General features: G+C 39.1%; 4 protein-coding genes and 1 pseudogene across 4 annotated transcripts; all 5 read left to right on the top strand.

The window, feature by feature from the left end:
• The first annotated feature begins 3246 nt into the window (after positions 1-3246).
• Positions 3247-4359, top strand: LOC127802190 (auxin-responsive protein IAA1-like; annotated as a pseudogene).
• Positions 4360-5533: 1174 nt separating this feature from the next.
• Positions 5534-6136, top strand: LOC127802191 (uncharacterized). The gene has a single exon (XM_052337897.1). It carries the CDS (start codon positions 5534-5536, stop codon positions 6134-6136), a length of 603 nt encoding a protein of 200 aa, XP_052193857.1.
• Positions 6137-16370: 10234 nt separating this feature from the next.
• On the top strand, positions 16371-23049 carry LOC127802192 (uncharacterized). Its single transcript, XM_052337898.1, has 2 exons — positions 16371-17194; positions 22827-23049. Exons 1-2 carry the CDS (start codon positions 16371-16373, stop codon positions 23047-23049), a joined length of 1047 nt encoding a protein of 348 aa, XP_052193858.1.
• Positions 23050-41408: 18359 nt separating this feature from the next.
• LOC127802193 (uncharacterized) lies at positions 41409-42269 on the top strand. The gene has a single exon (XM_052337899.1). It carries the CDS (start codon positions 41409-41411, stop codon positions 42267-42269), a length of 861 nt encoding a protein of 286 aa, XP_052193859.1.
• Positions 42270-70308: 28039 nt separating this feature from the next.
• LOC127802194 (uncharacterized) lies at positions 70309-71308 on the top strand. Its single transcript, XM_052337901.1, has one exon. It carries the CDS (start codon positions 70325-70327, stop codon positions 71192-71194), a length of 870 nt encoding a protein of 289 aa, XP_052193861.1. The 5' UTR covers positions 70309-70324; the 3' UTR covers positions 71195-71308.
• Positions 71309-72089: the final 781 nt, after the last annotated feature.

Consider the following 72089-nt stretch of genomic DNA (forward strand, 5'->3'; position numbering starts at 1 on the left):
TCCCTCATCACTTGCCCCCCACTCCTTGAGCTGATCGAGCGAGGAGTTTGAGCAGCTGTAGGAGTAGTCATCATTGTTTTTCTGAGCCTTTGTAAAAAAGTTCTACTAAAAGTTGGGTTAGCAGTCTCAAATGCTGAATTTGCTTTTCAAGTCTCCCAGTGCCCTTTCACTCTTCCCATGCAGAAGGTGATTAGGTCGCTCGAGGTGATAGAGACATTCGGGGATTTTCCTATAGTAGAAAGGGGCCAGCTCTTAAATTAGTACATATATATATTTTTATTGTTATTTTTGGCCTAGGGCCGAGGCTATGCTGGTCGAGGCCGCATTCCTTATCTTCGGGGGCCACTGGTCGAGGTTGTGGTGGCCGAGGTCGCGTGCCTTATCTTCGGGGCTGCTGGCCGAGGCTGCTTGCCTCGTCTTCGGGGGCCGCTGGCTGAGGTTATGGTGGTTAAGGCTGTGTGCCTTGCCTTCGGGGCCGTTGGCTGAGTCTATGGTGGCCGAGGCTGTGTTGGCCGAGGTTTCCTTCTTTCGGTTGCTTTCCAGAGCTCATAAAATCTTGGCCCTTAACCATTTAGGTGTACTAGGATAAGCTCTACTATCCATTTGAGATAGCTTTTTCAGGTAGTGTTGCTTGCTTACCGAGAATTTTAATCCTTCGGCTTTCGTTGGAGGTTTTTTCTGAATCGAGGGGGGGTTACATCGAACCTTCTTTTTGTTTTGGGAGTGATTCCTGGAATTGATTCCTTAATCATTAGGGGTGGTCCCCTTTTAACCTTCATTTGGCGGAGGTTCATAGCCTCTGAACTAGTGCCTTAATTAGTAGGGGTGGTCCCCTTTGGTCTTCATTTGGCAGAGGTTCATAGCCTTCGAACTGATACCTTTTGGTCTTCATTTGGCGGAGGTTCGTAGCCTCCGAACTAGTGCCTTAATTAGTAGGGGTGGTCCCCTTTGAGTCGTTCATGTTTTCTGGTTAGGGGTTCGAGGCCCTGCGAGGATCACATTTGATCCTTTCATCTTGAGTGTTCGGGGGTTTGAGGCCCCTCGAGGATCATATCTGATCCTTTGTTTTTCAGTGTTCGGGGGTTCGGGGCCACTCGAGGATCACATCTGATCCTTTACTCTCGCGTTGTTGAGGCCTTTCGGACCTTCGGTTTTCATGCGCACATGCTGGCTTGGATTGTAGTTGATGACGGGATTTCAAATAATATCCTTATTTTATTTTCGCGGTTCGGTGAAATGCCTACGTCCGTAATTAAAGAATAATAATATTTTGTCTTCGCTGTTCGGCGTATCGCCTACATCTGCAATTAAAGAATAACAAATATTTTATTTTCGCGGTTCGGCGTAACGCCTACATCCGCAATTAAAGAATAACAAATATTTTGTTTTCGCAGTTCGGCGTAATGCCTACGTCCGCAACTAGAGAGAGTATTTTATTTTTGCGGTTCGACATAACGCCTACATCCGTAGGTGTTCGGGGTTTTAACAGAATTAATTAAAATTCAAGTCATTGGAGCATATATATCAAGCAATTCAAATTAAAACCTTTTGCCTTTGGCTATATATCTAGCAATTCTCCAATAGATAGTAGTTAAAACACTAGAATGATAAAACAAGGGAAATAAGTTTTAACCAAAGCGACATTAACGGAGCTTCCGTCGCAGCCATTATCGCTGCTTGCTGCGGCCATCGCCTGGCTCATCCATGGTGGTTTCTGGGTATATACCCCTTTTCCAGGAAGCCTTCCCCTTTAATATTATAATATAACATCTCTTTTCTTACTTACTTTGCTAGGCTTCAATGATGAGCTTTTCTCCAACATATATATATATATATAATATGAATGTAATGGCAGAATTACGCTTCTTTTATGTGATTGAACATATATATACATATATATATGAATCTTTTGGTCTTCTCTTTCAATTATTTTTACATAAAACAATAATTGAAAAATAAAACCGTAGGAGGCACAAAAAATATTAAAAGAGAAACAAGCGTACCAATGATGCAATCAGCAAATACGTGTAATTGAGTTGAATAGATTTCCTACAGCTTGAAATTGTACTTGGAAAACAGAAGGAAAAGATGAAGGCCCCACGGTGGGCGCCAATTGATGATGCGGAGCTGATCACCTTCTTCTGTCTCGGACCAAGTACCTGCAAAAAGGGTGGGGACTTGCTCCCCGTGATCCCTCCGACGCTCAAGTTAGTTCATAGGGTTTTTAAGGAGTATAATAGTAATGAAAAATAATATATGAGTCCCTTAGGAGTCAGATCCCCCATACCTGTAAAGGTTACCCTCTATTTATAGATGTCCCGTGGCCTTTCCAATAGGAGATAAGATACCTTTCAAAAATAGATGTTGATCCACTTTCCATGGGGAGAAAAGATAACCTTCACTAATGGAGATAATTCTTGGGATGTTGGAGATATTCTTGGTTGACTGAATCTTCCTCTTTATCTCTTCCAGTTCAAAATCATAATAAAGATTATAAAGATAAGTGTAGCTCCTAAGACTTGACATGTGGCGATCGCCCATTGGCCTTTACTAGCACACATGACTCCAAGTTAATAGTAACCTCTAGGGGTAGTATAGTAAAATTGCCCCCTATAAATATTCCCTCATCAGATACCATTCACCATTCAAAACCAAGTTGCAACTGATGATATAATTGGAGGGATAAGGATTCCATTTGTCTCCTTACCATGGTTTTGCATAAATAAGACAGAGTAAAGAACACAACTCACGGCTAAGCCTTCTTCCAATTAGAAAGAAAATGGTTTCCTCTCCTACTTTGAGAAGCAAAACCCAGCACCATGCTAGCTCTGTCAGCTTGCCTCTTACATCTCATCCCCTAATTCCTGAGTTTGATGAGCAGTTATGCAGAGTAAGAACTCCTGAAGCTGCTACATCTTCATTTTTGCTATCACTAAGCAACCAACTGGATGGTTTTAAAGGTTTGTATGCTTGTGTAACGGATTTGTCTCTACTGCCAAGCATCCAACAAGCCTTGGTCCAAGACCACAATGAGAAATGGTTGATGAGAATGTGGAAGGATCCTCAAGATGTTGGATGTGTGTGCCACTGCTAAAGTTGTTTTCTCATAGATAAAGCAAGATGTGGGGTATCTTCTATCATCGATACACTGAGAAAGCGATATGGATGACTTTCATTGATATCTAACCTCCAGAAAGAATACTAAGAAGATGATCCAGGAAAAGAGGCTGGTCTTTAGTTTCCAGGATGGTGCAAAATAAAAATGTTTCATTCCAAGATGAGGAAGGACAAGGAAATGAGTTTGCCAAGGTCGATGTTGCATTGGGTTCAGTCATCTATAAGAAGGCAGACAATTTCGACAAGGTTATGCATCAATTAGCAGAGATGAGGTCAAGCATCCAAGATGTTGAAGCCAAGCTAGTGATAGGATGGCCGTCGGTGAGATCGTTCAGAAAAACCGTGATGAAAACAAGCAAGTACGTGAAGGACGTGTTTGGCGTCTTGGAGACATACAACAGCTACCAGCAGCTGATGAATGTTGTAAACAACGTGTTTGGTGTCTTCAGCATCTGTATGTAGACAATAGTTCACATCTTTCTGTGTTCATTATGATTTTTGATTTGTTTGTCTATTGTTTGTGGTTCTGCAGGGGTAATTAATTTGGTCTTTTTACTTTCTGCCTTTGTTCAGGTAACAAGAGGAAGCTTCTGGACTCCGTAAACGGATCAGAGTATGTAGCTACATACGAGAACAAGGACAGTGACTGGATGCTTGTAGGAGATGTACCATGGAAGAGAGTTTACCCATTTGCTCTTCCCCGTCTAAATAAAACGTGCTATTATTTAAGTACTTAATGTTAACATTAATTATGCAGAGTAAAATCATAGGTATTAAAATAATATTTTTTAGGTCGATTAAATTGCTTGAATCCTCAATTAGTTATTATATATATTAATTTTTAATTAAAAAAACTTGAATATGTATAAATTAAAAATACAAAATCATCTGAAAAGGAATTTTTATTTATGTAATTAAGTTTTGAATTGAATGAGCTTATGTATTTATTTATTCCTTTTTTTTTGTGATTGACAGAATGTTTGTTGAATCGTGAAAACATCTTAGGTTGATGAAGACCATGGAGGCAACTGGGTCAGGTAAACCCTATTATTAATGAACATTTATATATTATATATAAATTAAGAACCATAAAAAATCAAGATTAATATGCAAGAATAACATTTATGTGAATAATATTAATATAATATTATTTTATGTATAATTAGTTATAAATTTAAAATATTGGTTATTGGATATGCAGGTGCAAGGATGTCTCCAAATCCAAAATGCTCAAATGGCTAGAGAGGCTTAAATGCTTGGGAGAGTTGCATCATCAGTGTATGAATGAATGAACAGACAGAGACAAGCTAGAGAGGCTGTTGCTTTGTTCCCTTGATAGATGTCTTTTTTTTATGACAATGTGAATGGAAATTGTTAGAAGTTTTTTTTTTATGATAATGTATTATAAAGTGCTAGTCAATTATTAATTGACTAGAGTTGTTTGCTTAATTGTTATTAAATTTTAAATTAGTGTTCTGAAGTTTCTTGATGATTAAAATAATGTTTATTTTGGATGCAATGTATTAAGTTAATAGGATTTAAAATATAGCAAAATAAGCTAAAAATCATTTTTTGTAGCGGTCAACAAAAAGTGGTCACTAAAAATGTTCATTTTGTGGCGGCCAAAACTATCATTAAAATCTTATCATTTGTGACAACCAGTGAAGCCGTCACAAAAAATTCATTATTTGTGACAACGGTGGCGCTCACAAAAGAAAATTAACAGTGACAGTCACTAGTGGCCGTCACTAAAGAGTGATTACTTGTGACAGCCATGACCGTCACAAAAAATGACATTAGTGGCGGAGGACTGTGGTTCTCACTAAATTTTTTTTTGTGACAGTCACACTCAATCGCCACTAAAGGAGTATTTTTAGTGACGACTAGTCAATAATCGTCACTAATACTATTTGTGACAGACTTTTTAGTGACAGCTTGTGGCGGCCAATTCGGCAGCCACTAAAACTTTTAGTGACGAGTTTTTATACTTTTAGTGACGGTCTTGGCCTCCATTAAAAGTCAAAATTCTTGTAGTGAAACTAGGATGCTTGTACAGGCATTTAATCAGAACCAGAGTCTTTGTTAGCTGACATGTTTAGGAGTGCATGCTGATGTGGATTTCAAGTGTTTTGTTTCTATTTTACTTTGCATTTGAATAAGTCAAGTTAGTTCCACTTTTCTAGGAAGTGGTTAGTTGTTTGCTGTGATCATGGGTAACTTCTAGCCATGATCTTAGTGATTTGAATTTTTTGTCCTCTATTTATTCTGTAAGGATTTCAGAAGTTATTTGATTTTTATGCATCTTATTTCTCACGTTTGTGCTGCATATCTTTCTCTCTCTCTCTCTATCTGTGTTCTTTCCTTTCAAATTGCAACAGTAGTATCAGAACTTTATCTTTAAGGGACCTGTGCATCCATGGAGTTTGAATCCAACCTGACTACAATTGCTTCACAAGTGTTTGATGGCACCAACTACCAGATGTGGACAGTGCGCATGGAGACCTATTTGGAGGCCCTAGATCTCTGTGAGGCAGTGGAAGAGGACTATGAGATACCTGCACTTTCTGCTAATCCTACTATGGCAAAAATAAAAGCACACAAGGAGAAAAAGACCAGGAAATCAAAGGCAGAAGCTTGCCTATTTGTAGCAGTGTCACCAATAGTTTTCACTCGAATTATGTCATTCAAATCAGCAAAAGAGATATGGGACTATCTCAAGAGTGAATATGCAAGTGATGAAAGAATTAAGAGCATGCAAATTCTTAATTTAATAAGAGAATTTGAACTTCAAAGGATGAGAGAGTCTGAGTCCATCAAGGACTATTCTGACAAGTTGTTGGGCATAGCAAACAGAGTTAGATTGCTGGGAGCAGAATTTAAAGACTCAAGGATTGTAGAAAAGATTCTTGTCTCAGTCCCTGAGAAGTATGAAGCATCAATTACTGCTCTTGAGAATACTAAAGATTTGTCAAAAATTGCTCTTGCAGAATTGCTAAATGCTCTTCAAGCACAAGAGTAGAGAAGGCAAATGAGGGAGGATATTGAAGTTGAAGAAGCCTTAACCGTCAAGCAGTAAAGCACAACAAAAGGCAAGAAAAATGATGCTGAAAACAGTGCCACCAATGCTACACAAGCTGATGCTAATGGCAAAAATGAGACTCAAAAGAAGTCCCATCCTCCATGTCAGCACTGCAATAGGAAAGGCTATCCACCTTTCAAATGCTGGAGAATTCCATATGCAAAGTGCTCTAAGTGCAACCAGAAAGGGCATGTAGCAATCATTTGCAGATCCAAGTCTCAGCAACATAAAGAAGAAGCCAAAGTTGTTGATCAAGAGGAGGAAGATCACTTCTTTATGGTAACCGGCTTCTCCAGGATGAATTCAAGTGAGAATTGGTTGATAGATAGTGGCTGCACCAACCACATGACCCACAACAAAGATGTAATACCCAAGAAATTCTAAAGGACTCAAGGGTAATTTATCTTGGTGCAAAAATGAAATTTAAGGATAAATTGAGGATATAACGATAATTTATTACCGCATAGATGACCGAATTGACTATCGGGAGTGTCCTGGAGTCGACATGCCGAAGAAAAATGATGTGGCATTAACAAACACCCCAAGATAGGATTTATGATGCAGAAAGAAATCGGATCAGTAACAGTTTTCGGTACAGCAAAATAACAGCTGCCAATTAGGCTCAATACTGAATTGTTATAGACGACTTCTCGGAAGTTAACGAAAGCTTGGGGAGGCTTCGGTTTTTCAAAAGGAACAACCCTTCAGTGGTTTCAGGAAGAAACAAAAAGGTTTAGGGCCAAAACGAAGATTCGGGCCTAAGTGTAGTTTTTCAAAATTGCTAGAGGGAGGCTAAAACGATATTTTTTCGGAATCCTCAGGGGTTAAATGAAAGTTTTAGGACTCGAGGAACCTAAATGCAATTGTTCGAAGTTGAGGGGTTAAGTGAAAGGGGCCAAAGTGAGATAGCCCAAAAGTTGAGGGGCTAAAGTGAAATTTTTTAAAGATTTGCCAATGAGAATCCAACCATGGCACGGATGGTCACGGACTGGCTATCTAAGGCACAAGATGGCACGAGGGTGGTCTTGGGACCAACTTTTGTAAAGGTCTGGCTGACAACGACCAATGGGTTGGCCAAAAAAGCAAAATGAAAAGCGGCCGAAAGTGGCCGGATATTCGCACGCCTGCAACTTGGTTTGGTGGTCGGCTAGGGTCATTTAAGGGTTGATCTAGGGGAGGTTGAAGCTCCAAAGAGGTCGCGTAAGGCGGCCAAGGGCGTTTGAGGGTTTAATTTTGCCTATAAATAGGCGTTGAAGGAGGCCAAAAATTGGAAGAGTTTGAGCTTCAAATCGACCATGTTATTGAACGAATTGGCCGCCCAAAATAAGGGGCTTTTGAAGCCCATGAGGTGTAGAGAATTTATGGTAAGTTTGAGGCATTTTGGAGCAAGTTTGAAGGCTGTTCAAGGGTCGCCGGAAAAAGGGGGCGGTCCGCTTGGCCGAGCATTCAAACGGCCAGTTGGCCGTGCTCCAGTGCTCCTTTCGGCCTGAAAACCATACCATTGTGATCGACTGGACCGGGGGAAAATGCGGGTGGAGTCAGCCCCGATCGTTAGCTCGGCCGTCGCCGGAGAAGACGACCGGCGCGTGCCTGTCACACAAGGTCCTTCACGCGCGGCCACTCGCCCTAGCATGTTGGGGCGCGTGGGGCTCAGGAAAATTCTGAAAAAAATATAAAAAAAATCCAGAAAAATATTTTATGGAGGTCCATGCAAAAAGTTTTGAAGTTGGGATTCTCGATATCTCGATTTTAGCATCAAAGAACCTCGTTTTGCGTAAAAATGCAACATCCGGGTAAGTTCAGTATTTTTTCCTTGAAGTTCATAGCCTATAATGAATTGTTGTGAAATTAGATTTGAGAAAATAGTCCCGAGGTATTTATTGGGATTTTTGGAAAGGAAAAATGAAATAAATGGAATATTGAGGATATTTAGTGATGAAATATTATTTTGATGATTGAGGTAATCGAGATGATATGATTGGTGCAACTTTTGAGAGTTGGCACGAGAATCGAGATCGGGCACGCATATTGAGGCCATGCGCATTTTTTGAGGTATCTTGGTCTTTTAGGCGAAGATGAGTTTTCCTATCCTAGCTATGGTTTTGTGAGTGGTTTTCTCCCAAGAACTCATATTCAAGATATGTTTGTTATGTTGAGCCAAGTTGCTCCAATCAACCTATTGTGTATTTTGATGTTTAACAAAACATAATTTTAGTAAAACTATTTTTAGTATGTTTAAAACCCCTAATGGATTTTTGATACTTGTTAAGTATTATAGTATTTTGTGTATCAAAACGAACCAAGAAATGCTATTTGATTCTAAGTAGAATATTAGCACACTATAAGGGAACATATAAGAAAATGTTTTCCTTTTAGAAAACTAACTCCGGGTATTTTCATAGCTAGTATTCATTATTGTGAAAATGAGTTTTAGTGAATTTTTCAAGTAATGGAAAGTATGTATTTGGAAGTGCTAAAATCGTCAAAACCGGAATTTGTTCTAAAACCCAAAATCTACTTTCTTATCTATTTGGATTTTGATTTTTTAGATATTTTTATTGAATCCAAATGGGGGGTACTTTGTTATTTACATTTATGTATTAAAGTAAATGGAAGGTAAAATATAAATAAAAGAAAATGTGGGCATTTACTTAAACTAAATGAATGTAAATATCTTGTAATGAATTTATGCTATGTATTGTATTATCAAAACAAATCTTATTTTTCTAAAATCTGGACTGAGAGTTGACTCCCGGTGAGGGACAGTCGACTGTAAGTCAAAATGGCAATCGACTGTGGATGTGCATCAGTAGATATAGCCAAGCATTGTTTATGCAGAGTCGAGGTAGCCAAGAGTGGGTTTTGGCTAGTCGACTATAGGCCAATGAGAGTCGACTGTCTGTGAGAAAGTCGACTGTGGGTTGAGCGAGAGTCGACTGTCGGCAGCGGGAGTCGACTATGGTTGTCGCGGAGTCGACTGTCAGTTAGAACAGTCGACTGCCAGACTCCAACGGTTGGATTTTTGGAGCCGTTGCAGGTCGTTTTTGGAGCCTCAATATAAATATCAAAAGGAGAAATCTTGAGAAGGCTAATGCTCTACCATTTCCTATCTTCCTAAAGCACACCCAAGCTCTTAAGCACTCAATCAAAGCAATCCAAGGCCCAAGGAGCTACAAAGATCTATCCATTGGAGCCTCAAGGCAAAGAAGAAGTTTTCTTCTTATTGGTAAATTGTATCATTTCATTTTGGCTTGTATATTGTTCTTGTATTGATATCCATTCTAGTCCAAGTGTGTTGGACATAGGATTGATTTATTTGTATTAGATTGTGAATTGTGAGTGGCATCCTAGAGCCGAAGTAATCTAGGTGTATTATTGTGTTGTAATAGTTTTCGGGGTGAGCTAAGGGGAAACCTCGGGGTGTACAAGTTTGTTAGCTGTTCTTGTGTGGAAACCTAGTGGTGGTTTTTAGTGGAACCTCAAGTGTCGGTTTGACCTTGAGAGAGTGGAGTAGGTGTTGGATACACCGGACCACTATATATCTTGTGTCTATATTGTGGTTGTTTGTGTATTTATATTGCTATCATTTCCAAACAACATATATATTTATAACAAGTGTATTTTGTGTATAAGAAAATCTCAAGAGTTTTAAAAAGGAAAGAATCGATTCAATAAGTTTTTAATCACTCAATTCACCCCCCCTTGAGTGGCCATTGTGTGTGTCAAGGGACCAACATGTTATATATGCATGTTGTTATGAATGCAATATTCATTTTTTATATGTTGCATGGAAAGTCGTGATAATTGCATGACATGATGTTATTGTCATATTGATGTTTGTGCATGGGAATGGGATATCGCCTCTAGAGTGTAGCCGTAATTCCCCAAGGGCGTTGAGGGAATAATGTTAGGCTTATCCTACAGAAGTTCGGGATTTATCTAGGATTCCTAACCGGGCTTGCGGGCCAGGGAAGTTACACTAAGAGCAAATGTTGTTGATGTTATTGCATTATGCATTCGTATATATGTTTTGGACCCTCACTAGAAGTTTCATCTTCGAATGGGTTATGCCCCTGAAACATTCAACGTTCAAGTTTAGACTTGCAGCTTAGGCAAGAAGCAGGTTGAGATATGACGGCACGTGATGGCGTGGCCGATGGATTTAGCGAGCTGACTCAGATATGTTTTAGCTGATGCTTTATTGATGATTAGTCTTGCTAGAATATTATAGAATCTCCATGTATTTATGTATTTCAATATTAAGGATATGATATTAACTATGGTACGGATTCTTATGTTATAAATAAAGTGAATTGATTATGTACCATATCATGTTTCGATTATTGCTTCCGCATTTTTAATGAATTGCTGGGGGTTTTGTTTGGAATTTGGTACTTAAGGTTAAGTTATGTACCGAGAAAAAAAGAAAAAAAATAAATTATGGAACCCAGCATAGTGACACGCTCGGTAAGAGAAAAGTGGGGTGTTACAAAAGAGCTCTTCACTGAATTGGGTAAGGCAAGCTCTGTTGGAAATGTATGCCCTAAAGACACGTTTTGTTTAATTTATGGTAATGATGTTTCTTTTATTCAGTGTATGGCACATATATTATTTGCATTTAATTGTTGGAAAGGTGTCCATGCTATTAAGTAAGTGATTCATGTGATGGGTCGTTCTTCACAGTTAGGCATGAATCATGGGTACTTAATAAGCAAGAAAATATTTCTCTTGATCTTTTGATAGAACTGGGCATTCTATCATGATAAGATCATTGTGCAATAGATCCTAATGGAGGATGGCTTGCCTTAGCCAGTAAACAGTCCGTTTACTCTAATTGTACAAGCGCATTTGGAATGCGTAGAGTGGACCTGTGATAGAAGCTAATGACAAAGTACTAATTATCATGGAGCTAGTCTATCACTGCTACTACGTGGACGAGTACTCTAATACTTGAGTATTAGTTGGTGGTCTAGTGAACCTAGAGCTATATTCTTAGATTCATTGTAGGTGAGGTCTATCAAAGATCAATATCCTTTTGAGTTGGGAGTATGGTTTCTAATTAGCTAAGACAGACTAATACAAGATAGTTTCTGTGATTCACCCCCTTGTGATTGTCCAAGAATAATCGAATAATTCAGGGCCCTGGGAACGTGACTTAAGAATGTGTGCTTCTGGGTAGCTCCCAGTGATAAGCAAGTACATTCGAGTAGTCACGGATTATTGGACTAGTGATCTAAGGATGGTAGAAGTCATTTAGAAAGGTGTTAGTACATTATTCCTTTCTAAATGATGGGTGTTACGCAGAGGGGTATTTTCGTCATTACACTAGTAGGTCAAAGACATGGCATATGCAAAATTATTCGTGGGGTCAGTGTTACCATATGGTGATAGTTGGAACACTTAGAATGACAAAATATAGCTACTAGGTAGCAGGGATATTTTGGTCATTTTAGTAGCCGTGAATAATTTGTCTTTTGGTCCCCGGGGTAGCTCGATGTAACTCATGTATTTTTTAATACATTTGGCTTGTTGGATGAATTACATTGAGAGAGAATTATTTTATTCAGAATGGTCCATTGGGCTAGAATAAAATAATAGTTCATTAGGGTTTTTAATTAATTAATTGGGCTAACCCAATTAGAAAATTAATTAAAAGATCTTGGCCCATTAGGGTTTGGCCCACTAGGGTTTTAACCCTAGGGTTCTCCCTATATATATCTCTCTTTAGTTGTTTTTCATCTAAGTCGTTTTTCATTCTTCTTCACCGAAGAGAGGCCACGAGTTCGAGTCATACTCCGGAAGATCGAAAGGGTGCGTTTGAGTTCTGATGCGACGAAGCCGAAGGCTAGCAGGACAGCCGTCGTCTCCACAACGCGAAGAAGCTCCCATCGCTCCATTCCGTCCGGTAATCCGCCGCAAAAGTAAGTCTCCTAGATTCTTATCAATACGAGGAACGTTTTTGATCTTAAAACGCTTCCGTTGCATGCTTTGTTTCCTCGTTCATGATCCTGCAAGCTCATCAAAGGTCAGAGTGGGTGATGGCAAATACATAGCAGTAAGAGGAAAAGGTATTGTAGCCATTCAAACTTGTCTTGGTACAAAGTTAATTTTTGATGTGCTTTATGTACCTGAAATAGATCAGAACTTACTAAGTGTGGGATAGTTGATTGAAAATGGAAACAAAGTTTTGTTTGAGAGAAAAACCTGTTTAATTCAAGATGCAGTAGGGATAACTTTGTTTAGAATAAGGATGAGTGGAAAAAGCTTTGCTCTAAATCCATTGGAGGAGGGCAAATTGCTTTTTCAGTAAAGGGTAACATCTCTGAGTTGTGGCATAAGAGGTTAGGGCATTTTAATTATAAGGGCCTATTGCAAATGAAGTCAAATGAAGTAGCTATAGGACTTCTAGAACTTGTAAATCAAGTCCCATCTTGTAAGGCCTGCCAAACAGGAAAACAATCCAGAAAACCCTTTCCTAAAGTAGCTTGGAGAGCCACTAAGAAGCTGCAGGTAGTTCATACAGACATAGTTGACCCTTAAAGAACCCCTTTCATTAAATGGCAGCCTTTATTATGCTATTTTCATTTATCATTTAACTAGAATGTGCTGGATCTATTTTTTGAAGCACAAGTCAGAGGTTGCACAAGCATTTTGGAAGTTCAAAGCTAAGGTTGAGAATGAGAGTGGGGTGAAGATTCAAGTTTTGAGGTCTGATAATGGAAGAGAGTATATTTTTGAGGCCTTCAACAATTTCTGTGAAGATGTAGGCATACATCATCAGTTAACAACCCCATACACTCCACAACAAAATGGAGTGAGTGAGAGAAGGAACAGGTATATACTGGAAATGACTAGATGCTTGCTGTATGAGAAAAATCTGCCTAAAAAACTAAGGGCAGAAGCTGCAAATGCAGTAGTGTACTTGCAAAACAGGCTTCTCTCAAGGGTAGGGGGAGATGTGACACCTTTTGAAGCTTGGTATGGTTACAAACCAAGTTTACTCCATCTCAAAGTGTTTGGCAGCTTGTGTTTCACTCATGTGCCTCATGTCAAAAGGGATAAATTGGATGAAAAAGCACTCCCTGGAGTCTTTATTGGGTACAACTCTACATCCAAAGCCTATAGAGTCTTCCAACCACAGAATGATAAAATAGTTGTAAGCCGAGATGTTCAGTTCTTTGAAGAAGAAGAGTGGGATTGGAATGACAAAGCAAAAGAGAGGCAGAATTTAAAGCTAACTGACTTTGTCTCTACAGATCAGAATTTGGTGAATTATGAAGATTCTGTGGATGACAGACCTGTGAAAGGTACCAGGCTACTCACTGATGTTTATCAAAGGTGCGATGTAGCTGTTTGTGAACCTACCAGCTATGATGAGGCCAAACAAAGCAAGGAATGGAGAGCAGCAATGGAGGAGGAGTTGTTCATGATAGAAAAGAACCAAACCTAGAAGCTTGTTGATAAACCTCAAGACAGAAAGGTGATTGGGGTTAAGTGGGTGTTCAGAACAAAGCTCAATACAGATGGGACAATCAACAAGTACAAGGCAAGACTTGTGGTGAAAGGGTATGCACAAATACCTGGAGTTGACTATTCTGATACATTTGCTCCAGTTGCAAGGTTGTACATCATCAAACTTCTTCTTCCTATTGCTGCACAGATGGGTTGGCAGGTGTATCAACTTGATGTGAAGTCTGCTTTTTTTTAAATGGATATTTGGAGGAAGAGATTTATGTTGATAAGCCTGAGGGTTATGTGAAAAAGGGAGAAGAAGACAAGGTTTATCTCCTAAAGAAAGCCCTTTATGGTTTAAAACAGGCTCCTAGAGCCTGGTATAGCAGGATTGATGAGCACTTGAAGAACTTGAACTTCTGTAAAAGCTTGTCAGAGTCAACTTTATATGTAAAGAAGATTGAATCTGAGATTCTTGTTGTGTCACTATAACTTGATGACCTGCTGGTGACTGGGAGCAATTTGAGCATGATTCAGCAGTTTAAACAGGAAATGAGGGAGCTCTTTGAGATGATAGACTTGGGGTTGATGGCTTTCTTTTTGGGAATGGAAGTCAGGCAAAAAGATCATGAAATCTTCATATGCCAGAAAAAGTATGCTAAGGAGATTCTAAATAAGTTCAACCTTGAAGAATGCAAGGGCATGAATACTCCTATGAATGCTAAGGAAAAGCTAAGGAAGAATGATGGAACAGAAGGAGTAGATCAGGTGCAGTTTAGAAGCATGGTTGGCTGCCTCATGTACCTTATAGCCACCAGACCTGACATCTTGAATGCAGTAAGCATTTTGTCAAGGTTTATGCATTATCCTATTGAAATGTATCTCAAAGCAGCTAAAAGGGTGTTAAGGTATGTTAAAAATACCTGTAATTTTGGAATTAAGTTCGAGAAGTGTGAGGAATTCAAGCTAATAGGGTATTCAGACAGTGATTGGGGAGGTTCTGTAGATGATCTAAAGAGCACTTTAGGATATTGTTTCTTCCTTAGGTCTGGTGCATTCTCTTGTTGCTCAAAGAAGTAGGACATAGTGGCTCAGTCAACTGCAGAGGCTGAATTCATTGTTGCTACAGTAGCTGTAAATCAAGCTCTATGGTTAAGGAAAATTTTGGTTGATCTAAACCTAAAGCAGAAGGAGAACACTGAGATTCTTGTTGATAATCAGGCTGCCATAGCCATTTCAAGGAATCCAGTGTTTCATGGGAAGACAAAGCACTTTAATATCAAGCTTTTCTTCCTAAGAGAAGTATAGCAAATTGGAGAAGTGAGGTTGGTCTACTGCAAGTCTGAATGTCAAGTGGTAGAGATGTTCACAAAACCTTTGCCAGCTAGCCGGTTTGAAGATTTAAGAGCTAAACTTGGTGTTTGCAGCTCCTAAACAAGGAGGAGTGTTAGTTGACGTGTTTAGGAGTAGATGTTGATGTGGATTTCAAGTGTTTTGTTTTTGTTTTACCTTGCATTTGAATAAGTCAAGTTAGTTCCACTTTTCTAGGAAGTGGTTAGTTGTTCGCTGTGATCATGGGATAACTTCTAGTTATGATCTTAGTGATTTGAATTTTCTATTCTCTATTTATTCTGTAAGGATTTCAGAAGTTATTTGATTTTTATGCATCTTATTCCTCACGTTTGTGCTGCACATCTTTCTCTCTCTATCTGTGTTCTTTCCTTTCAAATTGCAACAGTCTCACTGCTCAACATTCTCAGCCACTAGTTTGAAAAAGTAAGATGCATGTCTATGTGCATCCAAGTTTTGTCGTCTAGGGAGAAGCCTTGTAAATGACAGATGAATCAATCAGATGGAAATTAAAGTAATATTTTTAATAAGTTCCATTTAAAGCTCTTCTGAATATTTAATTGCAATTAAGGCATTGGCATTCAGAAGAATGGGGCTTCAAGTTTAGAAATCCAGTACTCTCAGCAATCAAGCCAATTTTATATGGGTTTAACCAGGTGCCTGAATCAAGGCAAGGCAAGGCAACCTTCACCTTTTAATTTTTGCTTCTGTAAGAAACCCTTAGTTTTCTAGGTTTAAACTTTTAATCATGTCAAGCCTTGGATTGGCCTCTGGAATTTAACGTCTGTTTAGTACTAATTAAACAAGATCACACGAGGACTCTGTGTAATATAATATAATCAAGGCTGTCAAGATTCCATTTGTCTTGTGGGTAATGATCTAGTAATTAAAAAAAAAAAAAAAAAGGGACAGGAGATTAGTATTGAAATTTTTAATCCCAAATGTTTTAAACAATGACGAAGAGTGTGTTGGCTGCCTATCAGATCAGAGGCAGTCACATTTATTTTGTGTAATACTAATCAGGTATCATATTTTTTTTGTGCAGATATTGCCAGCCTCTTGTGCAACAATCAGATGAACATTCATTTTGAAAGTCTTCATCAAGACGTCGACCTGATGATAATGCATCGGATGGTAATCAAGTTGGCTTTCAATACGCTATGGTGTGCATGTGGCTTCAAATAAATTAAGATGACCTAGAAGGCGGGGAGACATAGTGAAACATCATTAATGCTCCCATATAATTGAAATGGTGAGATTCCTTGTGTCTCGTATGTTTCATGATATAAATAGATAGAGGATACACCAAAGGAAGGGGCACATTTGAATTGAGCATTCCAGGGTTAAGCCGTAGTCCAAATCAGAAAGAAAAATGGCTTCTTCTCCTTTGAGATCAAAGTCCCATTATCATGTCCGCTCTATCAGTTTGCCATCCAGATCTCATCCACTCATCCCTCAGTTCAATGAACATTTATGCAGACTAAGTTCTTCCGAAGGTACATCCACCTCATTGCCATCATTAAGGAACAGGGCTAGTGGGCTTGAGGATCTGTATGATTGTGTTGCTGACTTGCTTCTGTTGCCGCACACTCAACAAACTTTGGCCCATGAAGGCCATAAGAAATTGGTTGAAGAGGCCTTGGATGGATATCTCAAACTCTTGGATGCTTGTGCAACCACTAAAGATATCTTTTCACAGACAAAGGAAGACGTCAAAGAACTTGTTTCCTCCCTACGTAGGAAAAGGAATGCAGTTAATGTTGGAGAATTTTTGGCCTCCAGAAAGAAGGTGCAGAAGGTCATCAAGAAGTTGGTGAAGGATTTGAAGAGCATCAAAAACGAAGACCTGCTCTCAGACACAGACCAAGAAACTGTTGCCATTGTTAGCCTGCTAAAAAAGGTTGAAGCAGCCACTCTAGCAGTGTTGAGCTCGTTTTTGTCATATGCTGCTGGAACAATTCCAGAATCGAGACAAAATGGCTGGTCTTTGGTGTCCAAACTGATGCACTGGAAGAATGAAGCATGTCAATCCAAAGAAATAGCTGTTACTGAATTTCAGGAGGTTGATGCTGCAGTGCAGTCACTCATTGTGTCAAGCAAATCTGACGACAAAAGAACCATTGAGGTAGTGCAACAGATAGGAAAGTTGGAGTTGAGCATTCAAGGTCTAGAAGAAAATCTAGAGCGCTTAATGAGGCATTTAATAAAAACCAGAGTTTCCCTGCTCAACATTCTCAATCACTAGTCAAGAGAGTCAGGGGGCCAATACTGGAGCATCCAAAGCTCAGCCAGAAGCCAATCCTTCATTAGATGTTCACACTAGATCAGTGTAAATGAGAAACAAAATCTACTCTGTAATTATCCCAGCAATTACAAATCAATATACTCGGCAAAAGTTTTGCATATACGATATTTCTGTCGTCTCCCCTATTTATTCATTTATCCCTTGAAACTGAAAGCAATATCTCATTCCACCTTAATTTGTTAGTTCCCCAGTTTTGTTATGGAAAATATGAAATTGGAAGAAAATATACAAATGTTCTGGCTAGAAAGAAGCCTGACTTGTTGAATGAACTGAAAATTTTATGATAGCTGTTGTTGAAATGTAAAAGATGTGAGTTTGGAAGTATATATGAAAGTTGCATCACAGTTACAGTTTGAGTTTGAGTTGAGACTCCTTTTCTTTCATTCTTTCTTTCTTTTTTTTTTTTTGGGGGGGGGGGGGGGCGCAGGGAAGTGTTTGGCTTACCAACTCCATTTCTTGTTCAAATCATGTATTTTATAATTGAGGCCACATCTGTAGTTCAATGGTTTCAAAGATGTGGAGATTCCAGTTGTCTGAAGAGATGATTAAACATCAATTAACTAAATAGTTTTGAGATTCAAATACTAATTCTATATTGCTAATGGTTGAGAAACATAACATTGTGTTGTTGGTCTTTCCAATTGGCAGATGGTCTTTTTGTATTAGCCATCCTCTCTCCATGGAAAGCCATGGGAAAGCCGTGCGAATCTTGCAAACTAGCTTCTTTTAGCAACAACCAGGCATATGGTTGCCAATAGCCTAATTATTGGGCAGAAAACCAAGTGAAAATCAACACCAGGGGGCAATGAGTTTGATCTTTGAAGCAAGGTTGTGGCTGCTCTTAGACCATAGGAAAAAGGTGAGGAAGTCAGTCCACAAGGCTCAAGGGATTTGAGGTGTAAGTGTTGGATCCTTAATCCAACGTTGGCCATATATGAGAAAAATTATGCATCACAGCCTGTCAAATAATTTTAAGCCCAATTAAAAAGTGATTTGTTAAGTTTTGGGTCATTTAGACTTTAATATATCTAACAGGGTGTGAGCCTTTAATGTGTAGAGATTTAAAGAATAAATCTGTTTTCTTGATGAGTTGAAACAGAATTATCAATAGGGTAACGGGTTGTTACCTCTATAAATACAACGATTATGGTTCACAGCTCACACGAATGAATCAGTTTTTTTGTTTCTGTATCCCATTATAAAAAACGAGTTGCAAAGAGAAACTTAAAGGATTCTCTTAGAAATTCGTGTTGATCTAGAAGGCTCACCGCACGGATCTAAATAGAGATAATCGTTATGGATTCAAGTACGTTTTTGTTTATTATTTATTTATCCTTGATGATTTGATATGAATGTTTTTGGAATTTAAATAATAATTTTTACAATTTAACAGTAAGGATATCAAAAAGTATACACGAGGAAGGGCCAGGAAGTGGCCTCTGTAAACAATGTTGAAGAAGTCAAAACAGCTTTAGTCTTTAGGTCCTAGCTTCTTGTCTTCCATCGCTGGAAGAAAAACCATGACAAAGCAATGGGAGTGGCCTTTGGTTACGCAAATGATGCTGTCCAAACTTGCATCGTCGGATAGTGTCCCTAATCAACATCCTAAAATTCTTCTAGTAACTGCTAATTTTTCAAGGTTGCATCAGCTCTGCGTGCAAATAAAAATTTAACCAGCACATGTGATTGGGCACTTAATTTCGTGCTAAGTTCCTCATAATTATCAACCCAATTTCAAATTCCTCTCATGAATAAACCCCCTTTGCAACCGAAAGAAGTTCCTTCTGGAATCAATGATATGAAGTCTAAGAAATATGGCACTTCGGTCCTCCAGAAGACTAAAAGGACAGAAAGGAGATGCATGTCTACTGAGTGGAACAAATAAGGCAAAAGAGAGAGAGAGAGGTGCTCTTAACCTTTTCTTCTATCTACACTCAGCTACTCATGAATCGCATATTCTACTTGCATAGTGTCTTCAATGACATATGATACTGGAGCCTGCTATAATTTATATCAGGATTAGTTTTTAATCAATTTTCTGACTTTCAAAATGTGGGCAGTTAGTCTTGGACCTTTTAGGACACAGACATTGCCATGGCCAACATTCGCCCATCAAAGTAGGACACAGAATAATTCTTTGTAACATAGCAGCTTTCACAAGAAGTTTTTATTATAAACCATTCCTAAATGTGGAGTTCTATTGAACTTTGAGATGCCTTGAGGAAAATGAAGATAGAAGATTCTCAAAAACGAGAGAGAGAGAGAGAGAGAGAGAGGAAAAAGATTTTAAGATCCCAATAATATAAACTGTTAAGATGACACTTGCATTACTAAACTTGTTTTCACCAAACCAAAGCGGAAAATAAAACTTCAACACTCCAAAAAGGGAAAGAAAGGAAAAGAAAAACAAAGAAGTAGATCAAGAACTTGTGGGGTGAAGAAGACAAGAGAATATAAGAGTATTGGCCGTGCCTGGAACTAGAGACTGCCAGTCGTGTGCTGCTTATTCTATATATGGATTACACGATGCAGCAGTTATTACAGCAAAGCATATCTTGTGTGTAGGGTATGGATTTTATGAATTATAGTAAATGGATGTAAAGCTGTGCTGGCAGGAGGGAGACAATATTGCACGAACTTTGCTAGGGCATTGATTGGTAAGACCAAATCAAGATCACATTGCCACTCGTGTAGAACTGAAAATGCTGAGGTTCTTCTTGTCTCCTTCAACCTCTGATATAAAAATCTTTAAGAGCTGCACACATGTGCTCATTGAAAATGACGATAAAATGAAACAGCCGCGTCATGCCACTCGTGTAATGTAATTTTATGGATTATTGTTATAGGTGTTATTACTATATATTTTATAGTGGTCTTGCTATGATATGCATGTGATTTCAAATAAATTAAGGACTTGATGGTAGTTTTAAGTTTTGGCTGTAGCGCCTCGCATTTCCAAAAGTTAGATTTTGAGCATATATTTTTTTTTCAATATAAACTTCATGTATAAATCGTTCCCCGACAATCTTGTTACACCTTCTTAGTATATCAAACTTAATAATAAATAAATTAAGACATGTAACTCATCATAAATGCATAATCTAGATCGAAACTTCAAATGATACATAATCGTAATTCCTTTATTCATAATATTGAAATCGCATCATCGCTTAACATGACATCATCAAAACGTAATACGCGGGTACACATCTCTAAACCATAACAACGGAATCATGCTAAAGATCACCTATGTAAATAACAACTACATCTTGATAACTTATTTTCCCTTAGCACCGCTGCTTTCACCTAGAACATTTGAATATTTCAGGGACATAATCTAAATTAGATGTTGAATCATCTAAGTAAGAGTTCAAAACATATTTTCATGAATGTATGCAAAACACAAAACAAAACAACATAACCAGACAAGTCCCAGCCCAAGCGAATCCCACACAGCGCTTAACCCAACCACAGGGAAAGTGCAATATCTTTAAAAGCAATATCACCACACCGACACATTGGCACAACACAATTCTAGCTTAAGAGGGGCAAAGTCAACGCATCTTCCCGACACCTCGGGAACAATCGTTACCAGTTCCGGCCCAGAAGGATCAACATCAATGTAGGAACCCGACTCACCACAATCATGTTAGGGATTACATTCCCACTCAAAAGCATTTCGAAAAAATTACCCATTCCCAACCCATATCTCACATGGATAACCAGTCACCCTAGTGTAACTTCTCTTGCCACCCAACCTAGCACGGAACCCTAGGCATCCATCCCGACAAGCACACCTGACATAGGATACCACTGTACGTTATTCCGGTAACACCCTTGGAGAATTACGACTACACTATCCGGACAACATCCCAGGTTGACATCCCATATGAACAACACAAACACATGCCAATGCCACATACCATAACTCGATGCATCATTTAAAACAACATTTCATGTATATAACTTATCGCACAAAATTCAATGCACATGCATAAAACATTTAAGGACAGACCTCTCTCATAAAAACAACCATCACAGATTAAACCATTCACATGTAACAAAATCCTTTTGCATGTAATCAAATCAAGTTTAGGAAGAAACAAAACCAAGTTTTAGGATAGAACTACTCACTTGTAATGAAACCTAAAACACCTCAAATCTTGTGCCCAACCTCGATTTTTGTGCAAGTCCTCAAGTCTTTTGACCAAACCACCTCCTTACATGCCCTCATGCGCTACCCAAGTGCTCTACACGTGTGATGCCTCGCGTATACTTTAAAAGCCCTCTATCCACTAAGCCCGAACTACTCACAACTTTGAATGAGAAAACCCTTGGCTATGAACACCCTATTTATAGGCTTGGATTTTGTAGTAATTATATCAAATCTTATCCAAATCAAATCTGATCTTATCTCTAAAGTCATCATGAGACTTCACCCTTTATCTTATCTCTGAAATCATCATGAGCCTTCATCTTATCTCTAACATTATCATGAGCCTTTATCTTATCTCCAAAGTCATCATGAGCCTTTATCTTATCTCTAACGTCATCATGAGCCTTTATCTTATCTCTAAGGTCATTATGAGGCTTTTCCTTATCTCTAAAGTCATCATATAGCTTCATCCTTAGCTCTAAAATCATCATAAGGTTTTATCTTTATCTTTAAAGTCATCATGTAGCTTCATCCTTATCTCTAAAATTATCATGAGGCTTTATCTTTATCTCTAAAGTCATCATATAGCTTTATCCTTATCTCTAAAGTCATCATGAGGCTTTTCTTGAATCTTCCAAATGCCCCTAGAAAAAATGTTTCAAGAATTATACTTTGGCCCAAACTTTTTTAGTAATTACACTTAGACCCCTTTCAACTTGGTCTTCGAGCTATTTTTTAGTTGCACTTATGCCACTGGAGAAAGGATTTATTACGCTAATACCCCAAGATTTTAGGTAAATTACACTTTTACCCAAACTTCTGTATTTACGATTTTGCCCCTGGTTCAGAAATTCCACTTTTATCTCAAGACTTTCATAATCCTTTGAAATGTGATATTTTCTCAAGCCAAACTTACTTAACACTACAAAATACGGGGCATTTTACTGATGATGGGGAGGCATATATGGTATAAGCATCAAGATATGGCATTTACCTTTCCTTGATGATTAAGAAAATGGAGATTCCTTACAGCTTCTACATTACTTCATGATATATATCCAGAATATGCCAAGGGGAGACTTGCATTTGAATTGTGCATGCCGGTCTAGTTCTGACCCATATTCCCAACATTAAACGAGAATGGTTTCCTCTCATTTGAGATCAAAGTCTCATTATCACATACGCTCTATTAGTTTTCCATTTAGATCTCATCCACTCATCCCTCGATTCAATGAACATTTATGCAGATTGAGGTCTTTTGAAGATACATCTACCTCATTGTCATCATTGTCATCAATGAGCAATAGGGCGAGTGGCCTTTAATATCTATATGCTTGTGTCGATGACTTGTTTCCATTGCCTCACAGTCAGCAAACCTTGGCCAATGAAAGCCATAAGAAATTTGGCGATGAGGCCTTGGATGGATATCTCAAGATCTTAGATGCTTGGGTGGCCATTAAAGATATCCTCTCACAGATGAAGGAAAATGTCAAGCAACTTCTTTTGTCCCTGTGCAGGAGAAGGGAGGCAGGAACTTTTAAAGGATTCTTGGCCTCCAGAAAGAAGGTGCAGACATCAAGAAGTTGTTAAAGGATTTGAAGAGCATTATTGGGAAATAACATCCTTTTAGACTTCTTGGACAAAGACCAAGAAGACGTTACCATTGTTGGGATGCAAAAAGAGGTTGGATCAGTCACTCTATCAGTATTGGATCCCCTTTTGTTGTGTACTACTTAAAAAGAGCCGCAATCAAGGTCAAATTGGTGGTTTATAGTGTGTAAACTGGTGTACCACAAGAGTACTATGATATGTCAAGTAAAAGAGTTGGCCTTCACTGGGTTTCTAGAGGTTGATGCTGCAGTGTAGCCGCTCATTCTTTTAGTCAAATATGATGACAAAAAGACCATTGGGGTTGTTGGTTTTGACATAAAGAACACACAAAGCTTTGGAAGTGCTGATTTCTTTTAATTCAAAAACATACTTATAGAGATTATACAGCCAAGACTTTCAACCACATTACCAACTCTACCAACTCTTATCTGCTGAAATGCATCTTAAATTAAGCTCATTCACTCATTTTACAAAAAAATAAGCTTAAATCAAGTTTCACCACATTTTTTCAAAATATCTAAATAAATCTAATTTAATCAAAAAGATTTTTTTACAGTGACAACAAGTTTGTCACAACACCATCACCCATCCTTGGCAAGTTTGCTACTAACTCCAAGAATCAACCTTTAGCTCTTCAAATATGGTTCTAGGTAGTGCCTTGGTCAGTATATTAGCGATTTAAACTTCAGAGCTGCAATCCATCAGATCAACTTCTTTCTCCTTCTTTACTTTTCTTATGAAATGATATTTTATCTTTATATGCTTGGTCTTTTCATGAAAGATTTGATTCTTAACAATTGCAACTGATGACTTATTATCACAATAAATCTCAATAGAATTCTTCTGTTCTTGCTTCAAATTAACCAGTAACTTTCTTAACCAGATAGCCTAATTCATTGCTGCTGCAACTGCAATATACTCAGTTTTGGCTGTGGATTGCGCCACAATATCTTGCTTCCTTGAGCTCCAACTAAACACTGAACCAATTAGGAATATGAAACCTGATGTGCTCTTCATATCTTTAATTGAGCTTACCTAGTTACTATCAATGTAGCCAACTAATTTTAATTATGAAGCTTTTCTAAACCAAACTCCATGATCTTCAGTTGCTTTCACATACCTCAACAACCTTTTTGCAACTTTTAAATGCACCTCACTTGGTGCCAACATGAATCTAGATAATAAGCTTGCTGCAAACATATATAATATCTGGCCTTGTTGCCATTAAATACAACAAACAACCTATCATACTCCTATAGATTCCCTCATTAACTTTCTCATCTCCATATTCTTCAAGTAATTTTTCATTTATTTCCAAAGAAGTGCTAATAGGCTTACAATTCAACATTCCAAACTTCTTAAGAACTTCTCTAGCATATTTCCTTTGGCAGATGAAAATTCCTTGTTAACTTTGATGAATTTTCATGCCAAGGAAATAAGTTATAACTCCTAAGTCAATCATCTCAAACATCTCACACATTTGCTTCTTGAATTTTTGTACTAAAGAGATGCAACTCCTTGTAACCAAGAGATCATCAACATATAAGGAGACTATCAAAGTTTCTTTGCCTTCCTGTTTCACATACAAAATGGCTTCACTATTGCTCCTATTGAACCCCAACTTTAAGAGGTAATCATTGATTCTGCTATACCAAGCCTTTTGGGCCTTCTTCAAGCCATATAAAGCGTTCTTAAGTAGATATACTTTATATTCTTGCCTTTTAACAACAAATCCTTCAGGTTGTTCAAAAAAGATCTCCTCCTCCAAATAGCCATTTAGAAAAGAAGATTTTATATCTAATTGGAATATTTTCCAATTTCTTTGAGCAGCTAGAGCAAGCAAAAGTCTAATAGTATCATACTTTGACACTAGTGCAAAGGTATTCGAGAAATCTACTCCAAATTGCTAAGAGTAGCCTTTCATCACCAATCTAGCTTTAAGCTTGTTTATAAAGCCATCTGAATTCAGTTTGGTTTTGTACACCCATTTAACTCCAATAAGTTTCTTGTGTTTTGGCCTCTCCACAAACTACCATGTTTGATTTTTCTCAATCATCTTTAGTTTTTCTTCCATGGCCTTCTTCCATTCACTTGAATTAATTGCTTCATGAAAGCTATTGGGTTCAATTGCTGCAACATTGCTCTGGCATAAATGTCAGCAAGTGATCTGTCTTCTCTTACTGAAAGCTCTTCATCAGAACTTGATTCCTCTTGAATTCTAGTTGCATCTTGTTCATTGGGTGAATTCCCTTCACAAAGAATTTTCGATGAAGTTTCAACAACATTCTTGTTCCAATTCCAGGCTCCAAACTCATCGAATTTCACATTTGTACTGGTGATAACCTTCATTCTCTGAACATCATAAATTCTATAGCCCTTGACATTGCTGCTATATCCCATGAAGACACCAGGAATTTCCTTTTGATCTAACTTGTCCCTCTTCACCTCTAGAACAAGAGAATATCATAGACATCCAAAAATTTTGAGATACTCCACATTTGGTTTAACTCAATTCTAGACTTCAAATGGAGTTTTTCCTTTAAGTGCCGTAGTTGGAAGCTTGTTCAAGAAGTACACAAAGGTGTTTACTGCCTCTGCCCAAAACTCCTTGGGGAGTTTTTTTTTTTCCAAACAACAAGCATCTTTCCATCTCTATAATAGTTCTATTCTTTCTCTCACTCACACCATTTTGTTGAGGAGAGTAGCTAACTGTAAGTTGATGATGAATGCCAGCTTTCTCGCAAAATTGATTGTATTTGTTGAAGGTGTACTCAGTCCCATTGTTCGATCTCAACACCTTAATCTTGTTGCCACTCTGATTCTCCACTAATGCTTTGAATTTCACAAATATAACAACAACTTCTGACTTCTCCTTTAGAAAGAAAACCCATTACATCCTTGAAAAATCATCTGTAAAAAGAATGAAGTACCTAATGCCACTTAGAAAAGGTGTCCTCATAGGACCACAAACATCAGTATGAATTAGTTGTAATTTTTCAGTTGCTTTCCAGGCTTTATTAGTTAAAAATGGTAGCTTGCTTACTATGATGCCTTACTTGAGCTATGCTTGGATTGTCAGGCAATGGTGGTGGATCCTTACTTGTCTCGACCACTTCCCACAAGTCGTATGCCTTTAAATAGGCTTCCATTTTAACACTCCAAATTTGGTAGTTCTCTCCTACAAATTGTGGTGGTAGTGAAATGGAAAGACTGTTGGCTACCATGGTTTCACTTCTGGAATTTTTTGCAATAAGTTTTGTGTTTCAGTTTTCTTAAGGGTGGAAGACCTTACTTGTTTTCTCTTTTTCTCTCACAGCCCCTCTAAGATCAGAAGGCTCAGATACCAAATGTTGGTTTTGACGTAGAGAATAACACACAAAGGTTTGGAAGAGCTGATTTCTTTTAATTCAAATACATATAGAGATTACACATCCAGGACTTTCAACCACTTTACCAACTCTACCAACTCCTGTCTACTGAAACGCAGCTTAAATTAAGCTCATTCATTCCTTTTACAAAAAAATAAGTTTAAATGAAGCTTCACCACATCTTGTCAAAATTTCTAAATACATCTAATTTGATGAAAAATATTTTTTCGACAGTGACAACAAGCTTGTCACAGCATCGCACCATCAGAGGCAATACAAAATCATATGAAAAAGTTGGAGTTGAGCATTCAAGGTCTTGCAAAAGAAGTAGAGGGCTTGATCATGCAACTAATAAAAACTAGAGTTTCTCTACTCAATATTCTCAACCACTAGATGAGAGCCATATTACTGTCATAAGTGAGCATCCAAAAGTCAGGGAAAAGCCTAAATGTAAAAGAGACATATAATTGTAGACATTCCATCAGTTATAAATTAATATATCCCCTACACAATGTTTTTTTATATATTATGCCTTGTTCCTCACAATTAAGTCCTCAATCACTTGAAAATAAAAGTGGTACTTCGTCCTATTATCATAATTTGTGATTTCTCCACCTTTTGGTTGTAAACATGAAGGAAGAAAAGTACTTAAATAGTAGAAAGAAACATAATATTTATGTTGATTGAGCTGAAAATTTAAAAATCATGTTTCCCAAAAGCTGAAGATTTGGATATTAGAATTTTGAATCCTACATCAAAATTGAATTAACAATACAAGAATAATTTCAAGGATGTTGAGATTCTATATTTGTCTGGGGGATGATTAAACGCTGATTAAAAAACTTTGAGATTCACATGGTAGTTTCAATATGATACCATCCAAGAAACATAACATGTAAGGCCCTCTTCTGAATATTCGAAAGAAGGTCCTTACATAGATGATATAGAACAAAACTGAACTCAACTCATTTCATTTCTAGCAGTAGAAATTTAAATAAGATTTAATTACATTTCCAATATCTCGTAACTCTAGGCTCGATGGCCATACAAAATAATAAGAGGCTCAAATACCCATAACATAATAAATTCTCATTATTACAAACCTCACCAAATCACTAACTAGGATCTTTAAAGCTAGGACGCGTCTCCGTACACCACTATCCCTGGGCTGCAGTCTTACTGGACTCGCCCCCAATAATCGTCTTTCCTTTACCTGGAATGGCAAAGAAGATCAAGTGAGCCACAAGGCTCAGCAAGTTCAAGAAACAATGAACAATATATAGAATCCAAGAACATAATGACACCAAGAAGAGTAATCAAGGACTCCATAATTATATACAAGATTCATAATTCATGAATTATCAATTAAACTCAATATATCATGTCACCATGTATCACTATGCAAATGTGCATAAAATTTCAATGTCATTATTAATTCTCACAAGCTCGCAAGCCATCAATTAATACATGCAAGAGTGCATCATTTCATTACCAATATCAATTTTCTTGGCTCTTAAGCCATAAATCAATGCATGCAAAAGTGCATAAGTTTCATAAAACCTCAAATAAATATGGAGCCAACCTGTCGGGCTATGGCCACCTCGTCTCGTGCCAGATGCTCTAGGGTACCATTTCTCCCTCCTCTCAAAATAATAGGTGCGTAAAACATATATATATGTAACATGTACATGTATGCATCATGTATGCATTTGCTAACCTCATGTATTTAAATTCTTGTTTCCGCGATATTCATACTTTCAACATTTCTTACCCATACCGGGTATTTTTTCATCATCAGATAAATTCAATATATTTTACTTTATAACGTTTACCACATTCAAGATGTAATTTATGACACAAAAATGCTTGATGTAATTTACAACACAAGAATACTTCTTTGAGATATGCTATTTAGTATTAAATATCGATTCACCAGCTGAGGAATATTATAAATTTAATAACTATTTTTTCCATCATATGATTGTTGTGATTTCATTTAACTAGTGATAGTATGCATTTACTTGCATTTGTGCTCATAGCTCAAATTCATGATTAGTTCCCATGCAATCAAATGACCACACCACCTGAAATTGCTGACCGAACATAAACCTAAAATTTTTCTAAGGCAATGGACCAAATAGAACATATTTTGAAAATGTCTTCATTTTGAAAAACTAACTCCCGGTATTTTGATAATTAACATTCATTGTTGTAAAAATGATTTTTAATGAATTTTTCAAGAAACGGAAACTATGTATTTTAATGGGGGTAAAATTGCAAATTCGTGAATTTGTACTAAAACCAAAATTTTATCTTTTTATTTTTGTGGATTTTGATTTTTTTGATATTTTTATTGAATCCAAATGGGTACTTTCTTATTTACATTTTTGTACTAAAGTAAATGAAAGGTAAAATATAAATTAAGGAAAATGCAAACATTTATTTAAGTTAAGAAAAGGTAAATAGATAGGATGTGAGCAGGTAGCTCCCATTCAAAGGCTTATGGGATGAGCTCGGGAATAGCTTGAGGTCTTGAGTTCGCATCTTACGGAGAGAGCTCAAGAGAGTTTGCGGAAAGGACAAATGAACGAGCTCGGGGTCATGAGGTCAACATGAGTTCGCTGAACGAGCTCGCGGTCAAGGGGTTGAGTAAGAGCTCGCTGAACGACTGTTTAAGCATAAGTATATGGTGGATTAGCTAGGCAGGGCATGCTCTAATAAGCTTTACAAATCTCTGAGGGGGTATCAGCTCGTTACGCATTTTGTATATATACATTTACAAGTGGGTCTCATATATGGGTGAACAGTATATATATATTTCCAGTTCAGGTTTTGCTGATTGATGCGAGACCTCCGAATACCTCAATGAAATCATTCGAATTAGTGGTAGATGACTTAGCATTTACATTCCGACATAGCACACACAATTATAAGAGGCATTTGGAACAGCGAGCTCATTCAGAGGTGATATACACACAGCTATATATATATACATACATTTAACACTACTTCTTTGGATGCAGAATGAGCAAAGATTCCCATCCTCACCTAGTTATATAAAATGCCATTTACGAAGAAAGCTTGGGGTGAAAACAAGCCCTATTTCTAGATCGCAAGGAGACTCCAATAGATACCCAGATACAAAGACTCAGTGAACACTAGCCGACAGTAAACCATACGCAACAACAAGCTTATAAATATATATTATTCATGTCTATATATATAACCCATCATAGTGACTAAAATGAAGAGACTAACAGGGGAACTTGCACGAGAAAATAAATAACAAAGGAGCTCGTACTGAAAAATAAAGAGGGAGTGCAAGAAGAACTTACCTGATGAGGATGCCTCTGCCAGCGAAATGGAAGCCACACCACAACAGCAACAAATGAACAACGAAGAAGAAGAAGGATACTGAATAGGAAGAAGAAGAAGAAGAAGAGGCTGAAGATAAAGTTGCAGACAAAGATAAACAAGGAAAGAATACAGGCGGGGAAGCTGGGCGTCATAAATAATACACCAAAGAGGAACTCCTCGGCGTAACAGAGGGGATAAAGAGATGGTTGCAGGTCTACCCCTGCATTCCATGACAGATTACTTAATTGGTCCTCACCCTTACAATGGTCAAAAGGAAGACCAAGGGCACTATTGACATTTGTTGGCCAATTTAATTTATTATTATTTTCTTTCAAAAATTTCAAATCTCATTTCCCAATTGGGCTTAGCCCATATTGTGGGCCATTCCATGGCTCAACTCATTAACCCAAATAAATTATCATAATCCAAGCACATTCATAATATAATTAAAGTTTTAAACACATCTCAATGGCCCAATTTATTTAGACTTCCAAATTCTCATTTCCACTTATTCTTCATTCCATAAGCAAAGAAAAATATTTTCAACACTCAATTAATTAAAACAAAAATTTTTGAACTCAAAATAAAATATCCAAAAATGTTTAGACCCCCTAACGGGTTGTTACATAACATGTTGTTCATCTATCCATTTGGAGGACAGTCCTTATGGATAGCTACCCTCTTCCGTTGAGCCATGTGAATTTTATTGGCTGGCTTAATTCTTGTGCACCATTCATTTGGCATTCATAGTATAACAAGAAATCATTAAAATAACTGGTTAAAATTTTCTTCCTAAACGTCTGAACCACACACGGTGACAAGCCAGTATATTTAGAAAAAGCACCATCTACATTAATGTCATTATTGTCATACTTTTGGTAATGAGCCAAAATTTGAGTTTTCTCGAGGACTACTGCAGGTAAAGAACATATATTTCAGTCCTTTCTCTCTTATCCAGCCAGAGCTTAACTGATAGGTAGTGCATCGAATTGGTTAATTTCTTGCCCCGTTGTCTTTTTATGCAACCTTACATAAAGAGGGATACAAAGACACAAAATCATACGTAGAACACGTCCACATTATTGTACACACGCATTCACATTTATATGGTGATGGTAAAAGAGAAAGAACGGCGCAGGCAGTTTCTTGCAGGAGAAGATACTTTGTCAATGGCACTTGACATTTTATATTCCATGGAAATGGGAAAATATAACGCGGTTAAACATTACTCCACTGCAGCAATGATTGCGAGAAAATTGCAACACAGTTATAGTTTCAGTAAACATTTTTTCTTTTAATAATCTCTGCAGGCATGTAATCAAATATTACTACCATCTACATCAAGCACCAGGTACCATGGAAATCAATAATATTAATTATCTAGTTCTCTCACAGATTGCTAATTTCTGCTGAATGTAACAGAGAGATATTCACAGCAATGACTGAGAAAACAGATGAGAACAGGACAAATTAATTTGTAGGAGCTGCAGATACGTGCTCATGCAATCCTAGAAGTGTTAGAAAATGAATAGAAGAGAGAGCGGAGACGATTCTTGCATTTTCTTCTTAAGGTTATGAATTGTTGTGCCCCTTGTGCACTGAAATTTTATGGATAATCATTTACAGAGCTGGTCCTGGATTTTTTAAGACCTAGGGCAAATTTTCTCTCAAGTGTGCCCCTTTATACAAATTAAATAAAAAAAATAAAAATTATCAATTAATTAATTTTATTAAAATTATTTGAATTTACAAAAGATAAGGAAGAATATTAATTTTACTCTATTATTTTAGAATAGACAAATTACATATTTGAAAAAAAATAAATTTTAAGTAAAATTTAAAATTTACTTAAAATATAAATTTTTTCAAATATGTAAAACATAGTATCAAATGAAGAGAGTAAAACATAGCATCAAATATGTAAAACATATTATTTTTTTCAAATATGTAATTTGTTTGTTCTAAAATAATAGAGTAAAATATGGTATCAAATGAAGATTGATCAAATAATTTAATTTATTAAGTTACAAAAATTTAATATTACTAATAGAGAACATGTATTATAAATATATTATTATTTAATTTTATAATTTAAATATTTAATTAATTTAATGTGTTTAATTAATGAGATAAAAAGAGGAGAGTTAATTAAATTTGTTTAATTAATGAAAAATTAATTAGATGTATTTAATTAATGAGATAGATTGGGGGTGTTCCTGTGAGCAAGAAAGAGGGAGGGAAAAAATAGACAAGAGGAAGAGAGTAATGTGAGAGTGAGAGGGAGGGGGGGACAATGGGTAGAGAAAGAGGGGGGGGGGGGGGCCTCGTGAGAGGGAGAGTCTATGAGAGAGAGAGAGAGAGAGTGGGGGAAGGGGAAATATTAAAAAATTAGAAGGTAGCCCAAGAGAAAATTTGTGAGAGAGAGTGAGTGGGGGAAGGGGAAATATTAAAATATTAAAAGGTAGGGAATGTAGCATTACTCTAAAAAAAAAAATTTTTGTGCCCCCTCAGTCGTAGGCCCCGGGTTGTAACCCTGGGCCAGGGCCGGCTCTGATCATTTACATTTGTTGCTGGTGGGGAGACATAGGACAAACATCGCCAGCATAGCATTTAGTTCCCCGCCATATTCTCGTTAATGTTCCCTAATAATTGAAAAGGTTGAGATTCCTTGTGTCTCCTACACTTAATGATATTATTACACTGAGGAGGTGCAAAAGGGCGGGCCACCATTTGAGTTGATCATTCCATTCCAAATCAGAAAGAAAAATGGCTTCCTCCCATTTGAGATCAAAAATCCCATTACCATGTTCGCTTTATCAGCTTGCCCTCTAGATTTCATCCCCTCATTCCTCGGTTCAATGATCATTTATACAGACTAAGGTCTTCGGAAGTCACATCTACGTCATTGCCATTGATAAGCAACGATTTGAGTGGCCTCGAAGATCTTTATGATTGTGTAGATGACTTGCTTCTATTGCTGCACAATCGATGAGCCTTGGCCCAAGAAGGCCTTAATAAATTGGTCGATCAGGCCTTGGATAGACATCTCAAGCTGTTGGATGCTTGTGCAACCACTAAAGACATCTTTTCACAGACAAAAGATGATGTCAAAGAACTTCTGTCTTCCTTACACAAGAAAAGGGATGCGTATAAGATAGGAGGATTCTTGACCTCTAGAAAGAAGGCAAAGAAGGCCATACAGACATTACTGAAGAATTTGAAGAGCATCAGAAACAAAGACATGCTTCTGGACTCTAAAAAAACCAACAAGCTCTTGTCGTTATTAACATGTTAAAAGAGGTTAAAGCAGTAACTGTGGTGGAATTAGGTTCCTTCTTGTCATATGCTACTGGAACAAAGGAGCAATCAAAGAGAAGTGGTTGGCCTTTGGTGTCCAAAGTGATGCACCAGAAGAAAGCAGCATGCCAAACCAAAGAAACAATGCTAACAGAGTTTTAGGAGGTTGATGTTGTTGGAAGTGAGTGTGTGTGTGTGTGTGTGGCTTTCCTTCCAAGCTTTGTTTTCCTTCCTCTAGAAGCTTGGTGACTTTCCTTCCAAGCTTTGCTTTCCTTCCTCTAGAAGCTTGGTGACATTTTCTCCAAGTTCATCTTTACTTAGTCTCCAAGTTCATCAAGCCTATATATATTTCCCTAAGCTTCTTTGAGGTTTTAAGAGACTTGATTTTCTTTGAGTTTTAAGACTTGTTTTATTCTTTAAGCTTTGGAAAAACTTATTTTCTCTAGTTTTCCATCACTGAGAGCGAGCCCGTCCTGAGTTCTGCTAGCTCCGGTTGTTTGTGGCTGCCGTTCATCGAAGCGGTCGTTTTATCTTGCTGAGATAGTCGTCATAGTCTGCTTGCTGCCGGTGCAAGGCGCTAACTGTCTTCAGGACAACACAAAGCGTGACTCGACATGCTTCTGTTCTTACCTCCTTCTCCACATTCTAGAAGTTTGGTCCTGTCTCTTCCACATTCCAGCTGCGAGTGTTGCTATTCAACCGTCTTCTCCGCTTTGCTGTTTTCGTATGGTAACATTTATTATTGTTCCTTTGTTGTTGCTGGTTATAAGCTCCTGTTGCCAATAATATTAGCTGTTATAATAGTGGTCAAGTATTGTAGTTTACGTTTCTTGTACTGTAGCGGGTTAGAATTAATATCTTGTATCGGGTAGGTTATTTTTGTATTAGGCGGATCATTCTAGTGAAGTTTTTATATATACACTCTCTGTATCCCTAACAATCTGAAGACAATTAGTAAGAGAGGCTAGAAAAGATGGATGCTCCTATTCCTGCTGATGTTTCTGGTGCCGCTGCTACCAGTGTTGCCTTGGGTTCAAACCCACCCCCTGTTACTGTCTCGGGTCTTCGCTTGCTCGCTGCCGCTGTTTTTGCAACAGCTACTATGCAAGGGGTTGGTTTAGCTGTGTCCAAGCCAACTCCACATGTTGAGAAGCCACCACCATTTAATGATGAAGATTTTAAAAGGTGGCAACAGAAGATATTGTTCTATTTGACCACACTGAATCTAGCCCACATCCTCAAAGAGGATTACCCCGTTGTCTCGGAGGAGAATATTACCACAAAGACTGTTGCTACGAGGGAGGCGTGGATGCACTCAGATTTTCTTTGTAAAAATTATATTCTGAGTGTCTTGGTCCACCCGCTGTATAATGTTTACTACACAACATATTCTACTTCTAAGAAACTATGAGAGGCCCTGGAGAAGAAGTATAAACTCGAGGATGCTGGCACTAAGAAATTTCTGGTGGGTAAGTTCTTAGATTATAAGATGGTTGATACCAAATTGGTGGTTAACTAGATGGAGGATTTGAAAATCATCATTAGTGATTTGCATAGTGAGGGATTGATCATTAATGAGCTATTCCAAGTTACCCCTGTGATTGAGAAGCTGCCGCCGTCATGTAAGGATTTCAAAAACTATCTCAAGCACAAGCGCAAGGAGCTATCTATGAAAGATCTGTCTCTTCGTCTTCATATTGAAGAAGACAACCGTAAAGGAGAGAAATTCTTAGATAGATTTGAAGCTAAGGCCCACTTAGCTGAGGCTCCCAAATCTCAGCCTAAGAAGCAGCAAGGCAAGAGAGTAAGCAGATCGCTGGGGATGAAAAAAACCATTGCCAACAAACGCATTCAAGGCACCTGTTGGGTATGTGGTAAGATAGGCCATAGGGCTGTGGATTGCAGACACAAGAAGGGTCAAAGCTCTGGTAGCAACTAACGCAAGTCTGAGCCTTCTTATACCAATATGGTGGAAGATGATGAGCTTGTTGCAGTCATCATTGAAGTTTGCATGGTTGATAACGCTAAAGGCTGGTGGATCGATATGGGTGCTTCAAGGCACATTTGCAAAGAAAGTGTACATGGGAAATGTTGCAACCTCGACTATGGAAGATAAAGGCAAGGTGCTACTAAAGTGGACATCTAGGAAGATCCTGACCCTCACAGATGTATGGCATGTGCTCGAGATTTGTAAGAATCTGGTGTTTGGAACCCTGCTGAACAAAAATGGGTTTAAACTCATTTTTGAGTCTAATAAATTTACTCTTACTAAGGGGGGAATGCATGTGGGTCAGGAATATTTAGATGATGGCATGTTCAAGTTGAATGTACAAGCCCAAGTGCCTAAGAAGAATAATAAGAATAACTCTTTTGCTTATACTGTTGAGTCGTCTGATGTTTGACATTCAAGATTAGGACATGTCAATTATCGTTCCTTCTAAAGAATGGTCTAAAGAATGGTTAATCTAGGGTTACTACCTAGCTTTAACATTGATAAGGGACACAAATGTGAAGTTTGTGTTGAATCAAAATTTACAAGAAAGCTGTTTCCATCTGTGGAAAGGAATAGTAAATTATTTGGCCTAATTCACAATGACGTTTGTGACATGAAAAGTACTCCCACTAGAGGTGGAAAGAATTATTTTGTCACATTTATTGATGATTGCAGTAAATATTGCTATGTATATTTACTATGTAGTAAAGATGAGACATTTGATGTTTTTAAAACATTTAAGGTAGAAGTTGAAAATCAGCTGGGAAAGAAAATTAAGGTGCTCATATCAAATAGGGTTGGTGAATATGAATCGTTAGCTCTATTTGAGTTTTGTGGATCTCATGGTATAATCCATTAGACGATAGCACCTTATACACCACAACAAAATTGTGTAGCTGAAAAGAAGAACCGAACTTTGAAGGACATGATTAATTGTATGTTAAATACTTCGGGTTTTCCCCATAATTTGTGGGGGGAAGCTTTGCTTATTGCAAATTTTATATTAAATAGAATTCCACATAAGAAGTCTGGCAAGCCGCCTTATGAAGTGTGGAATGGTAAGCAACCCTCCTACAAAATCCTGAAAGTGTAGGGGTGTTTGGCCGAGGTGCAGGTTCATTTTCCTAAAAGAACTAAATTTGGTCCAAAAACTATTGACTGTGTTTTTATAAGATATGCCTCGCATAGTGTTGCCTATAGGTTCCTGGTAACGAAGTTAGAAATTCCTGACATTAATGTCAATACGGCTCTGGAATCTATAGAAGTGGAGTTCTTTGAGAACATCTTCCCTTTTAAGGAAGACAAACCAAGTGAGAGTGGTTCCAAGAGAACACATGAGGCAAGTTCCTCAAAAGGCCAAGATGGGCAGGAATCTGACATTGAGCTTCGAAGAAGCAAAAGGGCAAGGAAGGCCTCTTCCTTTGGCCCAGATACTTCTTATTGGAAATAGGTTATTAATAGTGAAATGGATTCCATCTTGCAAAACAATACCTGGGTATTGGTTAATTTGCCACCTGGGTGTAACCCAGTTGGGTGTAGATAGATTTTTGGAAAGAAATTGAAGGCCGATGGTACTATTGATAAGTACAAAGCTCGGCTGGTAGCTAAAGGCTATCGTCAGAAAAAAGCACAAGACTTCTTTGACACGTATTCTTCGATGACGAGAATCACGTTTATCAGGATGCTGATTGCTATTACAGCGTTACACAATTTGGAGATACATCAAACGGATGTAAAAACAACATTCTTGAATGGAGATTTAGAAGAAGAAGTCTACATGGAACAACTTGAAGAGTTTGTTGTAAAGGGACATGAAAAGAAGGTTTGTAAACTAATAAAGTCTCTTTATGGGTTAAAACAGACGCTTAAACAATGGCATGAGAAGTTTGATCACATAATATTATCGAATGGATTTAAGATAAATGAGTGTGATAAATGTGTTTATCTGAAAGTCATAAACCAAGAATGTGTCATTGTGTGCCTTTATGTGGATGACATGCTAATAATGGGTACGAATCGAAGTGTCATACAATCCACAAAGAAAATGTTGAACTCTCATTTTGACATGAAGGGCAGGCTTTTTCTCAGTCACATTACTTAGAGAAAGTGTTGAGAAGATTTGGTCACTTCAAGAGTAAGCCGGCAGTTACTCCGTTTGATCCAAATTCAAAATTGAAGAAAAATCATGCTGAAGGTGTATCTTCTCTGGAATATGCCAGAGTTATTGGGAGACTGATGTACATCATGAATTATACTAGACCTGACATTGCCTACTCCATAGGCGGGCTAGCGAGATACATGAGCAATCCTAGGCATGACCATTGGGGTGAATTAGTCAGGGTACTTAGGTACTTGAAGTACACCTTGGACTATGGATTGCACTATACAAAATATCCACATGTACTGGAAGGATTTAGTGATGCTAATTGGATCTCCGATAACTTAGAGACTAAATCAACCAGTAGGTATGTGTTCACCCTAAGTGGTGTTGTTGTGTCGTGGAAGTCTTCGAAGCAGACGTGTATAGCATGATCAACCATGGAGTCAGAGTTTATAACTTTGGACAAAGCAGGTGAAGAAGCTGAGTGGCTTCGCCATTTCCTCGAAGACGTTCCATTATGGCCAAAGCCTGTTAACGCCATTTGCATATATTGTGACAACTTAGCTACCTCAATGAGGGCTAAGAATAGTGTCTACAATGGGAAGTCAAGACACATTAGGCGTACGCATAACTCTGCTAGAGAATTGCTCACAAATGGGATAATCTCCATTGATTATGTGAAGTCAAAAGAAAATCTAGCTGATCCTTTGACGAAAAGAGTGACTCATGAGCAAGTCAAAGTTACATCAAAGGGAATGGGGCTAAAGCCTTTAAAATGACTTTTCCGCTAGTAACCAAACCTAGTTGACTGGAGATCCCAAGATCTAGGTTAAATTAACCAACTGGCTGGAATAAGTCATAGTTGACACACTATGAAACTTTTAGTTTCTCCCCATGTCTCAAAAATTGAAGAGTGTGTCCTGTCGACATCAAAGGGAAGGTTGATATCTTGAAATAAGAGGAGTAGTGACAGCGTACTCTTAGTCGATGCTTCCCTATATGAGAGTAGAAGTGGGGTTGTTTCTATGAGAACTGTTTAATGGCTTGGGTTCTCTAGAGCTCTCATGAAACCCAGGATGTTGTCCAGGACCAAAATGGACACAATCGTATAGAATTCAATAGGTCAAGACGAGTTGTGTGTGATGTCTATTGTCTCGATTTACCTTCAAAAGGATAGTTTAAGAGCTAGTCTCACTATTTCTTTGGTAAGTTCAATAGATATTCACTAAGAAAGGTTCAAGTTCAAAAGACACCTTGTTGATGCATAACTTGTCTATTTGCTCTCAGTGACTGTGCCGTTTTGTATAATTTTTGAGCACACACACTTATGTGGGGGATTGTTGGAAGTGAGTGTGTGTGTGGCTTTCCTTCCAAGCTTTGTTTTCCTTCCTCTAGAAGCTTGGTGACTTTCCTTGCAAGCTTTGCTTTCCTTCCTCTAGAAGCTTGGTGACATTTTCTCCAAGTTCATCTTTACTTGGTCTCCAAGTTCATTAAGCATATATATATTTCCCTAAGCTTCTTTGAGGTTTTAAGAGACTTGATTTTCTTTGAGTTTTAAGACTTGTTCTCTTGAGCTTTGGAAAAGCTTGTTTTCTCGAGTTTTCCATCACTAAGAGCGAGCTCGTATTTAGTTCTGCTAGCTCCGGTTGTTCGTGGTTGCTGTTTATCGGAGAGGTCGTTTTATCTTGTTGAGACAGTCGTCGTAGTCTACTTCCAACCGGTGCAGGGCACTAACTGTCTTTAGGACAGTACAAAGCGTGACTCGACCTGCTTCTATTCTTGCCTCCTCCACATTCCAGAAGTTTGTTCCTGTCTCCTCCACATTTCAACTGCGAGCGTTGCTGTTCAACCGTCTTCTCCGCTTTGTTGTTTTGGTCTGGTAACACTTATTATTGTTCCTTTGTTGTTGCTGGTTATAAGCTCCTGTTGTCGATAATATCAGTTGTTATAATAGTGGTCAAGTATTGTAGTTTACGTTTCTTGTACTGTAGTGGGTTAGAATTGATATCTTGTATCGGGTGGGTTATTTTTGTATTAGGTGGATCATTCTAGTGATACACTCTCTGTATCCCTAACAGATGTTGTAGTAGAGTCAATCATTGCTCAGAAATCGTGTAAATTTGACGAGGATCTGCAAAAGCAGATAGGGAAGTTGGAGTTGAGCATTCAAGTTCATGAAGAAGTCCTGGAGTGCTTGATAAGGTGTTTGATTAAAACCAGAGTTTCCCTACTCAACATTCTCAATCACTAGACAAGAGAGTCATGGTGCCCAGCATTAGACGTTTATACTAGATCAATATAGAAGAGAAATATATTTTGTAATATCCCTCCAATTATAAATGAACATACCAGGAAAAAGGCATTGCATACATATTGCTTCTTTTTTCTCCCCATTTTGTTCATTGATCATTTGGAAGCGAAACTAATACTTTCCTCAATCTTAATTACTTTGCTAGTTCTCCAATTTTAAATGACAAACATAAATTCTGAGGAAAAATACTAAAACATTAGAAATAAACATGATTCATGGACTGACCAGATAACATTCAGAATTCCCTTTTATTAAGAAGATGAAAAAACGGAAGTGTGAAATATTATCCTGTATCACAGTTGAAATTAACATGAACCCTTTATAATTGAGGCCACATGTTGTAGCTTATAGCTTCAACGCTGTTAATATTCCACTTGTCTCAAAGCTGACACCGTTGAAAGCCATAATGTGCTAGCTGTCTTTCCAGTCACAGGACAGTCTAGTTTACTTTTCGCAAAGACGTGTAAATGCCATATAAATATTGCAGGTTAGCATCGTTTGCGATAAAAATGTTAAAAAGTTTTACCTAGGAGTTCTGCACATGGAGCTCAGGGTCACTGATGATCCATATCTGTCACCATTCATAAGTTTCGGTTCAGCTGATTCCACAGCAGAATAAGTACCCGGTTTCGAAATGTGCTTTTCTGTTATTTGTAAGGTTTCAGAATATATGGAGATGTACCACAAAAACTAATTAATTGTGTATTGTACTCTATAAGCCTGCATTTCATATAATACCTTCTTACAGATTGACAAAACACAAGATTCATTTCATAATCAAAATGAGCTCTGAGCCAGAGCTTCACAGGAGAAGTCTATCTTTCTGGCTAGTTTACCGTCCCTGTTTCACAATTATTCATAAATAAAAGGATGAAAATAAAAAAGTATCCCCAACTGTAAACGTTGACGATTACAGATTGACTAAATGACAACAAAAAAGATAAAGAATAATGGTGCTGGCTTTTTCTTGATGGGATGACACTTTGTCAATGGCACTCGTGCATCACATATTCTATAAGTTATTTTGTAACTCGCGTACATAATAATTATATTATATATCCATTGAAGTTAGACTTATAGTCCTAAATTAAAATACAGAGTTGTACCCTCCGCCTTTACCACAAGTGATTAAAACGAACAAATCAGAATAGATATAAGCTATCAAGGCCACAATAATTTTATTTGATGATTCCGTGGCTGTCAATATTCCAATTGTCTGGGTGGTAGTGATTTAATTAACATAAAATTATGAGATTCCAAGGAAATAATGAAACCCACATGCCTTAAACAATGAAGACTAATGTGCTGGCTGTCCTTCTGAATGTGGACAATCATCTTCAGCTCATGTAAATATTGCTAATCTGCAGGTCTTGCCACCCTCTTGTACTACAGTCATGTGGATATCATTAAATTTAAAATGTATATATCAAAGAATCTATGTATATGATGGTATAATTAATGAAGCACGGAATCAAGTTGAGCTTCAAGAGCAACAGATCTAGATCTGTTACTACGGTGGCAACAACGTGAAGCCGACATAACATTGAAATTCAAGCTACTTGTGTCCTCATCGATGCTCATTAATAGCAATGAGAAAAGCAGAAAAATAAATGGTGCTGACATTTTGTTTCTAAGGCAGGCAGCAGAGTTCAATACCACTAGTGTATGGCAATTTTTATAAACCCACAAGTTAATATGTGATCAGTTTGTGAAAAAAATGGGGAGACATAGTGTGAACATCTCCCCGCGCATACAGATCAAAATCATGATCACATAATGGTTGGAGAAGAAAATATTCCTTGTCTCCTTTCCACCTGCTGCTATATATATTGAGTCTATGCTGAGGCAAGGAGCACAAACCCACAAGTTTGACAATAAGCCTTAAACAATTATTAAACTTAGAAAGAGTAAATGGCTTCCTCTCCTTTGAGACTAAGATCCCATCGCCATGCTCGTTCTGTTAGCTTACCCTCCAGATCTCACCCACTCATCCCTCAAGTTGATGAGCATTTGTGCAGAATAAAGGCTTCTGAAGCTGCCTCTTCATCAATAGAGGAGAGACTAAGTATCCTCCAAGATATGTACAGTTGTTTGGATGATTTGCTTCTGTTGCCCAACACACAAGAAGCTTTGGCCAAACGATGCCATGAGAAATGGGTTGAGGAGGTTCTGGACGGATACCTGAGCCTGTTGGATGTTTGTGCCACTGCTAAAGACGTCTCCTCACAGTCAAAGCAAGGTGTGCAGGACCTTCTCTCAATCATTCGCAGGAGAAGGGATCCAAATGAATTGGGAGTATACTTAACCTCCAGAAAGAAGGTAAAGAAGCTGATTCAAAAGTCTCTGATGGGTTTGAAGAATATCAAGAGGAGGCATACCATCCTAGCTTCAGATAAAGGCAATGAGATTTGTACCATGTTAAATGATGTTGAGGCAGCTACTTATGCCGTGATGGAGTCTCTGTTGTCCTACGTTGTAGGGGCAAAGGCGCAATCAAGATTTTCTTTGGTTTCCAAACTTTTGCATAGCAAAACTGTAGATGTTCAAGATGATGAAACAAGAACAAATGAGTTTGAGAAAGTTGACAACACATTGGCCTTGCTTAATGGTCACAAGACTAGCAGATCTGGTGGTGCTATGTCCCTTGACATGCTGCAAAATGAATTGCAAATGATGGACATGAGAATTCAAGACCTTGAAGAAGGACTAGAGTGCTTGTTCAGGAGTTTAATCAAAACTAGAGTCTCCTTCCTCAACATTCTCAACCACTAGCCAACAAAATCATTATACAATTTTCTGGACAGAAGCCTCCTAATAGGAGAGGTATACTTGTACATTAGAGACAATACAGTATCCATCAATCATTTGAAATTAAATCAATATAGTTCGGAGAACTGTTGATGCAAATTTGCTTCTTTTCGTTCACAATTTTTGTTTTTCCAATTAATTTGCAAATGAAATGAATAATTCCAACGGACTTCAACAGTTTGAGGTTTGCAATAGGTTTCAAATTATATTAGATCTAGTAATGGAGTAAACGTAAGACATCTTGTTGATACACAGGATCCACCGGTCCATTTTCTTTTCTTTTTTTTTTTTCTTGCAAATTTGAAGAGTTATTGTTGCCATTCAGTAGAAAAATTACATGCAACACCCCTCCTAAGTTATCAAGATTCTAATTGCTCAACCACGCAGGAAATTATTGGCATGTGGGAAGAAAATTTATAAGATGCACATGGAAATTTTGAACTTCAGAAGTTGTAGTTAATACATGTTTGGTGGCTGTCTCTGTGCTTGGGGGACAATAAGATTGTTTGAATAGGCTTAAATTATTTTCCTGCATTATTCACATTCTACAATAACATGTACAAATTTGTAGAAGCTCAAGACACGTGCTCTCGCTGACACTGAAATGTGGATGGGCTGCTCAACCTGATATTTGCGAGGTTAAAACCCCACTACAAATGAACAAGCTTGATGTAGATGAACGACCAAATCATCACCTTGGTAGGCAATGCCAAGGATATAGTTACACTCCAATTCTTAAGAATCCACCACAAGGAAAAAGATCAAACAAGAAAAATCTTTTTCTAAAGAAAACTTATTATTTCATTCAAATTGATGATAAAACTATTACATAGCATCTCTATTTATAGAAGAGAATCCTAAACTAAAAAGAACAATAAATCTAATAGGAATAGGAATTCAATTCCAAATAAGAATAAGAATCCAAAATCAAAGGGAAATAAGAATCCTAAATCAAAAAGGAAAATAAAATATATTTCTTAAACAATTAGGAATCCTAAATAGTATCAAGCTCCCCTAGTTGGAGAAGACTCATCCTCAAGTCTTTGCTCGTCTTCATCTCCATGGTACGGTGATAAATTAGCAACATTGAATGTAGTAAACACACCATAGTCTCCTGAAAGCTCAACTTTGTAGACATTCTCATCAATTCGGTTGGTCACCTTGAACAGTCCATCAACTTGAGAACTAAGCCTTTTGAAAGGACCTAAAGGAAATCTTTCTTTCCTTAGATGAATCCATTCCAAATCTCCTTCCTTGAATGTAGCAAGCTTGCGAAACTTATTTGCTTGCTTTTGATAATTCTTATTTTGAATCAAAATTTGTTCTCTAACTTGCTCATGTAGTTTCTTGATACCTTTAGCCCCCCCTCGTTAGCATATTCACTAAATTGTTGCTTAGTGGATTTTGGTGCAAGTTTAATAGCAATGATTGGATTTGATACATAGATAATCTCAAAAGGACTTCAACTAGTAGTTTGACTTGGAGATCAATTGTAGACAAACTCTACTTAAGTCAGTAACAAATCCCATTGGAAAATATTTTTCCAATAAAGCTTCTCAATAGATTTCCCAAACTTCTATAAACAACTTCAGTTTGACTATCAGTTTGCGAATATGCTGCCAAACTAAACTTTAATGGCTGAATAGACTGTTGTTTATTGAACTTCAGGTCAATTTTCAATTTTATTCAGTTTTGACCTTTGCTTCAATTTGGTTATCGAACTTTAACTTTTGTTTCAATTTTATCCTCAACCTACTATGTGTGTGCCTAGCATACGTGGAGCTGAGGTGGCATGCTCAGTAAAACAAGCCCATCATCTTCAACTTTAGGCCACTAGGGTTTTACATCCTAAATAACTATCGTCGCCTTCCTTCATCGCTGGCCTCCTCATTCTCCGTTTATCGCCGCAAGCCACCTCTCTCTTCTCTCATTGCCAATCACTTGAGGCCTCAGCCCTCTCTTGTCACACCAGCCATGGAAGTGACTAGAGGTTATCAGCCATGGCGTTAATGGTCATTATAATGTCGAGATTCCATCCATGGCTGAGAAGACTTGCCTCAATCAATCGGCCAAAATGATGACTCACGTTGGCGAGCCATCGGTTAAAAGAAGATAAAAAGCCATCGACTAAAAGAGGACACGAATCATCAATCATGGTAGTCACATCGACTCTCAATTTTTGAGAACATTCAATCGTCGATGATGGAGGAAGCAAGGCATAGGCCAATCGATCGATGGCGACAAACCCATGGGTCTTGACATGGCTATTTTTTCCCTACGACCTCTGGATTTCCCCCATTTTCTTCTTTTTTTGATCAACTACCTCTGTTGCCACCGTTAATGGAAGCAAACTTATAGCTAGAGCTACTGCAATGAAAAGTAAAGAAGAATGAGGTGGTCAACGACGATAAAGGAAAAAATAGTGTTGAAGGCAGAAACCCCGTGTGATTTAGGGAAGAAGATTGGTTTTGACCCATTAAGTGTAGGGTCGACCCACTAGGTCGGATTTGGATCAAAGTTAAACCTAACCCATTACTTGGATTTCAAAATATGCAAGGCAAAATAACATTGTTTTGCCTTGTGCATTGCAACAATATCAACACAAAATGACGTTATTTTGCTATTGTGTCTATTATTGGACACATTAGTATGCCACATCAACCACCACGTAAGTTGGGGCACACGCTTGGCCGATTGATAATAAAATTGAAACAAAAGTTAAAGTGCGATAACTAAATTGAAGCAAAGGACAAAACTAGATAAAATTAAAAATTGACCTTAAGTTCAAGATACAACAATCTATTCGGCCAAACTTTAATTGCGTCCCCATTTTTCTCCATAATATTCTCTTAAAATGACGCATGAGCTTCACATCACATCCAAAATAAGTCTTTGGAATTCCATGTAGATGCACAATCTCTGGAAAGTACAAATCGATATCTAGAGTAGCATCAAATGATAGGTTTGAAATGCTATGGCACGCACCCAAGAGGGGGTCAATTGGGTAATTTAAAAACTTGATAGAACTTAAAATCTTTTTGATACAAACTGAGGTTTTAGTGATTTAGAACATAAAATATATAAAATGACAAATGTAAAGTTTAAAGAAAGTAAAGCAAGAAAGATAAATATGTGAACCAAGTGAGGAATAAAGAAATGCTTGAAAAGATAAATAGATCAAAGAACACAAGTACAAGAGAACACAAAGATTTATAGTGGTTTGGCTTAACCAAGCCTAGTCCACTACCTTAGTTCCTCACTAAGGATTTTAAACCAATTCACTAAAACCTCATACATGAACCCAAATAGGTGCTCTAGTCTAAGACTAGGAAATTACAAACCTCCTACACTTAAGGTAGGCCCTCTAGCACACTTGCTAGGAAATCAACCTCTTACTTACAAAAGTAGGCCCTCTAGCTACACAAGTTAGAAAATACAAGAGATGAATAATAAAGAGAGGATCTAAGAGATAAATCTCTTAGTTACAAGATCTCTCAAAATACAAACAAGGCTTAAATGAATTGATACAAATTAAAATCAAAGTCTTGAAGAAAGAAAAATGAAACACAATCAATATAAATACAAATGAGTATAAGATGTAAGCTCAAATCATTTCATTTCCATCGATTAGCCTTTTTAAGTTCATCCATGACTTGTATTTATAAGCATTCCAAGAGTCTTACCCAAAATTAGCCCTTTTTTGACCGTTGGAGTTTGAAAAACTAGCCGTTATGGCTTTCTGCGAAAAGAGTTTAACAAAAGAAAATAGTTAGTCGACAGATTCATAAACAATTTAAGACTTAGTCGACGGAAGAAAAGATTTAGTCAATAGATTCATATAACAATTTAAGACTTAGTCGACAGAAGAAAAGAGTTAGTTGACAAATTCATATAACAATTTAAGACTTAGTCGACAGAGCCAAACCTTTTGTCAATAGAGTTAAGCAATAAAACAATACTTAGTTGATAGAACAAAGAAGTTAGTCGACAGAAACAATTTATATATTCTGTTAGTTGATAGATGGCTATACTTAGTCGATAGATGCAAACTAAATTTGAATACTTTGTTGACCGACTATAAGAAACAATTAATTTTAGATTTGAAATAAGTTTTAATCAATTAACAACATAATATTCCAAATGCCATTAAAAAATTTATCACATGATATTTTGGCATTGGATTTAATTTTCATTTAATAAATTTGATCAAAGAGAAACATAACATTTCAAATGACATCAAGAGATCCATCACAAGATTTTTTGACATTGGAATGCATGATGAAGTTGATTTTAATTTTGATGCTTAATAGATCATATAAAAATAATTGGAGCACCAAGATAATAAACATCAATAAACTAATTTCATCATCAAAATGAAATTGATTTTTATATCATTAAAATTATTTCAAAGACAAAATATTAATCTATCAAGAACATAAAGATGGTTCTTTTGCCTTCGAAAAAATCTTGCTTTATTTTGACCAATGGTTCAAAACTAATATTTGAAAAATCATTTAGGAAATTCTTTTAAATCTTAATACCTTTTTTTGCAAATCTCTATACATGAAATTCATTTGATTTTCATTTTCACAAAGGTATTTGAAATTGATTTTTGTTTGAAAACTTGAAAACCATATATTTCACTTAAGATATAAATCATTTGTTTTCATCATCAAAACCAACACAAAATTAAAATATCACATCCTATTAGATGGAACAAAATGAGCCATCTTTGAAAATCGATCAACAACTGCCATAACAAAATCTTTATTCCTTTAAGTTCAAGGTAGGCCAATAAAAAAATCCATGGCAGCATCCTCCCATCGAGGTTTGGGAACTAACGCTAGTGTATAAAGACCTATATTTTGTCTATGTGTTTTTACATTGTGATAAGTCTTGCACCTCTTAATATGACAATCCACATTTCTTACCATTTGAAGCCAATAGAAGTTTTCTTGCACAAATGCTAAGGTCTTGTCTCATCCAAAGTGTCCAACGAGGCCACCATCGTGACACTAAATTAATATTGTTGGACCATTCGGGCCCAATCTCGACCCTATCCTTAGGCCCAATCTTGGCCCTCTCATTGGGCCCAATCTTAGCCCTCTCCTTAGGTCCAATCTTGGCCTTCTCCTTAGGCCCAATCTTGGTCTTCCCTCTGGACCCAGCTTCGGCCCAGCGCCAGCCTGCCACGACATTATTGCAACCCCGACTAGGTATTCATGTGACCACCTCAGATCCTATCCTCATTAATGGAAAATCTCATCCATATTAATAAGGGTCCCGTTGCCACCATCCTACCACTTGGGAACGTTCACCAGCGCAATGCACGACACATGCATGCAGAGGTCAGAACATACCTTGGCTCTATGAAGAGCTCGCTAATATAGGAGGAGGAGACATCCTTCTGCATGCATGTGTCGTGCATTTGTAGGTGATAGGACTGACCTACTGATACACTGCCTTCTCCTTAGTCTCTTACTCATTCGACCATCGGAGTGCTTGTAGGTGCCAGCCGCCCCCTAGATGGATCCGTCATAGGAGCCTGTACCCTGCCGTTGTGACCTATCTCTGATCGTCTTCTTTTGGTCAGGAAGGAACATTTGACACCTACCGTTGGGCCCAGTAAAACTTACCTGCCTCATAACTTTATGAGAGCCTTCCAAACCAACCTTTCTGTTACCACACCACAGTACAAATTGGAAAAACCTATGCTCAAAGATCGAGAGACACCCGCCACCACCTAACTATCCACATCTATACCCACATCAACCCAACCCTAGTTGATCAGATAACCGAAGTCATTGGCACCATCTCCGAGGGTTTTGTCAATGGAGCGCCAAACTTGGCACAAGAGTAATGCTCTCACATAGTCATGTCAATAGATGATACTAAGAAGAAACCAAGATAAATAGCCTGGCACCTTGCGATCTGCTTCATAAACAAAGACTTCGAGGAGGTTCGTCGGCACCTCGACGATCCCATGGTAGTCTTGGTAGTCATCGTAGGATTTTTAGTTAAAAAGGTCCTAGTAGACAAAGGCATCTCGGCTGACCTATTATACCTACCAACCCTAAGAATGATAGGTATCCTCGAAAGAAAGCTAGGACTATTTCATGGAAACTTGATCGGCTTCTTAGGAGAGCAGGTAGGCGTCAGGGATTACATCGACCTGTTGACCTCGCTCGGGGCAACTCCGCTAGTTAAGACCACCATTATCCGGTACCTGGTTATGAATTGTTGGGCACCATACAATGCACTCCTCGACCGACCATCCCTTAACTCTTTGGGCGTAATAGTATCCACCCCCCAACTGACCATAAAATTCTTGATATCAAACACCAAGGTCGTGGTCATCCACGTCGACTAAAAGGAGGCTTGGCAGTGTTACCATGATAGCCTCAAAACTTGAAGCCCCAAGCCTAGCAAGGGCGAAAAGAGAAGTGAAGCCTCTAATAGCAACCAAGCAACAGGCATCGACAACTAGGGCCCGCAACACTATGTGCATATGGTCGAGCTAGATCCACGAAGCAAACTCTTGGATAGGCGTCCTCAACCCACAGAGGAGCTCCACCTTGTAAGCTTTGGCCCTCGCCCCGAACAGATCATTTACATTGGCTCTACGCTACAAAATGAGCTAAGAGAAAGACTTATAGCCTACTCCAACAGAACGCTGACCTTTCGCTTGGACCCCCGCTGACATGCTTGGGATAGACCCGCTTGTCATATACCATAGGTTGGCGCTAGATCTAGAGGCCAGACCCGTTGCCTAGAGAAAAAGAAGACTGGGAGAAGAAAGACGACATGCAACCGCCTGAGCAATAACCAAACTCTTGAAGGCTGGATTCATCAGGGAGGTTCCATACACCACGTGGCTCACCACCATAGTCATGGTAAAAAAATCCTCAGGAAAGTGGAGAATGTGTGTCGACTTCACTAACCTAAACAAAGCGTGCCCAAAGGATTTATACCTGCTGCACAACATTGATCGGCTTATAGATATGGCCTCTGGGTACAGGTACCTAAGTTTTATGGATGCTTACTCCTATTATAATCAAATCCGGATGCACCTCAAAGAAGAAGAAAAAATAGCATTTATCATAGAAAATGCCAACTTCTGTTATCGGGTCATGCCATTCGAGTTAAAAAATGTAGGCACAACATATCAACAACTAATGAACAAAGTATTAGCCAAATAGATTGGGTGGAACATCGAAGTTTATGTGGATTACATGGTGGAAAAAACTTTAGAAAAATAGGTCCACTACTTAGACCTAACTGAGATCTTCGCGCAGCTCCAGCAGCATAACATGAGCCTTAATCCTGATAAGTGCGCCTTTGGGGTAAAAGTCGAAAAGTTCCTATGATTCATGTTAACCAGCCGAGGAATTGAAACCAACCCTGACAAATGCGAAGCCATCCTCGCAATGCGTAGCCCTACCAACCGAAAGGAGGTCCAGCTGCTAATAGGCCGAGTAACGGCTTTATCCCGTTTCCTCCCAAAATTGGCCGACCGAGAGAATCCATTCTTCCAATGCCTATAAAAGTTAGTCGAGTTCCATTGGACAAAAGAGTGTGAAACCACCTTTCAGGAGCTAAAAGCCTTCCTAGCAACCCCTCCATCCTTTCAAGACCAGAACTTAGAGAGGAATTTTCACTCTACCTCTTTGTCACCACTAATGCCCTTAGCGTAGTACTAGTCAGGGAGGAAGGCAAAATGCAACAGCTGGTATACTTCATCAACAAAACCTTTTAAGGAGCCGAATTATGCTACCAGAAGATCGAGAAGCTAATGTTAGCACTGGTGACAGTAGCTCGAAAGCTCAGACCATATTTTCAAAACTATCAGATCACAGTCTATATTGATCAACCGATCCGACAAATACTCCAGAAGTCAAAGCTCTCAGGAAGAATGATCGCATGGTCAGTCAAGCTCTCTGAGTTCGACATATAATACCAGCCATGCAAGCACATAAAGTCCCAAGTACTCTCAAATTTCTATGCTGAACTTTCTCTCTCAGATCAAAACCCGGAGCTTAACCCTTGGATATTGTTCGTTGATGGAGCCTCGAACATAAAAAGAAGCCGGGCCGGGATCATCCTAGAAGGACCTAAAGGGCTGATACTCGAACAATCACTTCGGTTTAACTTCAGTATAACCAACAACCAAGCAGAATATGAGGCCCTTATAGCTAGGTTAAGCATGGAAAAAGAAATTCAGCACCCCAGTTAATCACTAAAAGTGACTCCCAACTGGTAACCAACCAGGTTAAGGGAAAATTCTAGACAAAAAAGCCACAAGGTTAGAACCCTGTCTGAATCCTTCAACTATTTCCAAATTGAATATATCCCCAGAGAGCAAAATGCACGAACATATCTACTCTCAAAACTTGCTAGCACTAAGAAACTCGAAAACTACCAGTCGGTCATTCAGGAAGCCCTAGACTTACCCACCGTCGATCTTCAGGGAGCCCCTATCATCCTATTCCTACAAAAGGGGACATTCCCTGCTAACGCTGAATAAGCCAAGAGGCTTAAAAGAATGGCCTGCTACTTTACCCTACTCAAGGACCAATTGTATTGAAGAGGTTACTCCATGCTACTTCTCAAATGTGTCGACCTCAACCTGTCCACCTACATTATGACCGAGATACATGAAAGGGTATGCGGAGGTCACCTTGCTGGATGATCCCGGGTAGTAAAGGTACTGAGAGTCGGATACTACTGGATGACAATGAGAAATGGTTGTTTGGCTTATGTAAAGCGTTGTGACAAGTGCTAGAGGTTCACAAACGAGCATCATTCCCCGTCAGAAGAGCTCCACAACCTTAGTAGCCCTTAGTCGCTTTACAAATAGGGGATAGACATCCTCGGGCCCTTTCTGACCATAGCAGGACAACTTAAGTTTATGGTAGTAGCAATCGACTACTTCATGAAATGCATTGACGCCAAGCCCCTGGCTACAATCACTGCCGAAAGAATCCAAAAATTCATTTGGAATAACATCGTTTGCCGATACAGCCTCCCTGGGGTGTTATGCTCGGACAACGGCATTCAATCTAGCAACGACAATCTCTAGAGCTTCTGGGAAGATCTCAGTATCCATCAGGTCTTTACCTCAGTTAAGCATCCCCAGACCAAAGCCCAAGTTGAAGCCGCCAACAAGGTCATATTCGCAGGGCTAAAGAAGTGACTCGACGGCACAAAAGGAGCCTGGCCAAACGAACTCCCCATGGTACTGTGGTCATACCATACCATCGCTCAGACCTCAACCAGGGAAATGCCTTTTCAACTCATTTACGGGTTAGAAGCTATGATCTCAATAGAAATTGAGGAACCCAGCCCTAAGCGACAGTTCTTTTCGGGAAAACACCAACAATGAAGAACAGGGAGCTGACCTTGACCTTGTCTAGGAAATTCGAGACTAGGCCCAAATTCATGAACAGGCCGCCGAACAAAAAGAAGCTCGAAAATACAACAAATGAGTTCGTCCTAGACGATTTCAGGAAGAAGACTTGGTCCTAAGGAAGATTGAAGGCCCAAGAAAACAACCCTTACAAGGAAAACTTGGTGCCAACTAGGAGGGCCGTTACCGAGTTATTAATAATCTCAACGCAGGAGCCTACCACTTGGCCTAACTCTAAGGAAGACCCTTGACCAGATCATGGAACATAGCCAGCCTGTGAAAGTATTATAGCTGAGCGGCTATTTTCTTATATCATTCAGATAAATATACTTGGTTCTATTACTTGTCAAATCCTCATACGAGTCTAGACCCAACGTTTCTTCTCTTATCGCAGGCCTGGAGTTACCTCGGCCTATCTCCAACAAAGATTTGTAACAAACAAGTCTTAGAGAACCTTGAGTTACCTCGGTCAGCTTCCTTTGGCCTGGAGTTATCTCAGCCTATATCCAACAAAGCTTTGTAACAAACAAGCCCCAGCAAACCTCGAGTTACCTCAATCTGCTGCCTTTGGCCTCGAGTTACCTCGTCCTATCTCTAATAAAGCTTTGTAACAAACAAGCCTTGGTAAACCTTGAGTTACCTCGGTCTGCTACCTTTGGCCTCGAGTTACCTTGGCTTAACTCTAATAAAGCTTTGTAACAAACAAACCCCGACGGAGCTTGATTTACCTCGGTCTACTGCCTTTGGCCTCGAGTTACCTCAGCCTATCTCCAACAAAGCTTTGTAACAAACAAGCCCCGATGGACCTCGAGTTACCTCGGCCTATCTCCAACAAAGCTTTGTAATAAATAAGCCTCACGAGTTTCCTTGATCCGCCCCGCGAGTCACTTCAATATTTCCCTTTTTATTATTTACAAACAACACAAAGCCTATCCAAATAAAATCCAATCAGATACTCATAACGATTAAGAGGTCAAGCATTGCAGCAAACAAAAGCAAAGAGAAAGTGCAAGGTAATCATACTTAGAAAATTTTCATTTCATTACTCCATTCCATTACGAAACATCTCCACAATACAAGATCTTTTATTGCACTTGTGGTGGTCCACTTACAATAAAATATAACCAAAGCTAGCTCAATATTTTACCTTAATCAAGTCTTAACACAACAAGACCAAAGCAGCTAATCAAGCCTTAGCATAGCAAGGCCGACCCAATTGTCGAACGCCCATCCTCCATAGAGCCCTTAGCAGCTTCCTAGCACGAACCTCCAGAAAAATGACGCTGACATCATGATCGGCATTTGAGTTGATAACCCTGGGAAAAATCGACTAGAGGCCTCCTCGGCCGTACTCAAGCTAAATGACACCCCCGCAAGCCACACCTTAGTGAGGCAGACCCAAGCAAGCAAAGGCATGAGCAAGAACTCCACAGTGAGGTCTAAGAAATGCCATAACACCAGCGTGATATTAGCGGACCCAACAGAACCCAAAACTCCAGGGAAGGTAGGAAGGCAAAAGCGATAGAGGGAGAAAATGACAAAGGGAGAACCCCTCAAGTGTAATACCCGGTATTACATGGTATTGAAAATAAATAATTTTAATTATTTTGGATAGGACCTCGAGTGGTCAGGGAAGCCCAAGAGTCGGTTTCAAGTAATTAATTATTAAGGATTGCCGAATTGGCGGCTGGGAGTGCTTCGGGACTTGGATGTCCAGGGAAGAAGGCAAGATATTGATGAGCGTCTCTAGGTGAAGATAAGGGCGTGGGAACCAGTCCGATCGGGAATAATTTTCGGATTAAATTCTGTATAAGCCCGAATAGGTGTTAGTACCGAATGGCTGCAAGGGACCTCCGGGAAGCTGAGGGGACCCTAGGGGTGGTCCGATTTTGAGAATAAGGTAACCCTTAAGCGTTTTCGGATCGAATAAAGGTCCCGGGTAGGTGCAGGGACGAAATTGGCTTTATCGAGTAAAGTCGATTATTAATCCTTGAAGAAATCAAGTCTTGGTGTGGTTTAAGGATAATTAATTAAAGTTTGAAAGGTCCAAATGCAATAAATAAAACCCCCCCAAGTGTGATTAAAAAATTCTTAAGTGGAATTAATATGTTTATTGGGGGTTAATGTGTAAATATATATAAGTGTATGTATAGGCGTGGGCATCAAGTTTGCTATAGTGCCCATTCTCTCAAATTGAAATGAAAATGCAGAAACAGAGGAGAAGGCTCGGGAGGAAGGCCGAGAGATCTCAAGGGAGTTGCGAGAGAGATAGAAAGGAGATCGAGAGAGAGTAAGGTTGAGAGAGAGAGCTCTTGGCCGAGTGAAGCAAAGAGAGAGAGAAGAGATGAGGGAGAGGCGTCGATAGAGGCAGCATTAGAGGCCGCGACAGCGGCCAGTTGCAGTGAAGGCTGCCATAGCCGAGCGTTGCAGAGGAAGGGAAGCAGCGAGGGAGGGCGGACGAAGCTGGATCGGCTGAAGGCGGTGGTCTCGGCAGCTTCAAGAAGCTCCAATGTCGGCATTGGAAGCTTTAGCTACCGGCTATGGCTGCTGGTTGCAGCGCTTGTAGAGGCGTCGACTGGAGGCGTGAGCGGCTCGCGGTGGTGGCAACGATGCTTGGGCGACGATGCGGCAGCTGGCGGCGACTGTTGGAGGCAAAGTTCGCTGCCAGAAATGGCCGTGCGTAGTGGCGGCTTTGTGCGTTAGGGCCGATGATGGCAGAAGGCTCGGGAGATCGCGGTGGTGGCTGCGGTGGAGGCCGCCCTATGCGGCTGAGCTGGGGTCTTTGATGGCATCGTGAGCAGCGGCATTGGCCGCGGGTGGCTGCTGGAGAGGCCAGCCATGGTGGTGGGCAGCGCGTAGATGCTGTGCGCGCGCGGGAAGGAGGTCGAGCAAGAAGACGATGAATAGTGGGGGAGGAAGGAAAATAGAAAATGAAAAAGAAAATGAAAAGAAAAAAAAATAGAAAATAAGAAAATCTGGAAAAATAGGAGAAAATCCTGAAAAATTCCAGAAAATTGGGGAAAAGTCCTGGAAATTATTTTGAGGCTTGTAGAGCATACCGGAAGCTCGAGAATGGGATTTCGGGCATGAGATGGCAGCTCGGGAAGCAACATCGGCGTGGGCGTTTGGCTGATTTTTCCTTCCAAATTGAATGAGGTAATTAATTAATTCTTTTGAATTAATTGAAGTAAATTAATTTAATTATTTTCATTATGTGAGATAATGAATTAGGTAGTATTAGTTGGATTAAACCCTGTGTTGGGGTTATTTGAAATTTGTTAATGAATGATTTTGGTGATGTGCGGCGTAGTTGAGGGCATTGGTTTAATGTCGGAGGTTAATGGAGTTGGGATTTTGTGTGTGGTTGCATCTAGGTTCGACCGGGGAGACAGTGATCCTAGAAGAGCTTGAGATTCAAGTTGGAATTCGTGCCGAGGTAGAGATGAAGCTTCAAGCCAGGTAAGGGACGACCCCATGTGGAGGTGGCCTTGCAAGTTGGTAAATATGTTTGATAATGTTTTTATGTTGCATTGACATGTAGTGGTTATATCTTGTGTGATGCAAGCTCTAGTGGACCTGTGGCCATATGGAGGACTAGTGTGGTGGGGGCTGATAGGTTGATGCCTCAAACCTTAGTGGGTTGTGAGGATGAGTGGAACTAGCCTCATTTGCATGCATTGGCATACATAAACATGATTATATTCATATTTACATGCATTGCACCCTTACTGAGTCTTTATAACTCATGAGGTTTTACCTCATGTGTAGATGATGCAGTTCGGATGCAAGCAAGGATGGCGCCGGGAGGCTGTTGTGGCAGCTAGCTGTGTTGCCCGAGTTGTATATTTTTATTATCTCTTATATGTAACCATGTGGTGTTATGTATGTATACCTTGGGAGTAAATGTATGTGTTGATGAGAGTTAAATGTATCTAATTGTTGTAATCATCAATGTGTTAGATAATAGTGAGTCTGCGTGATTTACATGTGGCACGAGTCGTTGAAGCCAAGTTCGGACTGAGTAAAGACCAACGAGGTATGTTCTCATAAATTCCCAATACTCAGCGAAGTGGTTCTGCTAGCCTTGTGCCTGGGTCATCTCTAGCTTGTTATGGGGCGAGCTGAAGAAAGGTGAAGCTCACTTGGGTTTCGGGTCTCGGTCCGCTGAGTTTTTCTTGTTTGAGTTGAGACCGATTCCTGAGTGGAGCGAAGGGAAGGACAAAACCTAGTTCCCACCTAGGGCGTTTCCTGTTGAAACATAGTCCAACCCTTCAGTTGTGGTTCGTTGGGTGAGTAATCCAATCGATTATTTACCGGTGGCGCCCGTAAGTGGGAGCAGGTCGTTACATCAAGGCTAAGGAGTAAATTGACCCCTGTATCGCGACCACCGGGAACTACTAACCTGCATATCGTGAGCACCCGGAACCACAAATCACGGCTAACTCCATTCATAAGTGCATCGCCTGAATTGACCACGTCGTCGCCAGAGATAGTACCATGGACTGACAAAACCTCGACTTGACTGGACATCACCAACCATCAGACCCCAAGATATCTAGCTAAAAGAAGGATGCTCAGGCATAGAGTAAAGGGTATGTAGAACGAAGCAGAAACAACCCATTTTTTTATAGACATAATAAGGAATACCGAGCGTCATCCACCTCGCCTATGATAACGCCACTTACTTCAACATTAATGCCCTGCATTCACCGATGAAAGAGCCACCATCGAAATAGAGCCTCGTACCCAAGCAGTCAATGCCCCATCCTAGGGAACCTATGCACCTCTTGAGGAAACCCCTATTTCTCCGTTGAAAATGCCCCCTGGGAAGGTGGTGTGTTCTACACCACTGAGCGTTATTTCGCCCTTACAGCCACGGGCCCCCGAATTTGTGTCACACATGTTCTTGTATACGGTGCCCAAACAGCTGCAATTGGGGCATCCTAAAGAAAATCAGGGATAGGACGGAGCAACCCTACATGCTGCTAACCTGTAGGTACCGATCAACCTCGGCGTCCTAATCCTGGACCTATAGTGATAATGAAGAAAAACAAGGTAAAAGGAAAGAGGGGTAAGTCGAGCCATATTCAAAAATATCTCGTTTATTTAAATAAAGTCAGGGTCACAATATCGGCCAGTTACATAGAATGAAAGTAAATGAAGTAAGAGTTGTCCTAAGGACTAACGATGGGCTGATCCGATTGAGTGGAATCAAGAACCCCACCTTGTTGCTCAACACCTCCCTTTGCCTGATCGGCCACCCCCTAAACCTCCTCTAAAGCTTCACCCTCATTGACAGAATCGGCCGAGCCTAGATCCGCAAGCTAACCACCCACTACCTCCTTGGAAGGGTTGCACCTGGTAAAATCTACTCTCGGGTAGAATAGCGAGGCTTGAGCCAATGTTGTGCTAAAACCCCCAAGGTATTGCAGAAGGGCCTCCTTGCTTGCACAAGCCTCTAAGCGGGTAACTTCCTAGCAAGAGGTGTTTTGTTCCACCTCTAACTCCTTGACCCTCTCGCCCAGTTCAGCTAATTCCTGTCGAGCCTCGTCCCTCTGACCGACCACTCCTAGATACCTAGACGTTAAATTCTTCACCTCCTTATCAGTCAAAGTAGCCCGCCCATAAAGGCTGTCAGAGTTAGCCTTAGCCTTAGCTTTCCTCAGTTTTGACTCCATGAATAGCCGTGAGTAGCGTGACAACGTGCAGCTACTGTTGGAAATGTATGCCCTAAAGACACGTTTTGTTTAATTTATGGTAATGATGTTTCTTTTATTCAGTTTATGGCACATATATTATTTGCATTTAATTGTTGGAAAAGTGTCCATGCTATTAAGTAAGTGATTCATGTGATGGGTCGTTCTTCACAGTTAGGCATGAATCATGGGTACTTAATAAGCAAGAAAAATATTACTCTTGATCTTTTGATAGAACTGGGCATTCTATCATGATAAGATTATTGTGCAATAGATCCTAATGGAGGATGGATTGCCTTAGCCAGTAAACAGTCCGTTTACTCTAATTGTACAAGCGCATTTGGAATGCGTAGAGTGGACCTGTGATAGAAGCTGATGACAAAGTACTAATTATCATGGAGCTAGTCTATCACTGCTACTACGTGGACGAGTACTCTAATACTTGAGTATTAGTTGGTGGTCTAGTGAACCTAGAGCTATATTCTTAGATTCATTGTAGGTGAGGTCTATCAAAGATCAATATCCTTTTGAGTTGGGAGTATGGTTTCTAATTAGCTAAGACAGACTAATACAAGATAGTTTCTGTGATTCACCCCTTGTGATTGTCCAAGAATAATCAAATAATCCAGGGCCCTGGGAACGTGACTTATGAGTGTGTGCTTCTGGGTAGCTCCCAGTGATAAGCAAGTACATTCGAGTAGTCACGGATTATTGGACTAGTGATCTAAGGATGGTCGAAATCATTTAGAGAGGTGTTGGTACGTTATTCCTTTCTAAATGATGGGTGTTACGCAGAGGGGTATTTTCGTCATTACACTAGTAGGTCAAAGACATGGCATATGCAAAATTATTCGTGGGGTCAGTGTTACCATATGGTGATAGTTGGAACACTTAGAATGACAAAATATAGCTACTAGGTAGCAGGGATATTTGGTTCATTTTAGTAGCCGTGAATAATTTGTCTTTTGGTCCCCGGGGTAGCTCGATGTAACTCATGTATTTTTTAATACATTTGGCTTGTTGGATGAATTACATTGAGAGAGAATTATTTTATTCAGAATGGTCCATAATTAATTGGGCTAGAATAAAATAATAGTTCATTAGGGTTTTTAATTAATTAATTGGGCTAACCCAATTAGAAAATTAATTAAATGATCTTGGCCCATTAGGGTTTGGCCCACTAGGGTTTTAACCCTAGGGTTCTCCCTATATATATCTCTCTTTGCTTGTTTTTCATCCAAGGTCGTTTTTGCTCTTCTTCACCGAAGGGAGGCCACGAGTTCGAGTCATATTTCGGAAGATCGAAAGAGAGCCTCGAAGTTCTGATGCGAAGGAGCCGAAGGATAGCAGGACAGCCGTCGTCTCCACCATGAGAAGAAGCTACCGCGCATCCTGCCCCTATCGCCCCATTCCGACCGATAATCCGCTGTAAAAGTAAGTCTCTTAGATTCTAATCAATACGAGGAACGGTTTTGATTTTAAACCGCTTCCGTTGCATGCTATGTTTCCTCGTTAATGATCCTTTAGCTACAACATCTCCACCCATCAAAACAACCCCTCATCCCCAAGACAGGCGAGCCTCTTCTGATCTGCCTCCATAAGAAACTAGTCCCAAACAAATTTCCCTGGTCGAAAGACATGGTTCCAGAGACTCTACAGATCATTTTTGGCATCGTTGCAACCCCACAAGCCTGGCCGCAGAGCATGCATCAATCGGGGAGGTGTCGACTCGTTACCAGCCTAATCTGAGTCGGCCAAGCTTGAGGCACCAATGAATGGACTTGAACCTAAAGGGCTTGCAACGTTGATAGTTGGCCTAGGACTCGAAGAACTTGGCGCATCAACAACTTGGATAAGAGAGCCCGACGTGTTAGGAGCTTGACCAGAAGACCTCGGTTCGATAGCTACCCAGCATCTCTTTCGCTAAAGGGGAACCTCCTCAACCTCTGGCTAGGAGGGGGTGCCAGTGGTAGCTGTGGCAATCAGTTGGGCATGAATGGGGCTCCTCGACTTCACAACAATGGCTTTTGACTTACTTACAAGCACCCTAAATGACACCCCAACACCTTTTTCTGTCGTGAGCCTCTCCACTTCTTCCGCCGTTAAACCCGGTGCCCTTTTCCCTGAAACATAAAGTCCCTATAAGAGCCATCATCAAAATAAATCAAAACCCAGACACACAATGACAATGTACCCATATACTCTACCAAAACCCATGGATCCTCTCCCAATTCTACAAGCTTTGCAGATTCAAGCTGGGGGGGGGGGGGAACGTAAAGGCATAAACTAGAGCTTGGTCTTCCAGATCGAGACTTCCATACTCCACCTCCAAAGGAGGATTCGATTTTGACTGACGTAGTAAAGGCCTTCAGCACTGATTTCCCCATATGGTTAGTCAGAGAAATCCAACCACCCCAGTAGGCTCCTTTCCAGTGATAGTAGTAGAAGAAGACCGCCTTGTTAGGTTTGCGGCTAAGGAACTTGGTCAGTACCTCAAAGTCACGAATGAAGCCCCAACTGTTTGGGTGCAGGTGCGTTGAGGCAACGTTCATCACCTCTAATACCAAACTTTGAAACTCGGTCAGAGGAAGCCATATCCGCAGCCTCATAAATAACACCTCGTACATGTACAGAAACCAGGAGTCTAGGGTAGAATGACAGACATGCTCCTCTCGGCCGCAAGGAAGGCAAACGAACTTTCTCCCCTGAACCTCCCTTTCCCCATCCTTTTCCTTTCCTTTTTCACTCCAAGAGGCGATTTTCCCCTCACCACGCCTAAAGACAAATCTGTAGAGAACTTCAACGCGATCCAGACAACCTCCTCGTTTACCCAATCATACAAGCCAGCGAAACTCAAAGTAGAGATAACCATCTACAAGCAGACTAACCGGTCAGGCAGAGCAATCAAACGTCGAAATAAGAATCCTAAGACAGAGGATGGGTTCATGAATGAAAGCATGGGACGTGCACACACAGGGCAGCTCATATAAATAGGCATCGCACGATGCACTTGAAAGACGACCAATGGCCAACGAAATCCCGCCGCGTGTCCCGCAATGAGCACTCTAACACACTTGCCCCACCTAAGGCGATGAACTCTTTTGTGTTTACAAGCGATGCTTCACGCCCTTAGATAGGCGTTTCGAATCCCGAAACCATGCGCATTACAAGTTTGCATATAGGGAAAACCACTTTGCTTTCAAGGTTAGACTTCCCTCAAAATGACTCTAAGACTGCCATTTAAGAAAAGCCGAATTCAACTCAACCGACCACCTCGATCACATTTTAATCTGACTCCCCAAGCTAGTACATGTAGCAAAAATTGCCTAGGCCTCCCTTATCTAGCTCGAACGCTCGTTACTCAAGCATTTGACCTGGGGGGTTGTGGACCGTTCGGGCCCAATCTCGGCCCTCTCCTTAGGCCCAATCTTAGCCCTCTCCTTGGGCCCAATCTTGGTCCTTTCTTTGGACCCAGCCTTGGTCTAGTGCCAGCCTGCCACGGCATTATAACCCCTAATGGGTATGCATGCATGTAACGACCCGTTAGTGGGTCTGGGTGTTATATTTTGCGATGAGGCATCCATGATATGAGAATGATAAGTTTTGGTGATTGTCTTATGCAATTGTAGGTTATTTCCAAGAAAATGTGGAAAAGTCAAATGTTTGACTTTGGTGAAGTGGGACCCGCTGTATTCTGAGGTATGTGTCGGATTATCTCTTTACGACTTGTGGTGCTTAGTTAATGTCTAATCTACCCTTTCATATTAAGGATTTAGCATATTAAATGAAAGAGGGTATTTTGATAAATTAGTAAAAAGTGTAAATATATATATAGAGAAAAGGCTTTTCTTTACCCTAAGTGAAGAAAGCAAATTGGGGAAGGGAGAGAGAGTCGAACGGGAGAGAGGGAGAGGAGTGCCAAGGTGAGTAGGTTCTTCTTATTCCATTCTTTCTTGAATTTGGAGCCTCCAAGAGTAATTAATCAAGTTGAGATTGCTTCTCTTCCCCTTTTCTCTTCTACTTCTTCTATTTTGAGTGTAGGATCAAGTAAATTGGAGGGAAGATCATCTCAAGCAAGTCTTGCAAGGAGGAGGATTTCAAAGGCAAGTTCTAATCTTCTTTTCTTCCTTTTGATTCCCTTAGCTTTGGTGTTTTTCAAGAAAAGCTTGGTTTGGAAAGTTATGTAGAAATGGTTGTAAATCTCTCAAATCCCTTGTTTGATTTTGTTGGATTTATTTGGTTCTTGAAATAAAGGTTATAGTACCCTTTGGGATGAGGGATAAGGGTGTGATTGGAGTCGGATGGAGTATTGGAAGGTTTGGGATGGGTTTGGAGAGTTTTGGGGCATTTGTGAGCAGTTTCTAGGTGTTTCTCGTAGCGAGGTTTCGAAACATGTCGAGTAAGTTTCGAAATATACCTCTCTATTTTCTAGGTTTCGAAACTTGGGGTTCAACCTGCGCACCCTGTACAGTTTTAGCCATAACTTTTTCTATAGATATCCGATTGACGAACCATTTGAAGCGTTGTAAACTAGACTCAATAGGCTTCATTTTGGTTCATAATTAAACTCGTTTTTCCATCATTTGTGTAGTATTTTATTGTGATATTTGAAGGGCTTGATTCTCCCTTTTGTTTATTGTGGAATGAAGCTAGGTTGTTGTGGTAGGTTTTCATAGAGGTTGCTATGGCCAAGATTATGAAACCAGAGGCCCGCAAGGTTAGTAAGTTTGAGAGGGGCCTGAGATCAGAGATTAGACATGCCATGGATGGTGTTCGAGCAAATGATTTTCCTATGGGGGTGAGACATGCTCATGCAATAGAAAAGAATATTCAAGAAGCCAAAATGAAGCAGACAGCTAAGATAGTTGCTACGAGGAAGTCAAGTGGAAGTACTAGCAAAAAGAGGAGATGGGAGTCTAGTTCTAGTAATAGATCAGTTAAGCCTACAGAGTGCAAGACATATGGGAGATCGCATTGAGGACAGTGTAAGATAGCACAGGGTAATGTGTGCTACTATTGTGGGCAGCCAAATCATATGAGGAAAGACTGTCCGCGGAGGTCAGGTGTAGTATCTAGCCAGGGAATCACGTGTTATCATTGTGGCCAGCCAGGTCACACATCTAGAGTATGCATGCAGACAGCACTAGTTGAGGGGTAGAGGCCAGCATAGAGATCTACAATGACTAGAGGGCGGGGAACAGCTTTGCGACCTGCCATTACTAATAGTCCCGAGGTATCAGGCAAGGCATTCGCATTATCAACAGTAGAGGTTGAGGGAGGCAATGAGACTGTACAGGGTATTCTCTCACTCACAGGCTCCACCCACTCCTTCATCGCACCCCGTGTTCTGCATTTGTACCTATTGCCAGTAGTCATCTACCATACATTTTATCTATCATGACACTGGGTGGTAGTATGTGGTTAGGAAGTGAAGTGGTGCCGGATTGTGAGATTGCAGTCCATGACAAAGTTATGCTTGGTGATTTGGTGGTGTTAGCTATTCAGGATTTTGATATTTTATTGGTCATGGATTGGCTGTCTCGTTATTATGCCAAGGTTGACTGCCAAAGCAAGATTATTACCTTTGAGCCTCCATATCAGCCAGAGATGATATACAAGGGAGTAAAACCAGTTGTGTCAACTTCGATGATTTCAATTATGCAAGCAAAGAAGTTGATAAGTGTAGCGGAACTATGCCCATTATTATTATCGTTTCCCCAATAAAATTTTGTGAGTCTTAATTTCCTTGAGGAGACGCTTGATGATTACAATGGAGATGATGAGAGGGAAATCCTGATGTGTCAAAACATCACCCTTATTCATTCGACGTGAATCTTATTCGGGACCAGGGTAACTATCTCTTGCTCTCTTCATTATTCATCCTAAGCTCATCATTCTGGTGTTTCAGTTCCTTAAAATTCTTCTACAGTTGTTCATAATCCGATAGTGGGACTGTGGGTAGAGCTATCCCAGAGGGTCCTAGAGGTATTGAAGTTGCTACGGGGTTCCTTCTAGGGATCAAGAACTATACCAGGGAGTGTTGTTCCCTATTTACGGGTATTGCAAGCAGGATCCGCCTCCCTTGTCTTATCACTTGTCTCCCCAATCTAATGGCGTGTACCTCTCCTTGTTCTAAATGGAAATGCTCCCTAAGCGCACTTCATTGTCAGGGTGATCTTTTAAAAATCCTGGTTCGATAGGGTGCACCTAGTTGGGGTCTCCTATGGCTCTTGTCCTAGTACGAGAGCTCATCTGGGTTGGGTTATGCGGGTTTTCCAAACCAGGAGACCTTGTCCCTCTCATGGCATCTTGTGTTAAGATTGGCTTTTAGTTGCGTTTCCCACAGATGACACCAAATTGTTGTTACCAAAAATACAGCAATTAAATCTTATGATGTAGGGTTCGCTCGAACTTGGTGCCTGGTGAAGTGAGGTTGTTGTGAGAGAAGTTGTCGCAAGGGAGTTTGCCACAAGGATGCTCGCTGCACGGGTGTTTGCCACAAGGATCTGTCTCTTCGCAAGGATCTTGCCTCAAGCTCCCTTACCTTAAGACTCTCGCTATAAGGATTTGATTTTGCCGCAAGGATTTACCTTTGCCACAAGGGTCTTGTCGCAAGGATTTGACTTCGCTGCAAGGATTTGACTTGCCATGAGAATTTGACTTCGCCACAAGGATTTATGTTTGTCATAAGGGTCTCGCCGCAAGGATTTCACTTCGCCATAAGGATTTACCTTCGCCAGAAGGGTCTCACCGTAAGGATTTGACTTCGCCATAAGGTTTTCGCCGCAAGGATTTGCCTCGCCATGAGGGTCTATCTTCCCACAAGGATTTGATTTCAACACAAGGATTTTCCTTCACCACGAGGGTCTCACCGCAAGGATTTGACTTTGCTGCAAGGATTTGCCTGGCCACAAGGGTCTATCTTGCCACAAGAATTTGACTTCACTGTAAGGATTTACCTTCGCCATAAGGGTCTCGTCAAAATGATTTACCTTCACCACAAGGGTCTCGTCGCAAGGATTTGGCTTAGCCATAAGGGTCTCGCCGCAAGGATTTGACTTCGCCACAAGGGTCTCGCCATAAGGATTTGACTTCGCCACAAGGGTCTATCTTGCCACAAGGATTTGACTTTGCCGCAAGGATTTACCTTCGCCATAAGGGTCTCGCTACAAGGATTTGACTTCATCACAAGGATTTACCTTACCACAAGGGTTTATCTTGCCACAAGAATCTTGCAAGAATATTACCCTGTTGACACTCAAAAATGGGTTAGAAGGCTCGCGGGAATCCTTGAGTGCGACAACCCTCTGATTCCTAAGTTAGTATCGGATCAAGATAATTGTTCACGAAAACGGTTAAGACATAGTCAATGTGTCAAAATTTTACCAAATTCAAAAGTCCTTGTTAGGTTTGAAATGCTATGGCACACACCAAGAGAGGGGGTGAATTGGCATATAAAAAATTCTTTTGATAAAAAGGAGATGTCGTCTATGAAGACCACAGCTTTGTTGAATCTCAAGACATGGAAAAGGCACAATGAGGTATCAACTGTATAAAGACAATCTTGTCTAGATAATGGAGAACACAAGATTAAAACATATGAAGTCTTTTTCAATGAAAGATTAAATATATGAATCAAGTGAGGAATATAGAGATTCTTGAAAAGATAAATAAACAAATAACACAAGCACAAGAGAACACAAAGATTTATAGTGGTTTGGCTTAACCCAAGCCCAATCTACTACCTTAACTCCTCACTAAGGATTTTACAAATAATCCACTAAAATCTTCCTATCACTCCAGATAAGCCCTTTAGCAACAAGGTAGGAAATATACAAACCTCCTACTTAGACAAGTAGGCCCTCTTGCTACCAAAGCTAAGAAAATAAGAATGATACGATTGAAAGAAAGAAGGTAAGAGTTAACACTCTTAGTTATAATTTTTCTCAAAATGAAAACAAGGCTTAAGAATAAATTTACAATGATAGAATGAAGCCTTGGAGAGAAAAATACAACAATGAAAGCACAATCTCTTGTAAGCTCGAATAAAATGATTTGTAATCTTTAAATCAACTTGTTCCCATTCATTAGCCTTCTTAAGTTCATCCATGACTTTTATTTATAAGCATTTCAAGAGCCTTGCCCAAAACTAGCCGTGTTTTAACTGTTGGAGTTTAAAAAACTAGTCGTTATGCTTTCTGCGAAAGAGAATTAATCGACAGATAAAAATGGTTAGTCAACAGAATCAGGCAAAATAACAAGCTTGGTCGATAGACAAAATAGGTTGGTCGACCAAGTCATAAAAACAACAGAACACTTAATCGACCAAGACATAAATAAGAATGACACTTAGTTGACCAAGGTTATCCTTCTGTCGACAGACTTAAGGAGTTAGCCGACCAAGTCAGAAACAAGCATGCTGTTGGTCGACAGAGCCTAGTCAACTAAGTCAATATATCTATTTTGTTAATCGACAAAGTAATAGAGTTAGTCAACAGAGTGAAGGCATGTAGTCGACATATCACATTACAACATATTTACATTTCTTTAGTTTAAGTAAATGTCTTTATTTTCTTTAATTTATATTTTACCTTCCATTTACTTTAATACATAAATATAAATAAGAAAGTACCCCCCATTTAGATTCAATAAAAATATCTAAAAAATCGAAATCCATAACCATAAGAAAAAAAAGAATTTTAGTTTTAGTATAAACTCAGTATTTAGCAAATATACCACTCTCAAAATATATACCTTTTATTTATTGAAGAAATCATTAAAAATCATTTTAACAACAATGATTATTAGCTATCAAAATACCGGGAGATAGTTTTTCATAATGAAAATATTTTTTTATATGTCTCTTTATAATGCTCTAATCTTCCAGACTTTAGACACCAAAATACACAATAGGATGATTAGAGCAATTTGGCTCAATAACATAGTCTTTTGCCTTTGAAACATTTTGCTTTATTTATCCAATGATTCAAAACCAATTTGTAAAAATCATTTGGGACTTTCTTTCAAATCTTAAAACTTGTTTTTGCTAATCTCCAACTAATAAAAAATCATAGATAATTTGGTTTTCATATTCTTGACAAATCATAATCTCCAACAAGTCATATTCTTGACAAAAGACTTAGGAAAATAAATTGATTTTGTTTTTCATCATCAAAACCAAATACATGAGTAAAATATTAGTCCCCTTTAATGTCCTGTAGTTTGGTATTTATAGGGCACAATTATCAAGGATGCATGGTGTTGACATGTGTCGCTTATTGAATGGAGTCGTGGCCTTGCTAAGGATTGTCACTAGGGCATTTTCCGTAAGGCCCTTGCGGCAAGTTGTGGCACACTGCCGCAAGACCCACCACGAGGCCTTATGGACCTCGCAACTCACTATCACAAGGCCGGCCACAAGGCCTTGCGGCACACTGCCATAAGGCTACTGCAAGGCATGACCACAAGGCCTTGCGACACTACTGCAAGGCGTGGCCACAAGACTTGGCATAAGCCTTGATTTTTATTTTTATTTTTTCCTTAAAAAATTCTCATTATTCTTACTTAGAAAATCTATGGCACAACACTAAGCAAGTGGTAGACTTATTCCTTAATATTTTAGATTTTATAGGTTGGCATCAATTTTGATAATAAGAGTCGTGATAAGCAATTCTACTACATATACCTTAGTCATGCTCTAGTTACAACATGTATAGCTCACTTCATGAGATTTGTGCATGGGAAGGTTGAAGTTTCTTTCTTATGTGAATTGGTAAATTGTGAATATTGTAAGTAAATGATGAATTTTGAGCTGATGGGCAGTTTAATTTCTATATAAAGGTGATGGTAATATTTCTGTAATGCATATGAAACGTTTAAATGTTAGAGGAATATGTGTATTGTAGGCTTGCTATCTCTTATTGGAGTCTTTGACTTCTTAGGGGACAGTGTTGGTCACGACCTCTGAATTTTGGGTCATGACACAATACATGTGGTTGACTGATCCAATCGGTTAACAGCCTCAAGCCCTGGTCCAATTAAATTTTGTATTTTTTAAAATAAAACTTAGTCCAGATTGTAATAAAATTGGGCTTTACCCAAATTGGATTTGATTTAGCTACGAGATTAAAATAGGAATTGGGTAATTATTGGATTTGGTTAACCAATGGTAATAAACTTCTATTTAGGAAGTAATTAAACTAGGGATACCATAAGCTAATTTAAATAAATCAAAAATTAGACAAAAAGGAATATCATATGCTAATCTCAATAATATGTATTATATTAGGAATTGAATAACCATTGAAATTGACTATCCCAATTATCCTATATCAATTTTGGCATTAAATAAATTTGGATTGAATTAAATCAAGAATTGGATAACCATTGGAATTGGCTATCTCAATTATCCTTTGTGAATTTGGGATTTCAATAAATCTGGAATAACTTGGAGCAAATCAGGTGCAACCTATCCATGAATTGGAGTAGGTTTACACCCACAATCCAAACACCCAAAATTAATTTAGGGTTTGGAAGTTTAGTAGCCAAGGTGTGCGTGTGGTTGCATGATTGTTGGGGAGAAGGGGGGATGTTGATTGGTGGTAGTGGCTTTTGACCACTGTTGTCAGCTATGTTGTACGGAAACGAAAACGTGAAAACAGACATTTTTCTAAAAAAAAAAATAGGCATAAATAGGGTCCAAAAAGGGAATAGAAAACGTTTCGAAAATATTTTGAAAATGGGAAAAAGACTCATATGAAGTGTTTCCGTGCAACATAGGTCGTTAAAGTCACCCAACTATAGCCTTCTTGCTATTTGGGGCTAGGGTTCATCGTGAAGAAAAATGAGGAAGAGAAGGATAGAAGAAGAAGAAGAAGTCGAAGCAGAAACATAAGAAAAATAAGACAAAGCAAAAAACAGAAGAAAAAAAAGAAGACAATTCTGAACCGAATGAGAGTAAGGGAAGTCAATCCATGAACCAGGATACCAACAATCTTGGCCATGACGAACCTCCACACAAAATCAAAATCGACAAAATGACAGTACAAAACAATATTCTTACCTACAAATATTGGCTACCCATAGCACCAAAGAAGAAGTTGAGCAAGAGAGAGAGAAAGAGAGAAAAGACAGTGGAAGAGAGAGATCGAGAGAGGTTCGATTGTTGCCCAAAAAGTATACATCAAACTTGCGAGTTAACTCATACAAGTTTATGAGACATGAAACTTTAAGCGAGTCAATTCGCTTATAAACTCGAATTTTCATATAATTGAAGTTTATTCGCTATTTAATATTGTAAACTCGATAAACTTGGTAGTAAACTTGTAAACTTAGTTGGTAAACTTAGTAAACTTTGAAATTTATGTTATATATAAATTAATATTAAAATTTTTTATTGTGGATGAATGATGATAAATGATAGACTTAATATTTAAAATTTCATATTATTTAGTATTTTTGAAATCAATAGATGAAGTTATTTTGAAATAACTATATACATATATTTTATTAATAAAAAATATGATTATAAATTATAATAATCACTTTATTAAGTAATATTAATTAATTTTTTTATAAAATTACATTATTCTAAATATATATTTATATATATTAAATGATATTTTTAATTATCTCTAAAATCATATAATTTTAGGATTCAAATTTACGATTCCATTTTATAAATTATTCTTTGATTCCACTTAAAGTCTCATAAAGTCTCAATTTTAATAACGCTGTCATGGGACGAAGGTCGCGTGACTGTCGATCATGATTGGAGGATGAGAAGGGAAAGTTCTTGGCGGCTGTTGCAGAGGAGAGGAAAGCTTGGCTTTCGCAGAGAGGAGGAGAAAGCTTGGAGCCTTAGGGCTCTCTTTGCCACGTGGGCTTGGCTCCTCTTGGGCCTCTAAAGAGTAAGCCCCAGAAATCGGGGCTTACAGTTTTCAGCTTGCATTGTTTTTTTTTTTTTTTTTAAATATTTGAAGAGATTTTATTATCATTCAAAAGGAACATTAAATGTAAGACCCTCCCAAAAAAATTTCTCCCACCTCATTTGAAGCTGTAAAGATCCCAGTTGTTTAAACCGAACGAGGCATTATTGATATTTGGGATGAAAATTTATACGATGGACATGGAAATTCAGAACCATATATAGAAGGTATAGTTGATATACATTTGCTGGACATCTCTGTAGTTGGGGACAATCAGATTGACTGAATTTTAGCGTCCGGCCAGCATTACACTAATTCCCAGCATTATGCAAAGACTTGGTAGAGCTATGTGTGGATCTTGTTGTGGACAAGAATCATCATAAAAGCCTTTGATTAGCTTGGCTGCATGTCCATTCCTTGCAAAAATGGGAGATATAGTTTTCGTCAATCAGATAAAAATAGACAGTATGGACAAACTTAGGCTGTTATCTATGGAGTTTTACTAGCAACCGTTTTCTATTTTGGCTCAGAATATAATTTATCGAGGCCACACGTTTGTTTTCATTTACCTATTCAATTAATTAGTTGAGACACCAATGTATTAGGTTAGGCCTAATTAAAGAGTTGTTGAGTAGAAAATTATGAAATTAAGACCCACACGGCCCAATGGATCATTGCTCATTAATTGGCAGGTGCTAATAGTGTTACTGCTAGGGGAGACAGCAGGGTGTTATGCTGCTCGTGGTTTGCTTTTGTCTATGAACCTTCTAAGTCAATATCTCATCATTTGGGAGACACCAAGCGCCAACATCTCCGCACGAGCATACAGATCCAAATCCAAATCACGTTGCTGCCAGGTAATCGCTGATTGAGGAAGAAGATAAACTTTTGTCTCCTTCACCCTGCTGCTACTATATATTGAGACTATGCTGAGGCAAGGAACACAAACCACAACTTTGACATTAAGCCTCAAACCAACTAGAAGAGTAAATGGCTTCCTCTCCTTTGAGACTAAAATCCCATCGCCATGCTCGTTCTGTCAGCTTGCCCTCTAGATCTCATCCACTCATCCCTCTAGTTGATGAGCATTTGTGCAGAATAAAGGCTTCTGAAGCTGCCTCTTCACCAGTAGGGGAGAGACTAAGTATCCTCCTAGATATGTACAGTTGTTTGGATGATTTGCTTCTTTTGCCACACACACAAGAAGCCTTGGCCAAACAAAACCGTGAGAAATGGGTTGAGGTGGTGCTAGACGGGTACCTGAACCTGTTGGATGTGTGTGGCACAGCTAAGGACGTCTCCTCACAAGCAAAGCAAGATGCACAGGACCTTCTCTCTATCATTCGGAGGAAAAGGGACGCAAATGAGTTGGGTGGATACTCAGCCTCAAGAAAGAGGGTAAAGAAGCTGATCCAAAAGTCTCTGAGGGACTTGAAGAATATCAGGAGCAAGCACACCATCCTCGCTTCAGACAAATACCATGAGACCATGGCGATTTGTGCCCTGTTAAATGATGTTGAGGCAGCTACTTTGGCCGTGATGGAGTCTTTGTTGTCCTACATGGCAGGGGCAAAGGCGCAGTCAAGATTTTCTTTGGTTTCCAAACTGTTGCACAGCAAGACTGTAGAAGCTCAAGATGAAGAAACAGGCACAAATGAGTTTGATAAAGTCGACATCGCATTATGCTTGCTTAGTGGTCACAAGAGTAGCAGATCTTCCGGCGCAATGTCCCTTGAAAATCTGCAAATTGACTTGCAAAGGATGGAGATGAGCATTCAAGAACTTGAAGGAGGACTAGAGTGCTTGTTCAGGAGGTTAATCAAAACTAGAGTTTCCCTCCTCAACATTCTCAACCACTAGCCAAGAAAATCATCATACAATTTCATGGAAATCCCACAATTTTGTAACTTGGACAGAACCTACTAATTTGGAGAGTCCATACTTGTACATCAGAAACACTACCGTATCTATAAATCAATATAGTTCAGACAATTGTTGATGAAATTTGCTTCTCCCTGTTCACCATTTTTTTCTTCAACTCTCTTGTAAATGCAAGGAATAATTCCAAACAGAATTCAACATTTTGAGTATTGCAATAGTCTTTCTCACTAAATTAGATGTAGGAATAGATTAAAGGTAAGATCTCCTGTTGATATGTAGGATCCAGCGATCCATTTTCAAATTCTCTTTTCTTTTTTTTTTCTTCTTCTTCCTTTTCTCGGGAAAATTGGAAGAGATATCGTTACCATTCAATAGAAAATAACATGCAACAACCTTCCAAAAAATTTCACCCTCCTCATTCCTAGCTGTCAAGATTCCAGTTGGTATAAACCAAACGAGAAATTATAAGATGCACATGGAAATTAATTATGAAACATAGGAGTTGTAGTTAATATATGTCTGTTGGTTGTCGTTGTGCTTGGGCGACTATCAGATTTACGAAATATTAGCTTATTCCAGCATTTTGCAAAGACTTGGAAGAGCTATGAGCGAATCATGTCGTGGACAAGACTAATCAGAAAAGCATTTGGTTAGCTGCATGTGCATCCCTGTAAATTAATGAGAGAGGTAGTTTCCACTCTTAATTAATTATAAATCAATACACACCTGAATCATTTAATTCGGCAATCTTGCTCCTTCCCGCATTTCAGAGCATTTTGATCAATCAGATGAAAATAGACAGCATGGCCAAACTTCTTAGCTTGTGATCGATCAAGTTTAGCAGGCACCACTTTCCATTTTAATTAGCTCAGAA

Source organism: Diospyros lotus, chromosome 5 (genome assembly GCF_014633365.1).
Source record: "Diospyros lotus cultivar Yz01 chromosome 5, ASM1463336v1, whole genome shotgun sequence".
Taxonomy (NCBI): Eukaryota; Viridiplantae; Streptophyta; class Magnoliopsida; order Ericales; family Ebenaceae; genus Diospyros; species Diospyros lotus.

Coding starts and splice junctions, on each gene's coding strand:
- LOC127802193 (XM_052337899.1), top strand. CDS start 41,409: ATGGCTTCCTCTCCTTTGAGACTAAGATCCCATCGCCATGCTCGTTCT.
- LOC127802192 (XM_052337898.1), top strand. CDS start 16,371: ATGGCTTCTTCTCCTTTGAGATCAAAGTCCCATTATCATGTCCGCTCT. Junction 17,195..22,826: donor AATCTAGAGCGCTTAATGAG/GCATTTAATAAA, acceptor ATTGCCTCACAG/TCAGCAAACCTTGGCCAATG.
- LOC127802194 (XM_052337901.1), top strand. CDS start 70,325: ATGGCTTCCTCTCCTTTGAGACTAAAATCCCATCGCCATGCTCGTTCT.
- LOC127802191 (XM_052337897.1), top strand. CDS start 5,534: ATGGAGTTTGAATCCAACCTGACTACAATTGCTTCACAAGTGTTTGAT.